Source organism: Arachis hypogaea, chromosome 2 (assembly GCF_003086295.3).
Source record: "Arachis hypogaea cultivar Tifrunner chromosome 2, arahy.Tifrunner.gnm2.J5K5, whole genome shotgun sequence".
NCBI lineage: Eukaryota > Viridiplantae > Streptophyta > Magnoliopsida > Fabales > Fabaceae > Arachis > Arachis hypogaea.
In genome coordinates, this window is record NC_092037.1 from 3,978,349 (window position 1) to 4,050,437 (window position 72,089).

At 32.3% G+C, this 72,089-nt stretch overlaps 7 protein-coding genes across 8 annotated transcripts in view; 4 read left to right on the forward strand and 3 right to left on the reverse strand.

The window, feature by feature from the left end:
* The first annotated feature begins 5,962 nt into the window (after positions 1-5,962).
* Positions 5,963-11,682, forward strand: LOC112733726 (jasmonoyl--L-amino acid synthetase JAR6). Its single transcript, XM_025782774.2, has 6 exons — positions 5,963-6,136; positions 7,579-7,897; positions 8,133-8,234; positions 8,509-8,964; positions 9,535-9,875; positions 11,109-11,682. Exons 2-6 carry the CDS (start codon positions 7,605-7,607, stop codon positions 11,651-11,653), a joined length of 1,737 nt encoding a protein of 578 aa, XP_025638559.1. The 5' UTR covers positions 5,963-6,136; positions 7,579-7,604; the 3' UTR covers positions 11,654-11,682.
* Positions 11,683-24,704: 13,022 nt separating this feature from the next.
* On the reverse strand, positions 24,705-31,180 carry LOC112733734 (putative pentatricopeptide repeat-containing protein At5g37570). Its single transcript, XM_072213481.1, has 6 exons — positions 30,868-31,180; positions 27,177-28,985; positions 26,673-26,775; positions 26,074-26,288; positions 25,760-25,822; positions 24,705-25,655 (listed from the first exon to the last, which is right to left on the reverse strand). The coding sequence occupies exon 2, from the start codon at positions 28,911-28,913 to the stop codon at positions 27,228-27,230; it is 1,686 nt and encodes a 561-aa protein (XP_072069582.1). The 5' UTR covers positions 28,914-28,985; positions 30,868-31,180; the 3' UTR covers positions 24,705-25,655; positions 25,760-25,822; positions 26,074-26,288; positions 26,673-26,775; positions 27,177-27,227.
* Positions 31,181-40,933: 9,753 nt separating this feature from the next.
* On the reverse strand, positions 40,934-41,824 carry LOC112720680 (uncharacterized). Its single transcript, XM_025771716.1, has one exon. The coding sequence runs from the start codon at positions 41,822-41,824 to the stop codon at positions 40,934-40,936; it is 891 nt and encodes a 296-aa protein (XP_025627501.1).
* A 3,297-nt stretch (positions 41,825-45,121) lies between these two features.
* Positions 45,122-50,318, forward strand: LOC112733755 (uncharacterized). Its single transcript, XM_025782836.3, has 5 exons — positions 45,122-46,306; positions 46,626-48,852; positions 49,071-49,131; positions 49,219-49,442; positions 49,863-50,318. Exons 1-5 carry the CDS (start codon positions 46,192-46,194, stop codon positions 49,915-49,917), a joined length of 2,682 nt encoding a protein of 893 aa, XP_025638621.1. The 5' UTR covers positions 45,122-46,191; the 3' UTR covers positions 49,918-50,318.
* Positions 50,319-51,591: 1,273 nt separating this feature from the next.
* LOC112733762 (protein trichome birefringence-like 25) lies at positions 51,592-56,953 on the forward strand. Of its 2 annotated transcripts, none has more exons than XM_025782847.3 (3): positions 51,592-52,614; positions 53,855-54,138; positions 56,013-56,953. In XM_025782847.3, the coding sequence occupies exons 1-3, from the start codon at positions 52,302-52,304 to the stop codon at positions 56,784-56,786; spliced, it is 1,371 nt and encodes a 456-aa protein (XP_025638632.1). In that variant the 5' UTR covers positions 51,592-52,301; the 3' UTR covers positions 56,787-56,953. The 2 variants fall into 2 exon arrangements, with proteins under 2 accessions (XP_025638632.1, XP_072069583.1); XM_072213482.1 differs by having other exon boundaries at positions 52,101-52,614; positions 53,861-54,138.
* Positions 56,954-63,008: 6,055 nt separating this feature from the next.
* Positions 63,009-64,935, forward strand: LOC112733770 (hydroquinone glucosyltransferase). The gene has a single exon (XM_025782857.3). The coding sequence runs from the start codon at positions 63,272-63,274 to the stop codon at positions 64,712-64,714; it is 1,443 nt and encodes a 480-aa protein (XP_025638642.1). The 5' UTR covers positions 63,009-63,271; the 3' UTR covers positions 64,715-64,935.
* A 4,079-nt stretch (positions 64,936-69,014) lies between these two features.
* LOC140176458 (uncharacterized) overlaps positions 69,015-72,089 on the reverse strand; it is a 4,209-nt gene continuing 1,134 nt past the window's right edge. The window contains exons 1-2 of the mRNA XM_072207890.1: positions 70,603-72,089; positions 69,015-70,437 (exon numbers count right to left, since the gene is read on the reverse strand). The exon at positions 70,603-72,089 is cut by the window's right edge and continues 1,134 nt beyond it. Coding sequence (XP_072063991.1) covers positions 69,015-70,437; positions 70,603-72,089 — 2,910 coding nt within the window. The remainder of the gene's footprint in view (positions 70,438-70,602) is intronic.

The window sequence follows — 72,089 nt, forward strand, 5'->3', positions numbered from 1 at the left end:
ATTCTTTTGGTAAATTAGGATTGGGATGGATAATTTTTTGAAATAACTATTTGGGTTTTTTTTATATTAGGCCAAATTCAAAATTCATTGTACACATTATCAAGATTCCTCATTATTTTCCTAGCGGAGTTCTTTTTTTGGTTCTTACATTATTTTTTAGTCTAACAAATAAAAAATTATTTGATTCACCACGAATTAGAGAATTAGAGTTTAAGTTAATATTCAATTTCACTCTTAAAATTTAAAGTCGAATTCAATTTGAACTTAAATTTTTAATAGACTTAAATTAGACCCCAAAATTTACAATCGTAACTCACATTAATCTTTGAACTAGTCTTCGTTAATAACATGTTGATTTGATACATTAACCTGTTGCGATTTAGATTCCTTAACTAACTTCCGTGTGATTAAGATTGATCAGAACTCCAAAAACTTAATTGTGCTCTCAAAGTCGTAAAATTTTCAAACTGAACTTATTATTGTCATCTTTGTGAGGATGTTGGGGAGTCAATCAAGTTTTTAGGAGGTTTAGTAAGTCTTAGTCATATGGAATCTAAACGAGAAATCCAAAACTTAATAAGTTAACGTACAAAATCAACACACCATTTACGGAAATCAGTTTAGGGACTAACATGAGTTATTATTATAAATTTTGGGAGCTGAATTGAGTCAATTATAATTTTAGAGATCAATTTGAGTTCGACTTTAAATTTCAGGGATCAAATTGAATATTAACTCTAGAGTTTCATTTAAAAATTTGTCATTGACAAATAAATTATTACATGCACAATATAAAACTCTAATCCCAATACTTATTTAGACAGATTAGAGAACTAATCAATATACTTTTAACCCAACTTGATTATAGTACATAAATATGCCCATAAATAAAAACCAAGACTTAATTGTAATTAATATATGTTGCTGTAGTACTATAGTCAAATTAATTCATTTAACCCTTTGATATATTTTTTCTATTTCTTTCAAACTTAAATTCAAGATTTTTGTCTGGTAAACAGTTCTTTTTAAATTGACCTAACCAAATTATTGATTGCAACCAACTATATATTAATTAACATTCACAAGCAACTATAGGAATTTATTCCACTTGATTATTTCTTAAGATATATATATATATATATATATATATATATATATATATATATAATTAATTAATTAAACATATACAACTAAGTTGATCCTTCACCAAATGTGCTTATGTTTGTTGGTGCATTAATTATTAATATAATGTATAAGATTATTAATGTATTAATGTAGGGATAGGATTAGACAAACCTCTCAACAAAGGTTTGTAGGCATGTGTGCAACTGTAACTGCAATTCTGTTATTCCTTCTTTATATAACGTTATTTAATTCTTCTAAATAATTTATAACGAACAAAACTTGACATGATTACCGTGTAATTGATTAATGCAATAATAATTGTTTTAGAAGAAAAATACTCTTTATATATTAAAATTCAGTCACAAAATTAGTTAATATATTTGTATATATTTATAAATATTAAATTATATATTTTTAAATTAAATAATAAATTATTAGAATAATTAAATTTATGATTGAAAAATAAGCAAATTATTTAAAAAAGTATAACAATTTTTTTATGAAATATTAAATATATACGTATTTGTGTACATTTATAAATTAGTCAAGTTTTGATAACAAAAGTTGTAATTTCATGAAGAAAAAGCTTCACATAAAATTGATTCTCAATTGAAAAACAATGCTACTATTAAATATTTGACTAATTTGATTAAAATCGAATAAAATTTTTTAATTGAATATAACTTTTTGTTAGTAATTCTTTTCTATTAATTTACAAAAGTTTAAACGTGAGCTTCTAATATTTGGATATATAACGATAACTCTTCTAATCAGTGTCAATTTTTTAGACAAATAGTTTCAAAAGATAATATCGTTGTTATAAAAAAATTTAAAATTTGATTTTCATTATTTAAAAAAAAAATTAATATACACAAAGACATTTCAAGTTTAAAAAAGACACTTATGAAGTCAAATTCTTTAGATAAATAATGCTAATTAAAAAAATAAAAATATTATTCGTATACTAAATTAATTACTAATATATTTATATGTAAATAAATATATAATTTAATTTATTTTAAATATATTTATATTTTAATATTTATTTTATATTAATAATTAATTTTAATACACATAACATCCTGGTTAAAAAATTTATAATCTATCTAGACTCTTGTAGGTCACACAAACTTGATTCTGGTTATATAATAATTAATAAACTTAGTCATTGTTATTTTATTCTTCAACTTGTCTATTATATATGTATCGTAATGTTCAAAAAGGGTCGCCATTCTAGGCACCTGCTTCCCTGTTTATCATCCTATACTAAACCTAGCTACACCCTTCAAACCATGAACCATGGATTTAATTGCATTTTTCAATATTTATTTATTGTGAAGTCCTTAGCAAGTTGTGCTTAAATTTAATTGTGAAAGCTAAGCATGCCACCCCCTTCCTTTAGTTTATACTTTATCCACATAAAGTAATATAACATGTCACTTTCATGAGATGGAAAAAATTATTAGTTTAATATATTATATATTGTGTGTATATATATATTATTCTTCAAATAATAAAAAAATCAGTTTAAATAGTTTAAAGTTAATATTTATTATTAATTATTATTAAAATAATTATTTAATTTTAAATATAATAAATATATAATAATGAATGTTATATACATAAATTTATGAATATTATATCAAATAAAATAATTTTATGTATTATCTTTTTAGTAATACTGTATAATTATCAATGGAAATTATATTATACATATTTAAATTTTCATAAACTCGTTGATGTGGTCCAGTGATAACTTTTGTTTCTTTTTCGTATATAATTGAAATCCAGCTTCCTATTAAAATATCTATATTTGTTATTCTATATGATGATCATATATGAAGATAAGAGAATTAAATAATTAAATGCAGTTGGGAATAATTATCTAAACAGAACAAAAAGTGAGTTTATAATTCTTATTTTATCTTGTGGTCTAATATCTTGACATGAACACTGATTTTTCTTATTATTTTTTAATAGATGATACATTAATTGATTTATTTAATAAGTCTTATTCCTCTTTGTTTTTTCTTTTTTTTTTCCGATAATCTTATTTAATTTGTGCATAAACTATTGTTCTCTCTCTCTCTCTCCTTCCTTTTTTCTTAGCTTGTTTGTATTGCAAAAATGTAAATATGATTATTAATTATTCATACACACACCATTTTTAGCTAAACACAATTATCTTCATCTTGTTTGAACGTCAATTAATATTGCATAGAACAAAAATGTCCATTTGATATTGCTTAGTGGAAAAATGTGCATTTATTTTGTACGCACTATTTTTCCTTAAACACATTCAAGGTTTCATATATGTGTGTCTAAATTCTAATGATATCTTTTAATATCGCTCTAAATGTAAAGATATAACTATTTATATCTATCTATTTATTTATCAATTTAATTTTTTTTAGACAATTCATATCATAATATAACATCAGGATTTTAATAACTAAAAAAAAATTATAATCCCAAAAAGAAAATTTCTAACATAAGACATAACTTTTTTATATGTAACTTTTTTTTTATCAATTTAACCTTTTGTAATAAATAGTATCATTAATTCATTATATGAATCATCAAGTTGATAAGTGTTTTAAGAAATACGATTAAAAATTTAGATGGAGATAATAATTTAAATATTCAAGGATTTAGATATTAGCTAGAAAAAAAAAAAGATAAAATAAATAAGTCCTTGACCGAGTTAAAATAAGTTGCAAAACATAATATTCTCAAAAGTTAAAGGGGTTAATTTTAAAATTTCAAAAATTAAAATCATACTTTACTAGTCCAACTTTTCTCCACCTCTTAAGAACACATTCACAATTCATGTATGTGTCTAACCGTCCTAAATGACGCCTTTAATTAATAACCATATTTCAATATTAAAAATATAATTATTTATATATTTTTATTTATTATTTTAAATTTGTAGAATAAATAATTTTATAATATAATATTATTAAAATTTTCGTAACCAGAAGATTTAAAATTGATCTTTATTAATCCAAAAATAAAATAAAAGCCTGCAAAATTTACGTAAATGCAAAGATAAACAAAACAAATAACCAATTGGGGGAGTATAAATTAAATAGGTGAAGTGATTAAGAAGTTTAGCCATGTTAAATTTCTCAATCCCAAATGAAAATCTAAATCCTTGACAAAATGTTTAATTGAAAATTATATATGAATTATTTTTTGCTATGTTATTATATGACCATGTTTTTTATATGAGGATATTGGTTATCTTTATTTTAAAATTTTAATTAAGACAGTGATATTGATATCTTTGAATACCTTTAAATATTTAGTGGTTATTTAATTTTTGCCACACATAATGATCCGATCATATTTTTTGGAAAGATATATTTTTAGTTTCATTAGATAACATATATATTGGACTCAGAGGCATCTAGAAATTAGTGGCATAAAAAAATAAAATGAAATTGGTATTATTGATAATTTAGCAAATATATTAGAATAAATTTTTTGGCCATTAAATATTTCGGTACACTATATTGGCCATTTGAACATCGTCCAGTTGTGATTTGGGCCAAAAAAGAAAATCAATAAATTTGTATTAAATCAAAGTTTAGGATTTTTAATTAAATATTTAAATAATATTAATACCTTTATTTTGTTTTTTGGGTAAAGCCATACGTATTTTTTACTAGAAATAATCTTATTTGAGAAATTATAATTACACATAGGAATTAACGTCTTTTGGAAACTATATCCGCCCAAAATATCCTTTTCCAAACTTGGTCCAAAAAACAAAAGAAGAAAGAAATTATTTCTTATAACTTTTTTTTTTGTTAAATATCATATTTTAAGATTTTCTTTCTAAAAATTAAAAAACATACTATTAAATCTTATTAAGTTTTTAAAATATTTATTTTATATTTATTAAAAAATATATTAATTTAATCTTCCACAATAATAAATGGTGAACACTACATTATGTTGTTATATCAATTTATCACGTAAAACTTAACTATAATATTGATATGTATTGTTAACTATTGTGACATGTCTATTTATAAAAGATTGTTATGTAAATAACAACTTTTGCACTTCATATATTTTAATAGAATTCATGATAAATAAAAAACAATTGATAAATACTATATAAAAAATTAAAAAATAATAAATATTTTATCGTCCAAAATTATATCATTTTCATGTTTATTTGACAGCAATGAGACAGACCACGTATATATATACGGATAATTCTATTTGATTTTGTACTGTTTATTTACTATTGTATAGGATTTAATTGATACTTTTTTTCTTCTTCAAGAACTAATTAGTTATAGATCAAAATCTTTGAAGATCTAATTGTTACTTTACTCAACTCTTTATTATACTATTTTTAAAAATTATTAATCAAAATATATAAAAAAAATTAATATAAATTAAAAAATTTATTTATTCCAATCAAATTAAATAATTAATATAATTAATTAGTTATAATTAATTTAGTCAAATAAAATATTAAATGATTTGATCTTTATCTTAATTAGATTAAATAATTAATTAATTAATTAATATATATAAATAAATTAAATAAAATAAATTAACAAATACTTTCAAAAATATACCAAGTCAACTATGCTTGAAAAAAATTGAATTTTAATAATTAATAATATATATATATAAATAGATAATATATGTATTTTTTATTTTTTATTAAAAATATTATTCATACACTAAAATTAGTCACTAAAATTAATTATTAATGTATAAATATATATTTGGTTTAATTTATTTTTAATATATATTTATATTCTAATTTCAATATATGTTTTATATTGGTGGCTAATTTTAGTGTACTCGTAACATTGTATAGTATATTATATATTATATATATATAGGCATACCCACTATGAGAATCTTGAGCTAATCACACACTATAACTGCCTCTCTGCCAAGTAACAGAATACACCATTTCTATCTTCAGATTCACTTTCCCTCTCTCTCCTTCTTCAGATCCATCCTTCACTCTCTTTAGGTATGTTAACTAACTTTGTGTGTTTCATCATCTTCTTCTTCTCTCTCATAAAGTTCCTGACACAAACACACACTTACCACACTCTTCCTCAATTTGAGGAAGATTATCTCATCACATATTCATTCTATGTATATATGTTCTGTTTTTTCACAAAAAAACATAAAAAAAAAACAATTTTTTCATCTGGGTTTTGCTCATGGAGTCATGGGTATTCATTAGATGAAATTCTAGTATTAGTAGTAGTACCACATCATAAATTTTTTTCTTCCCCTAATTTTTCCACTCTTTAGTACTATTATTTATGGCTACTTTTCCAGAACCAAACAAGACATGCTTTCGTTGACTTTTTGTTGTTTTAATCTTTTTCATTAAAATCTTTCAAAAAAATAAAAAATTTACTTAAAATTTATTGTAATTTTTCTTGTTTCTGAAACAAGTAAACAACCCTTTGAGTTTAAGACACTGAAACAGAGTTCTGAATTTTCCAGCTGTCTATGATTCTCTCTCTCTCTCTTCTCACTAAAGTCTAAATCAGTTTCTGTTAGTTTTCAAATATCTTATCTTTATGGATTATGGAACACTACTTTTTAGTCTTTTCCTTTCTACCTTGGATTTTCCTTTGACTTTATCTTGTTACAGTTGATCTGTCACTCAAAATTACAGTTCTAATAATTAATATTTTATTTAGGTAAATACTTTTATGATGACATCTTCTTATACGAAAATGATATTATAAATCGTTAAATAATATGATATATTTGACTAAATTATTTAACGATTCAGTCATCATGACAGTATTTCTTTTTATTTGTTGGTATTGATATAATGAATTTTCTTTTCTCAATACCTGAAATGATGAACTTGATTTGATCTTTGAAAGAATTTTAAGTGTTAGTGCTTGACAGAACTTTTATTTATTTATTCATTTATTTTTTTTGTTGTGTGACTTCATCACTAGACAACTTGGTTGTTTCCTTTCATTTTCTTATATTCATTTTCTACTATTATTCCAAATTTCTGAATCTATTTTTGTTCTTTCCTAAATGGTTCAAATTACCATAGTGTTTATTTTGTCATGATTATGAAAAAAGAAAAAGAGAATATGCAACATTAAATAACGACCATAAAATTTTAAAGAATTAAAAAAAAAATCTAATTAAGAAAAAAGATATAATATGAAATTGGTGCAATTTGGCCCTATCTAAATGTTTTTCCCATAATAACATATATTCACAAAATGTATGTTTTTTTTGTTTTTTTGGTTTTGTTGTCTATTCACAAAATGTATGACTCATAATTTGGCTTTTTCTATGTTATCTATTTGCCCACTTCTCTTTAAATATTTATAACTAAATAATTTAAAAAAATTAATAAAATTTTATATATTATTTGTCTTTTTCACATAATTGAGTGCTCCTCTCTCTTTCTCTCTCTTTATTCAGGGACTATACAATACTAATAGTAGAAAATGTTAGAGAAAGTTGAAGGTTTCAACATGGAGAAAGTAATAGAGGAATTTGAGGAAGTTACTAAGGATGCTGGTAGAGTTCAAATTGAAACTCTTAGGAAGATTCTTGAAGATAATTCAGAAGCTGAATACCTTCAGAATTTAGGACTTAATGGAAGAACTGATCCTCAGAGTTTCAAGAACTGTGTCCCACTTGTTACGCATAAAGAGCTTGAACCTTACATCAATAGAATGATTGATGGTGATCTTTCTTCAATCCTCACTTCAAAACCAATCACAACTATGTCTCTAAGGTATATATCTTGATTCTTGATTCATTCATTCTCCCTCTCTCTTTTAGTTTTCTTTTGCTATTCGTGTTCCAGAAATATTTACAATCGCCCATTTTAGCCTTTAGAAGCGGTTGTAGATATTTTTGGAGCACGAATACGACTCGTACTAGTATTTAATTTATTCTTGAAAAGGCTGAATTTTTTGGTGTTAAATTCTGAGTTTTTGAAAGGGGTTATTATGATGATGATCTTGCAGCTCTGGAACTACTCAGGGGAAGCCAAAGTTTGTGCCATGGAATGATGAGCTTTTTGAGACCACAGTTCAGATATATAAAACCTCTTTTGCCTTTAGAAACAAGTAATCAATACTTTCATTCCTCTTTAATTTAAAGCCCTAAACTCAATGAAATATTAAATGTCCCGCGCATACAAAAAATCAGCTACTAAATCAGTTAGGTATATATACATGTCATTTTTTACACATTTTCGTTATATATTTTTATTCCAACCTATATTTTATACAGAGAGCATAAAAAAAATAGCCTTTTAGTTGATAAAATTTATTATGATCATATTATTAATTATTGTCTCTATTTGGTATTGGAATTTGGAAATGACTATGATTTATGAAGAGAATTTCCAATCACAAGTGGAAAGGCCTTAAGCTTCATATACAGCAGCAAGCAATTCAAGACCAAAGGAGGGTTAGCAGCAGGAACAGCAACAACAAATGTTTTCAGAAATTCAAGATACACTGTTGCAATGCAAGCACTAAAATCACAATGTTGCAGCCCTGAAGAAGTGATATTTGGTCCTGATTTTCACCAATCACTCTATTGCCACCTACTTTGTGGCCTAATCTTCTGTGATGAGGTTCAATTTGTGTCCTCAACTTTTGCACACAGCATTGTCCATTCTTTTAGGACATTTGAGCAAGTTTGGGAGGATCTTGTTGCTGATATAAGGGATGGTGTCCTTTCTGAAAGGGTCACTGTCCCTTCCTTGAGGAATGCTATGTCCAAAATTCTCAAGTCTGATCCCAATTTGGCTAACATCATCCAAACAAAAATCATGGGGTTAAGCAATTGGTACGAATTTTATTCGCAAATTTTTTTTCGTAAAATTTAGGTTTAATTATTCTGTCGATCCTTATAGTTTCACTAAATTTTTAATTAAGTCCTTATACTTTTTTTTTCAGTTAGTTCTCTATACCATATCAAATTTTGTAATTAAATCCCTGTATTGACAACAACGCGAAAACTAATAGAATATTCCGTTAAACAAAACGAATATGTCTAACCTTTGACGGAATATTCTGTATAATTTAACAGAATATTATATTAATTTCAATATTTTTGTCATAGTAGGGACTTATTTACAAAATTTAATATAATATAAGGACCTAATTAAAAATATGATAAAACTATAGAGATTTACAGAGTAATTAAACATAAAATTTATGTATTTGATATAAAACTTACATTACTATTTTTTTTTGTGATTTTTAACTTATTTAAAAAAATCTCATATTTAATATTTTTAGTGATATTTGTGCAACATAGTTGACTAAATTTTTTTTTAATAAATTTATGTATTTGTGTATATTTATACAGTATTATACCGTATTAAAGACGCGTATTGGTATTTGTGCAACACAGGTATGGATTAATTCAAGAGCTATTTCCAAATGCAAAGTATGTGTATGGAATAATGACAGGGTCAATGGAGCCATATTTAAAGAAGTTAAGGCACTATGCTGGTGACCTACCACTGTTGACTTCTGATTATGGATCTTCAGAAGGTTGGATTGCTACAAATGTGAATCCAACATTGCCTCCTGAGTCTGCCTTGTACACTGTTCTTCCTCAAATTGGATACTTTGAATTTATACCTCAAAATAAGGGAGACTCTGATTTCATTGATGTGGAACCTGAGCCTGTTGGACTCACTCAAGTTAAGGTTGGTCAAGAATATGAAATTGTTATCACCACTCCAGCAGGTACTTAATTAATTCTTCTCTACCTTACATTTATTATTATTATTATTATTATTATTATTATTATTATTATTATTATTATTATTGTGCTTAATTTTAATTTATTATTTAACATTTAAAACGTCTTATTTTTATTCTAAATATTTTATTTTGTGATATTTTTGTCTGTTGACAAAAATTAAAACATTTTTTTAAATATTTTTTTATTTTTTTATTTTTTTTATCAATTTTCTTCTTAAATCACTACGACTGCCATTATAACTATTATAATTATAATTGTTATAGTTATGTAAAAGACGAAGAAAAGAAACACTTCTCGGAGAAAAAAAAAGGATTTTGACAAAAAAAAATTTAAATAAGACATATTAGATAAACATATAATGCTTTTAAACAACATCTTATCCTATTATTATTATTATTATTATTATTATTATTATTATTATTATTATTATTATTATTATTATTATTATTATTGAATTTTTGGGTTTCTAAGTTCTAATTATTGACTTTTGACTTTCTGACAATGCTTTTTATCTAAGATGCTTTGGTGGTTTTTGTTTTTTAACTGTTCTTGTGATTTGCTTTAATACTTGATTCTAATTTCTAAATATGGATGTGACCAACAGAATATGAAATCATGTCCTTCTGATATTGTAAGAAACAATCAACATAAGAGTACATACCTAAAACCTAACCACATTAATGTAACCTAGGTAGCATAGCTTTTAGCTTTGGTTGTTGGCAACTAACTAATTTTGAATTTTATTGTCCTTTGTTTTTCATAAATCATGCGTACTAATTTCTCCAATTTTTTTTAGCATTATCTTGGATTTAAAGCAATAAATTGTTTTGCCATTTTAAGTAAATTTATAAATCAATATACTTAAATAAAAATTGAATTCGGACAATTTACCAAACAGAGTCAAAACAACAATAGTTATTGTGAACCAAACAAAAATTAACTAATTAATCTAAAAAAAATTTCACATAGCATTCATATGGTTTATGCCTAATAATGCTTATTACTAATGTTTTGGAAAAAAAATTGAAAATTTTTACCTTAATCTAATATCTTAACCTAGAATTATGCATAATTTTAAAGAAATACACAAAATTTGTGCAACTTAACATAAAATAAATTAGTCTTTACTCTATCGACTTAAAAAATACTATAGAAAAAAAAAAGATTTCAATTTTAATAAATTGTTAATCTTAAATCTTTGCTCGATTTTTCAGGCCTATACAGGTATCGACTCGGCGATGTTGTCAAGGTTATGGGGTTCTACAACTCGTCGCCGCAACTGAAATTCGTCCGGCGGAGCAGCCTTCTACTTACAATCAACATAGACAAGAACACAGAGAAGGATCTTCAATTAGCTGTGGAAGAAGCATCAAAGTTTCTAGCTGAAGAAAAATTAGAAGTTGTTGATTACACAAGTTATGTTGATGTGTCCAAAGATCCAGGGCACTATGTTATAGTTTGGGAAATTAGTGGCGAAGCAAGTGAAGAAGTTCTTAGTGAATGTTGCAATTGCTTGGACAAATCCTTTGTTGATGCAGGGTATACTAGCTCTAGGAAGGTCAATTGCATCGGCGCCCTCGAACTCCGTGTCGTCCGGCATGGAACATTCCAGAAGATTCTAGAACATTATATAGGGTTAGGATCTGCTGTTAGTCAGTTCAAGACACCAAGGTGTGTAGGGTCTAACAATGCCAAAGTGTTGCAAATATTGAATGAGAATGTTGTGAACAAGTACATTAGTTCTGCTTTCAATAATTGAAATCAATGAATGAAATATATTTGGGAAAATATCAATAGCAATATCAATCAAAATTATGAAATAATAATAATATTGAAAAAATATTATTCTTATAGTTTTCTTATATTCTTTTTGTCACGTTTTTTATTTTTAAAAAATTTATTTGTCGTTCGTATTTTTGAAGTTTTTTTGTTAGTAATATAAATGTCTGAATACTATTTTAGTAATTTATTTTTGGTTTAATTACTCTGTTGGTCCCTATAGTTTCACCAAATTTTTAATTAGGTCTCTATAATTTTTTTTCTTTTCAATTGGGTCCCTACACACTGTTTTAATTTTGTAATTAAGTCCTTCTTAGTGTAAAAAATATTAGAGTTAACTGAATATTTTTTCACAAATTAAAAGTATTTATAATTAAAAACTTTATTAAATATTTGACCGCATGTATTTTGGTAAAAATATTATATTAATTTTAACATTTTTAACATGAAAAGAACATAATTACAAAATTAAAAGTAGTGTAGGGACCAATTGAAAGAAAAAAAAATATAGAGACTTAATTAAAAATTTGGTAAAACTATAGAGACTAACAGAGTAATTAAGCTTTTATTTTTTTATTATTTTTTAAACTTTGCTCCAATTAACAAACCAAACAATTTACAATAACTGATACAATATTTTCTGCCACATTAATTTATCAACTTTGTTATGGTCTCTATAATACAAGCAATGGTTGACAATTTGACATAATGGATAGAAATACACATGTAAGGTTGGCATGATTAAATCAGAAATCTTTAATAATATTAGACCAAAGTCATATTGTTGGGAACAAGGGTGAATGATCATATGAATATGGACCCTATATGCTAGCTAGACTTCCAAACCAACAAAAAAAATAAAATAAAAATAGCAATAGAAATGATTTAACAAGATCAATATGATAATAGATAAAAGATAAAATATATTTTTTATCTTTAAAATTTGTTAAAAATTTTAAAAATATTTTTAAGTTTTATTTTATTTTAATTTTGTCTTATAAGTTTTCAATTTACATCAAATATATTTTCGATGGTTAATTTTTTAAAAAATTTAAGATTAATTCAACAACAATCTCACAAGAACAACTTTCAATACAAATAAATCAAATATAGTTATCATACATTATTGTTGAATTAATCCTAAATTTTTTAAAAATTAATTATCAGAAATATATTTAATACAAATCGAAAATTTTAGACACAAAATAAAAATAAAATAAAATTTAGAGATATTTTTAACAAACTTTTGGAATAAAAGATATACTTTAATTCATAGATAAACTTTGGTCATATGAGACACCAAAAAAACCTTGATCATATGAGCTAAATGATCTGTTTTCCCTCCTTAGATTAGACTATTAACATTCAGATCTTATTATTAATATTTTGATGAATATAATTGGCTTAATTGAAGTCTCATAAAAAAATAAAAAATTCTCTTCATAATATATTTTTTATTTTCAATTATCTATGTTTTATTTTTTATTTTTTGATCAATCTCATATTGGTTCATTTGAACTATATGACTCTAGGACAATATATTTTATCATCACCGACCGATTTAGAAAAAATAAATAAATAAATAAATAAAGGTACTACATACTAGAATCTTCATATTCATTACATAGGATGACTTTTTTTTTTTTTTTTCAAAATGAATACTCTTTTTTGCATTATAATTAGTAGTGGTCTTTCCAAGTAACATCTGATTTTGATGTGTGGATATGTCACTCTCCACTAAAGAATAATGCATTTGGTATTTGCCCTCAAAAATTGGGTAAGTCCAAAAGAAAATTGGATAAATTAAGGAAGATATTTTTTTTTAAAATGTCCAAATGCTTCATTGTTCGCTTGTTCCTCTCATCAACCAAAGCAAATATTGGAGGATGAAAAAGTGGAAAGAGGAGACAAACAAGCTTGCTTAGACAAAGTTTATTATTATAATATTAATTAAAAGAATTTTCAAATTTGTTTCTCCTTTAATTATTGTGGATTAAACACTTGAACTAGACTTGTGAATTGTGATTAACCAATAAGGTCCACCCCACAATTACACGTGTCACTTGATCCCAACAAAGTACAAATAAATTTTGTATTATATTATTATTATATTCTCAATGTACCTTTCATTGATTGAGACATTTTTTACTTTGATTAGAAGGTGGAAAGTGTTGAGAACCTTAGTGATGAAAAGCATTCAAGTGGATCTTATAACAAAGAAGATAAAATGGTGGAACTGTGAAGTAGGCAACAATAGTGGCGCTTATTATTTTTTCTATATTGTAGGGGTGTGTGTGTCACAAAATTATGTGAGGAGAGATGCGATTTACTGTTGTGGATGTAATAAATCGGTACCTCTTTTTTTTAATATTGTTTAACTTTTTTTAATAAATCGGTACCTCTGTATTTTTAATATTAAAAAAATTTTAATATTAAAATCAAACCGTTTAATTTATGTTTATTAAAATTGGATTTAATTTTCAAAAATAAAAAAATTTAAAGTTATAAATTGAATCTTCTAATTTATAATTTGTTTTAATGATTATGAATTCATGATGAAATATAAATATATCATTATATAAATATAATTTCGATATATTTTTTTATAAATTTTATAATTAAAATTAATATATATATATATATATATATATATATATATATATATATATATATATATTGTATGAGTTGTTGGAGAGATACTATTTTATTAATTGAGCCACAGGTATCTAACATATTGATATCTAATCAATTTCTGTAAAGTGGTGATGAAGGATATAACTTGTACAAATCTTTTTATTTTTTAATTCAATTTATTTGATCCATTTATTCATAGAGCTGTTTACTCCATTGCAGACATTCGGAAACACCTCTAATCAGAGGAACAAAAATACTTGTACAAATAATTAAAATAATTTCATCCCCAACAGTTTATTAAAAGATTCTTTCCATTAGCTAGAATTCGTTACTTGAATGAAATTAGATCTTTATTTAGATCCTTCTTTTCTTCGAACGGAACGAACAGAGATAGAATTGGAGCAATTCCCTAAATACCTCTTTGAATATTCTTCAATATACCGACTATTCATGAAACGTGAAATGCAGATGAGTCGGACTGTCCGATTTGATTAAAATCAATTTAAAAAAAATATCATATAAAAAAAATACCCAAACTTTTAATAACATCGTATTATACACATATTTAATCAATATAAAAAAAAATAGCCACAATAGTATTGTTTTAAAGTGTATTGTGTGTTGTCCTTATCATAAGGATATTTATTTATTTTTTCTAAAAAGGAAAAATGTTTGGGATATTGGCCAAGGCAAAAAGTTTGTTGCAATAACCTTTGAAATTAGCTTTTTAGTCATGTAAAAGATTATTTGGATGATGAACAATTTAGGGTTCTCTAGATATATATCATGTAGTTTCTAGCAATTTTAGAATTCCTTCTCCTTTTTTCCTAGGAGATAGGATTGTATGTGCTGCTACATGATTATGTTTGAAATAAAGCAACTTTTTGAGGATATTCTTTCCAATCACATTTTATATGACCACCAATATTAATGTAACATCAGGTGGAAATTAAAAAGAAAAAAGAAAAAGATAAAAATTATATGAATATGAAAAAGAAAGATATATTTTATACATGGAATATTTTCCATTATAAAAATAATAATTAGAGATTGTGATTATGAATAATCATACTTCACTACATTATATTATGTTGCATTGGTTGATATATGATTAGTGTAAATATGAGTCCTTATATATTTAATAAAAACAAAATATATATAGCCGTTTATTATTTAATTTTTACATGATTTTTGTATATCCCAATATTCAAATAAGTGGATTTGTCATTTTTTGGGACAAACTTGAGCAATTATTTGCATTTGTATAGTATATATATAATACTAGACCCCCTTTTAGATGTAGATGATACCTCTATAATAATAATAATAACAATAATAATAATAAATGTAGATAAATGATGCCTCTATGATTATGATCTTAATCATGCACATGCTATAAGAATCTAAAAGTGGTTATATATATAAATTAAAATTTTCCCAAACTAAACCATATGGTATGATGTATTTTACTATTTTATTTTGTTTGTCCCGTGACACCCATTATATATATAAAACAAAAGTGTTAAACTTTGGTGTTGATTGGAGGAATCAATCTCCAATTATTAAGATGAGCAAAGCATTGAAGAATTCTGAAGAAGAGAAAGAAGAAGAAGAAGAAGTTGTTATTGGAGGAGTAGTAGCTTCTCCATTATGGGATTGTGGAAGCCCTTTATATGATTCATTTGAATTGGCAACACTTTCTCATATTATTGATAGGCATACGGTTGTTTTGCCACATCTTAGTGGATCAAAGAAGGCAATTAGCCACGGTTTTGATGAAAGTCATCATCATCACCATCACCATCACCATGATGAAGTGAAGAAGATTTCAATTGAAGATTCCAAAGGTTCTTCTTCTCTCAAGTCAACAAGCTTTAGTGAAATTTTGGACAAGATCATGGGGAAGAGAAAAGTGATTAGAGGAGGGAAGAAGAAGGGAAATAATAATAATAATAATTATAATAATAGTAAGCACAAGAAAACCAAAAATGGGTTTTTTGGCTTATACAATAGATTTGTTTCTAAGTAGAATAAATATGAGAATATTTGTTGTTAATCTTCATTCTTAATGTTCTTTATCTTTGAATTTGTACTATATAAATCATATAAGTAATACATATATATAATAGGGTTTCTTTTAAGTCTAATTTTGTTCTTAGAGGCCTTTGTATGATGATATATTCACCATTCTTATTATTAAGAAGTTCAAGTATATGTGTCATTTTTTGCAATAAAAAATCTATTATTATTATTATTATTATTATTATTATTATTATTATTATTATTATTATTATTATTATTATTATTATTATTATTAAATTGTTTTTTACGTTTGGGTATAATTTTATTTTGGTCCTTAAAGTTTAAAGTGTCATATTTCAATTAAAAAAAGTTTCATTTAGTTTCAATATAGTCCCATCGTGGGGTCAAAATTAAATAATTAACAGAATGTCCTACATAACAGAAGTACAAGAACCAGGTCGATAGTCTAAAAAATAAGTACAAGTTCTATCTAGAAGTACAAAAATAACCGTAGATGCATCAATACATTTATTTATCATTCTCTTTAGTTCTATAAAAAAATTTCATTTAAATTGTAAGAAGAATGATACATAAATATATTGATGCATCTATGGTTGATTTTGTGCCTCTAGAGCTTGTACTTATTCTCCAGATTATCGATTTTGTTCTTGTACTACTGTCATGTAGGACATTCCATTAATTATTTAACTTTGATCTCACAGTGGAACTACATTGAAACTAAATGAAACTTTTTTGAATTCAAATAAAATATTTTAAATCTTAAGGACCAAAACAGGATTACGTCCAAACATAGAGGACCAATTTAGTACTTTATCAATATTATTATTATTATTGTCAAGATTCTACTAATAAATTTAGATACTACCAAAATAACTAATAAAGAAAAAGAAAAAAGAAAATGCACTCTCCCTTATCTTCTTCCTCTTCTTTTATCTAGAACTATCCAATGGGTATGAGCATGCTTATTCTATCAATATATACATGATGATGATGAGTGTCTCTTTCCCACAACATTGTGGGATGCACATTTTGTTCATCACCTTGGTTATATCTATCATCCCTGGCCGGTATATGTATATAGAATAATTCAGATTTCAGAGTGTATGTGAAAAGTCAAATCAAATTTTAAAAGTGGTATTGTTATTATTTTGTGATACGCATCTATTTGGATATACATGTGAGAAATTTGGTCACCAAAAAAATGTGAGAAATTTAGATACTTTATTAGTACAATAGTTCGAATTTTGAGTTAACTTATAAAAAAAACTTTTATATTATGATAATTTTAAATAATTTAACAAAATTCAAACTTTTTTATTAAAATAAATAATTTTATGATTTAAATCTTATTACGATTTTATGTTTTATGTATTTAATCAATTTTTTAATTTACATAATATCTCAATTTTCACTACTATTATTAAAAAAAATGTTGTAGGTGGGAAATAATAATTTAGGATAATTATTCAAAAATTTCCCATTTATTTATTTAAAATAATGTATTTAAGACAAAAATGAGTGTCTAAAGAACATTTTTCAGAATTAATTAGAAAAATATTTCTATAATTATTGAACCAAGTTGATTTTATTTGTTTCATGCTTAATTTGTGTTTTTTGCTATATAGAAAAAGTGATCACTATTTAGGAGCAGTGGGTGGAAGTCACTATTTAAATGGTGGGCGACAATGGACTCATCATCATATGTCCCATAATTATAATGCCAGAAGCAGAAAAAAACATACCCAAATTACATTTATATTCCTGTCACATTCCTAGTACATGTTTTCATTTTCAGTTGTAGATATTTTTAGAAAATGTATAAATAAAGAATTAATTTTTATATTAATTAGCTAATAATATTAGTTAATTTTTTTAGTTTAAATGACTTTTAAGTTTTTTTTTTTAAATAAAAAGTTCAACACAGTAAGATGGAGCATTTAGAGAGTTCAAAGTTACAATACAAACACTAAACAAAAAATGGTAATTATCTCCGACATTGTCATCAACAACTAGACGGAACAAAGCAAATCCACTCTTTATAACTCTTAATCGACTTTTAAGTTTTAACCTCTCAGTTTTTGGAGGGTTAAGATTTAAGATATATGGTTGATACCGAAAAAATGAAGTTGTGATAATGGTATTTAAAGTGATGTTAAAAGGAAGGAAAAAGAAAATAAAAATAGATATTGTAATTTAAAGATATTTAAAAAAAACTTGGTTAAAGCTGATTTTCAATAATTATTTTCTAATTGAACTCTAAACAATTCAATGTTTTTAATCAAAGAAAGAAAAATTAATATCATTTTCCAAAATTAAAAATCTCCTTTTTCTCAATAAATTATTATTATTATTATTATTATTATTATTATTATTATTATTATTATTATTATTATTATTATTATTATTATTATTATTATTTTAATAACACAAAGGTGATAGAATTTTTTTCTTTTTTTATTTAGAAACTTTTTATAAATCATCATCACCCTAATTAATTTACAATCAATCCTCTTCCCATAAAACTAGACAACCTCAAATTAAAAACAAAAGAAGGAAAAAGAAAGCATTGGGGTTGCATGCTTTGTTTTTTCCACCCTCAAAGACAGTAAAAAAACTATTAAAGGGACTATATAAAACACTGAAAATAAAATAAACAGCATAGAAATACATACACCTTTGGCATGAAAGTTGAAACCTATGGCTAACAAACAAAACATGGAACATGATGAAGCCTAACTCATAACCTATCATGTGTATCTTCTATTATTGGACCACACAACACGATTTTTTACCCCAACCTTTATACTTAAGATTTTAATGCTCACTCACCACAACTTATGTTTTGGCATATATGGAAATTACAATTCTTCTTTAAACACTCCTTATAAGTATGAAATGTTTTAAAGTCTTTACTTTTTTAATTAAATAAATTTTAATTTTTTGTTTATTATATTTTTATATCAATAATTTAGATTAAAAATTTATAATTTAAAATTTGAGATATTTTATTTTCAATTTTTTTTACTTTTAATAACAATTGCAAGTTAATTTAAAAAAGCATTGTGTCTGTTACTTTTTTCCAAATTACATTAATATTCGCTGAAATTGTATTATATTTAATTTTTTTGAGTAAAGTGACAACTTTATCTTTGAGTAATTTCATGTTAGATAAATTTGTTTTTGAATAATAAAAAAAGAATACTAAATAGATTCTTGATATTTGTTTCCGTTAGACACGTCAATTAACTGTTAGAATTTGGTTGAATTAGTCTCACATTGCTTAGGATGGCAAATGAAGTGGGTGGCCTAGACTATAAATATGAGGCTAAGTTCTTCATTTGTTTTTGCACCAGTCAGAAACACTTTAAGTTTGTATCTGATTTTTTTTCCTCTATACTCTTTGATTAGAGAGTATTGTGAGGTGTAATTAGATATTTGCTTTGAGAGAGTGTGGGTGTACTGGGGTGCCGGTATTAGAGAGAAAGAAGTCTATGTGTTGTAACAATTTTCACATAGTGATATTCTTTGGTTGTCATTTGACAACGGCCGTGATTTTTTCTCCGGTAATTGGAGTTTCCACATTAAATTCTTGTATTGTGATTGTGTCTATTTTATTTTTCTCTATCAAAGATGTTTTCTCAAGGGGGAATGGTGTCTTATTCCTAACAGTAACTACTCTTTTATCAAAAAAACACTTGACATTGTTAGTGAACATAGATTAATTTGTTTAAGTTCAATTATTTGAAAGACTAATATGTCTAATTTTAAAATTTAAAAGAATTAACATAGACATTAATCAAATTGCCTGACATTTAAAACTACAAAATAATAATTCAGCTACTAATTTCAATGTATTCGACGATAGTCCTTGAGCTACGCATAAGGAAGATGGATTTGGATCTAGAGTTGATAACTTGATATTGTGAATTCCACTCAATGTACTTTTATTCCACAAATTGTCTCCTATCCGATAACGGCATCAAATATTTTTTAACAAAATAATTTAACGTGTCCAACAGAAATAAATATTAAGAATTTATTTTTGAAAGACGGATTTATATCTGATATAAAATTTTTCAGGAGCTAAATTATCGCTTTATTTTTTTTAATTTAACCTCTATATTTGAAGAATTTTTATAATAAAATCCTTTAAGTAACTTGATGTAACAAAACTCTTTTATATATACTTTAATAAATTTAGATCCTCTAAAATAAAAAATTGGTAAAATAATAATATAAAAGATTAATTATTATTGATTTTGTAATTTTCATAAAATATATATCTCACTATCTTAATTTAGTTTAGATAGGTCCATAAATAATTTTTTTTAACGTTTAACTTATAAAAAATTATAGCATTAATGTTGGTATAATTTTCAAAATCAAATGGTAACTTTTTAAAAAGTTATTTAAGTGTTTATGAAAAATTAAAAATAAAAAATTTCACATTTTTTTAAATAAGTATTTTTAGGACTAAAAAATCAAATATAAAATAATTTATTTATAAACTAATTTTAATATAAATATTTATTTTTTAAACTTTTTTTTCAAAAAAAAACTTAAATCAAAATAAATAATTTTTCACTTTATCAATTTACCAACTTTACCATTTTAGAGAATCTATTTTAATCCTATTTTAATAGATCCTCACTTAATTTAATTATATGTAAGTTCAAGGTAAAACTCTATTCAATAATCTAATAATAAAAACAACTCATCAAATACTTGATCATCACAACCTATTATTTAACACGTATATAAGGCGACAATAATAGAGATTTAATTTTTTAAAAAAATCAGATTATTAGGAAAACCTATAATAAATTAATTTAACCACAGATAAATAATAAATAAGAAGTTAAAGATCAAGTCCTTAGTCCACATGCAATGTTTGATTATTTCTAGTTTATAATTATTTAATTTCTGTATGTATAGCATCCTAAGAACTTAAGTTACAAATATAGAGAACAGCATGCTGCATGCATATATGGATTGACACACATGAAACTCATTTACTTACCCTACTTGTAGTTGTATGATGTCACCTTTTCTTCTAAAACTTTTTGTATCTCACTTTTTAATTTACTATAATGATAAATAGTTTTTGAACATTTTCCTCAGCCATTTGCATTATTTTATTTTAGATAAAAACTATTAAAATTTTGAGTTAACCATGTCACAGTTAATTAAATATTACTTAAACCTGCTTAAAATTTATTCTAACTTAAACATCGAAGACTTCACACGACTTTGCCTCATTAAAAAGACATCGAAACCCTTATTAAAAAGAGTTCGAACCTTACTTTTAGGCTCAAATTATATTAGTCTTTAGTAACCCTCAAAACACATTTTAATTAAGATTTTCGGTTCAAATTTTAGAATTAACAGATAAAAAATATATATCTCGTTTTTATAATTATATATAATAAAACATATTTTAGAAAAGAAAATAAAGTTATGCATAATCATCAATATTCCCATTATATATTGCTATTATATAGATACTATATGATGATTATGGATGGCTATAACTTGATGAGTGATAAATTAACAAAAGGCATAGAATTTTGTGGCTTATAGGAATCTCCACCAAGAAGAAATTAAAATCAAAGGATTTAGAAGAAGTAGAGATAAGAGAGAAGATGAACACATCAAACATGATGATGAGAAAAGAAAATGAGAAAGAAGAAAAACAAGAAGAAGCATTGAAGAAAAATGAAGAAAAAGCATTTGAAATAAAATGATCACAAAGAAGAAATTTTGTCTACTACTATGTGGGATTGTGGAAGCCCATTATATGATTCATATGAATTGGAATCATTGATAGGAACCTTATGAAATTATCATCATCATCATCATCATCAGATCATGATGGATCATCAAACTCCAATATCAAAATATTCACCAACATGGTCTATGGTGTCGAACATGATGTTAATATTGTGTCCCAAGAGAATTATTCCAAAGGATCTTTCAACGTCACAAGATTTGGAAAATTCTTTATGAAGATGATGAAGAAGAAAAATAAGAACAAGAAGAACAAAAAATTAAGAGGGCTAGTTGAAATTGTGGCAAATTTTCTTTGCGGAGGAAAAAGAATTTTAATTTGATTGTTTAAAGGTGTGATTAACACTTGAAATTAATGAATTGAATTAGCAATAATGCAATAGTTTTTAAGCTATAGTAATATTTTATTAGATTTTGCATACACTGTTTATATAAAAAATAAGAAATAAGATATTTAAATCTTATGAATTTAATTTTAACTGTAATATTGCATTCTGAAAATATATCAAATCTTAACCAACACATGACTTTCAGCATGAAAATAAGTGAATATACGAATTTTAAAGGATATTTAATAATTCTAGAATTGAATAATTAACTTTTAAGATATGTGTTACAAATTAAGAAAAAATCATCTTAACTTTAATAGAAAAAAAATCTGAAATTTATTTTTAAAACCATAAAATTCTAGTTCTAGAAATCTAGTAAGGTTTTGGGTACATAAAATTTGGGAATCTCTTTGCCAAAACATATGAAACACTCATACACCTCATTTTAGTTGTCACTTATAATGAAAAATGCATCTGAGGAATATATTAGAATTCAATCTGAACCTTGACTTAAAGAAATAAAATAAAAATTATATGAGGTAGGTGTGATAACTCATAAATAACCTTTGAAAAGTGATAGTTAGTTGCGCTGGATTAGGATATATTTTATGAGTTTAATTTTTATGCACTGATAGTGTAATATATTTTATATAGTCGTGCAATCATAACCATTTTTTTGGATGGTCATTTATGTGATTAATAAAAAAAATAATTATTTTCGCTAATGTGATTTTATGTGATTAAATATACATATAAAACGGTTTTAACAATGCATCAAAATTTAGATTCATATTTTATAAGATGAGCATTATTTAATTTCTTCATTGAAGGGACTTAGATAACATACACAGAAATATACAGCCTTGCATATATATTATTTTTATAAATCTTTCATAGAAAAACTAAGGGAAAAAAAAGATATCATAAAACAAAGCTAATACAATTGGAAGAATTTTAAATATACTAGATATATCGATATTCTAATAATGTTAACTATTAATTTTAATTATAAAAAATATATATAATATATATTAATAAAATCAACGGTTAAAATTACTAAAACGCTAGTATTCTGGATATATTTGAAGGAAAATTTTTATACCGCACAAAAGTAAGGAAATTTTGTTTTCTTTCAAATGAATTAGATAATACTCAATTTTAAATATTATATCACAATCTCACACACTCACCTCCTCATAAATACACACACAATTATAAAATTTTTATAAAAAAAACAATCATTTATACCCATAAGCTTTATAAATATTGACAAAAGTAACTATTAAATAAAAAATTGTTATATCTATTAAAGATGAATTTCATATAACAACAGTATGGCTTTATCCGGATCCCAAGAGAGAAAAACCTCCTGGCTCATTCAGTCGCAAAGCTTAAAGCAGAGGAGTCTATTCCAGTTAATTGGTGCTTAAGACCAAGTAAACAGCTTATTGCCATTATCAATGTAGAAAGCACCCGGATTGGAGGTCTCAAGAAATCTCCTCCTTTTTTGCACCAAAGAAATAATAGAGATATATAGGTGAATTTTGCACCAAATCAACCCACTAAGAATGCAATTGGATTTGTTTACTGTATAAATATTTGTCATTATAAACTAATTTGCTTCCTAAAAGTGTCACATAGGTTTGAATCTCTCTCAATGAAAAAGAGAATATCTAATGGATGTGTGAGTAGAGTGGGTGTGTGTAGTATTGGTCCCCCAAAAAAAAAAACTAATTTTACTTTTATTTTTTAATGGACATAAACAACAACCAAATACATTATGGAAGAGTACTTGCAAGGTGTCTACCAAACTAATTCTCATAAGAAAATTTCAAACCTTGTAATTTAGAAGTCAAGAGAACTAGATAAGTTTATTGTTTCTAATTTATATTAGCATAACACTGGATTAGCTAATTGCTTTTTCAAGTGATGATAATGCTTATACAACAATTTTTAATCAAACGGTATCAACAAGTGATTTTATTCTCTAGTGGCGAAGGAGAGTGCGAGAAAAAAGAGTGAAAATGATCCAAACTCTCTTGGCTTAAAAGTTTCATGTTAATAATAAGAAAATGACGAAGAAAATTAAGAACAATGCATAATCCTTTCTTTTCCTTCAAAACTAAGCTAAGACTATAAGTAGCATATACATTGGATAGTTCATGATCATGTCAAAAAATCATGGAATCAAAACCAACATATTCAAGTAAAATAAATTTAAGAAGCTTCAACAACATATTTTCCATCCAAAAAAAAAATCGTATTTTTATATATATCTATTTCATTCGTGACCAGATACATAGAAAAATAACAGTTATTTTTGGACGAAATTAACTGTCTATGTTATTATTAAACCATGATATGGCAATATCTTATTCTCTAGGTTTTTGTGTAAAACCAATAAGAACTGTTACAATCCAATCACAATGAGTTAAACATCTTCACCAGTTTTTGCTGTCATTGGCGAAGTCTTCAAACCCCACAACGCTCGCAGAGTGCAAACAAATTCATGCAAAGCTTTTAGTCACCCAATGCATCTCGCAGACGCACTTGGCAAATAACCTTTTGAGCCTTTATTCAAAATGTGGCCAATTCAGCTATACCCACCACTTGTTCGACCAAATGCCCCACAAGAACGTTATCACTTGGACAACCTTAATTTCTGCAAATCTTAGAAATGGGTATCTCCCAAAAGCCTTTGACATGTTCAATCACATGCGTGAGGTTGGTGAGAGTCCCAATGAGTACACGTTATCTGCACTGCCCCGTGCTTGTGCTGATCCTGGTTTGAGGGATGTTGGTTTGCAGCTTCATGGTGTTGGTTCGGTGTGGCCTTGAGAGGGACAAGTTTGCTGGGAGCTCTCTTAATATGTATATGTGTTGCTTGTTGTGTCTTTCATGAATTGTTGGAGAGGGACCTTATTGCTTGGAATGTAATGGTTTCTGGATTTGCTCAAGTTGGTAAATTTGGTGTGGTGAAGAGGTTGTTTAGTGAAATGAGGAGGTTCATTTCTTAAGACCTGATCACAGTACTTTTATTGGCTTGTTCAAGTGTTATTCGTTGTTGGACTAGGTTAGGGGAGTTCATGGGCTGGTGTTTAAGTTTGGTGCCGACGTTGATATGGTGGTTGGCAGAACTCTGGTTGACTTGTATGCTGAATTTAGGGACATAGATTCTTGCAGGAAAATCTTTGACCACATGGAGGAAAAGGATAGTTTATTAGTGAAAACATACCTAATATACAACACATTTAAGATTCGTAATATGAAATCAAAGTTTCAAATTGTTGCACCTCTTGAAGCTCCCTTTTAACATTCTCCAGACCTCCAATATCATCATAGGAAACATTTGGAACCTCCATCATGGTTCATGTAAACAATTGCCACATTAAAGGTCAACATAATAATAACAGAACATTTTCATTCAATTTTGTAACTGAAATAATAACAGAACTTAATAAATACAAGGAAATACAAAGGATAAGACATTAATATGCATTGTATATATTTGCAAGAGTAGTGTCTTTCTTTTCCAAAGTTTATGCAATCAAAAAAGATTAATCATGCTTAGAATCATTCAGGTTGAGAATTCAGCAAGGGAACTCACTTTTGCACACAACACAGATGGGTTTGAAGAAGTCAAAGCAGTTTGGAAGTGCTCATTGGTGACGACCATAGAATTCAAAATCTCAATATCACTCGATTCATCCTCCAAGTCAATCACATCCATCTTCTCTCTTATACACTGCAGAATAAAATCTCTTATTCAATGTCTGCTCCTATATAACCATGAGTGTCCCTTACAACTCTTTCAAGATCAACCTGAAAAAACACAGAAAAACAATTTAGAATTGTTAAGCATAACATTTACAATTTAGATTTAAAGTGAGGAACTTAAACTTTTAATCTTCCTTTTCACTTTTCTTGAACCAATCAACTACATATCAAAACAATAGATTACAAGTTCAAGTTCCTCACTTCAAATCACAACTGTAACATATATTATGCATGTCAATTTTCCTCTTTATTATCTTGATTTCTAGATACCTATTATAAACACAACATGTCACAGCTAGATCAAAGAATTATTGCCATCAGAAGTCCATTTCCTATTTTATGAATAAAGCTAGCACTAGAAACACATAACTAGACTTTCTTATCACATTGAATTAATAATAACAGTAGTATTGAGAGAGATAAACTCACTGATCAGAAGATGAGGATTGACCCTTTTGAGGAGCAGGTGAGGTTGGATCAGCCATGACCTTTATCAGAACTTATTCTTGGTCTACGATGTTTAGCAGCTTAGCTATATATGCAAAAGTTTGTGCTTTGTGTTAATTCATAATACACATTAACTATCACACGAAAGTGTGTGAAAAAAAAGTAAAAAATAATTAAATAAATTAATATATTTGACTAAATTATTTAAAGTAATACATGTTGAGATCTTAATGATCATTTTACATGAATAATCATCTCTTTTTATTAAATATTTTAATAAATAATTATTCATGTAAATCAATCCTGTCAATGCTATTTCAATTTAACAACAATGGAGCAACCACTAAGCTCCCATATCAACTGCGAAAAATTGCACCACCTCTTATGCAACAAAAATTTTCTCATTGACAGCCTCATACATGCAATTTTGGAAGCTTAAAAGGCCAAAGAGCCCAAGTCTGGATTAAACTGACTGCAACCAGGTACCTTCGGCACAGAATTTTCTCATTGACAGCTTCATATATGCAATTCAGAAGCTTAAAAGGCCAAAGAGCCCAAGTCTGGATTAAACTGACTGCAACCAGGTACCTTTCGCACCCTACTGTTCCTCATCTTCGTTCTTACAAGGGAAACATCTATCCATCGATCCGCTGCTGCATAGATGTTAGACAACAGCACATAGTTAGCAGCATTTTGAGGTTCAATCTCAAAAAGTTGATTAGCAGCAATCTCTCCTAACTCTGAATCACCGTATGCTTTACATGCCCCAAGAAGTGCACCCCAGGCAGCAGCATGAGATTCCACCGGCATTATTTTTATAAGCTCATAAGCATCCCGTAAATGCCCTGATCGACTTAGAAGGTCAACCATACATGCATAGTGATCAGGTGAAGGACTAACGCAGTACTTTTCCTTCATAGAACGAAAGTAGTTCCAGCCCTCATCAACAAGTCCAGCATGACTACAAGCTGTTAGAATGATTTTGAAGGCCACCTCATCCGGAGTTAGCCCATCCTTCACCATCCTGTTAAAGAACTTCAGTGCATCTTCCTCGAATCCATGAATTGACAACCCTTGTATCATCGAACAATATGAGACTAGATCACGGTTAGGCATTTCTTCAAATAATTTTAATGCCCTTTCCATGTTTCCACATTTAGCATTCATATCCAGAAGCGCTGCAATCACGTGGTCCTGTTTCATATCAATAGAGCTCTTGTTTACATAAGAATCAACCCATCGAGCCAGTTCTAAATTACCCAACTGAGAAGAAGCCGACATCAAGCTAACCAATATGAATTCATCAGGTTTCACATTCATTGACTCCATCTCAAGAAATACTCTCAAGGCCCTGTTAGGTTGACCATTCTGTACATACCCTGATATCAAAGTAGACCATGCAACAATATCCTTTTCCGGAGCTTGGTCGAACAAGAACCTTGAGGTAGCCATGTCACCAGCCTTTGCATAGCCATCAATCATGATCGTGAAAGAAACAACACTCTTTTTCGGCATAGCATCAAACACTACCCTAGCATTGCCCAAATCCCCCACCTTCACAAAACCCCATATCATCACATTCCATGATGTCACATTCCTCTGAGGCATTTCATCAAACAGCCTCTTTGCCTCCACCATATCCCCATCCTTCACATAGCCAACCACTATAGCCGTCCATGAAACTACATTCTTCTCACACATTCCATCAAACACCTTGCGAGCGTCACCAATCTTTCCACATTTCCCATACATATCGACCAAACAGGTTCCAACAAACATATTACCTTCAACCCCACACCTCAATGCCGAGCCATGGAGCAATTTTCCTTCCCAGGACCTAGACATGCTTGAACAGGCCTTAATCACAGAAGAGTAAGTGTACCTATCGGGAAGAGACCCATGTGCCTTCATGCGAATAAAAGTAGAGAAGGTGTCAAAAAAATAACTTCCTTTGGTGTGGGCTCCGATGAGGGAGTTCCAGAGGAAAGGGGAAGGGCTAAGGACGCAGTCAAAGACGGCGGTGTAATATGAAGCAGTGGCGGCAAAGGAGGCGGAAATGAAAATGAAGCGGGAGATGATAAGGTGATCTTGCTCTAGGCCTCGTTGGATGATGGAGGCGTGGACTTGGTAGAGGTGATGAATGGTCTTGCAGGCCTTGAGAAGGGTGGTAATGGTGGCAGTTGAACGTGGCGGAGAAGAAGAGTGTTGAAATATTGAATTCATTGGAAAGAGCTGCTTTTTGCTCTCCGTGATTTCTCTGCTTAAGTCATTCACTTTGATACATTCTTGATAAATCTACACACCAAAAAAGATTGAAATGACGATAAGAAAGTGGCAATATGGCGCTTCAATACATAGTTATCAAAACCGATAATTGACTGGGTCATACGACTGGATCACCGGTTCAACCGATGAGTCACTGATTCACTCGATTGACCCGGTTATAATTAAATAAAGTATAAAATTATAAAAATAAAATTAACATCAAAAGCAAGGTTCTAAAAACGGGACCAGTTATCAAACCGTTTTAGTCACTAGTTCACTGGTTTATTGGTCTTACCGAAAAAACCATTTTATAATAAAATAATAAATAAATTATGAATAAATACTCTGAAACATAATTAATAGCTTTCTTTATGCGCGCTCCGAACTGAACGAGCTTCGCCGCGAAGTGAGATCTTAGAGCAAGGGTGGTGGGTCAGATACGGAGGGACAGAGAGAATGCTTCCCGAGCCTTCGATTCTAAGACTTTAGGCATCTGAATAGACTCCATCAAGATTCTCCGATCTCTCTCTTAACCCCCGCACATGACTGACTGCAGGCTATAACAGACTATTAAATTTTAAAATGTCTTCCAAAATAATCCAAATATAAAGTAATACATCAACCAAAATCTAATATAACCTTTGATTTCATAATTATTAATAATTTATCATTTATTAGTCATTACATCACTATTGAACTCATTAAGATGGTCACAAAAAAAAAATCATTGAATTAACCAAACTAATAACAAATATTCAATTATCTAGAACTTTTTGAATCAAACTCTTTGACCTTGATGTATTTTCAGAAGGTGGATCAACAATTGACTGTCTCGCTTGATCAAAAATATCATCCACATTGGTACCTTTGGTAGGATCTTGGACAAGCATGCTACTATAAACATGAAAACAATATGTCACTCACTTTCAGCTCCACATACACGATTGTTTTTTAAATTCTTTTTAGTGATACGGGTGCCAAAAACAACAATCTCCTCTTAAATAATACCAAATACCATTAGCTGTGCATGCAATTGGTCAAGGCCAAAAAGAATTGGTAATAAGTAATATCAGAGAAAGTTCACATAATGAAAGCAAAGGAGATAATCATGCAACCAGAAAAGAGGCATTCAACATCATATTAAACACAACGGAATTAGAAGACAAGCAAAAAGAACTAAGTCAAAAAGAGAAGCCAAAACAGCAAAAGTAGTTCAAACTCTGTCAAATATATGTCGAATTGATCAAATAACAATAAACAGTTAAACACATACAATACAATTAATATTTTGAGAAAACCAGCATTTTTGCTACCAAAAGTTTTGGTTTCCAACAAAATTATCCCCCAAAAGAAAAAAATAACATCATGCCCCCCCCCCCCCAAAAAAAGAATAGCACTCTCCAACAAAATGCACCAACAGTTGCTAATCTTTGACCGTGCCACAAAGGCAAAATGGTGCATCAATGGAGGTTGCAAATTTCAGCGACATATGCACAATGACAGAGAACCCGACTAATACAACAGCATATCGTAACTCAAGTTGCACAAAGTAACCAAAGGTGCCTGAAGTCAGATATGCACACAGAGCAAAATTCTTGGCAGTGTGTGCTAACTAACTAAGCCAACTATAGCAGATGCAACCAAAGCCAATTCTTGATTGAATCCTAAATCCTTAATAAAAAATAATATGGCGGATTCCCAATACTTGGCACCGTTTCTGGAGGTAATCTAACTGCCATGGTGTTTAATCACATCAGTAAAGAACCTGAGCTAATCACAAAACATTCATTAATCAATAAAATCGCAACAATAAAATCAGAGCTAATCACAAAAACAGAGCATTAAAAAGTAGGAAAAAAAAACGAAGAACAACTGAACAACTGAAGAACAAGCGAGCAAGACATTCACTGACCTTCGAAGACGGCGCTGACAGACCTTGATTGATGGACGACGCCGACCAGACGACGGCAAGAAGATGAAGCCGATGGCGAGAAGATGCAAAGAGTAGGGGATGGGGCGAGCTCGCGGAAGAAGAGAGCAGGGGGGTTGGAAATTTGGGGGCAGTGGCTACACGGACGGACAGCAGCTGAGCTCGACGGACGGACGCGGCAGTGGCCCAACGGAAAGGCGGCAGTGGGTCGAAAAGAGTAGCTAGGGTTGGATAAGGGAGAGTGAATGATTCGGGCAAGCAGAACAAAGGCCGAGAGGAGGGAGAAGTGAAGTGGTTCAGTTCAGCAATCAGTAGGCCAAAGTTGCAAACGACGCCATTTCCTTCGAACCGGCCAGTTCCCGGTCCGACCAACCAGCTGGTTCAGCAATTTTTACCGATTTTAGTTCAGCAGTTTTTCATACTTGACCGGACTATCAATGCCTCCAGTTCGTGGTTGGACTGGTTCGATTAGTCGGTCCGGTCTTATTTTCAGAGATCAAAAGTTAAAATTTAAAATAATATTTTCACAAAGATATTAATAACAATCAAATATCAATTCTTAGACATAATTAATGATGCAAAAAAAGATAATAAACTAATTACTAATACAAAATACTTTCTAAATTTAAATCAACAAGAGAAGGCAAAAGACAATGCAATCAGTCAATCAAATCCAAGAAATAATCTGAAAATTGACATCTATATCTTTCTAGGACAAATTTAAAATTTGACCAACATTTCCTTTATTTTAATTTGCATCTATATTTATATTTGTGTATTTTTTACAAATCAATATCAAAAATAATTCATAATAATACAAAAAGAAAACATGAAAACAACAATTTAACTGAATAATTTTATTCTGAGTTGCAAAGAACATGAAAATCAGCAACAAAAAATTTAGTTCAAAAGATAATTTACAGACATCAACATAAAATTTAGCTAAATGATTATTTCACCAAGACAATAATAACTTCAATCGTGATAATAAATTGAAACAAATTTAAGTGAGTGATTATTACTGCAACAAACTTAACGTTCAATCAAAAACAAATTCATTTAGCAATGAATAAATTGAAGTTAAGTGATTATTTCAATAAGACAACAAATTATTCAATAATAATTAAAAACAAATTGTAACAACACATTCAACTTTCAGTAACAAAATCAATCAGGGATGAATTACAGCAACAAATATAATTTACATTATGTGCTTTGGCTGCCTTTGAATAAATATATAGGTCCCCAATCATAAGGCAATGAATGTTATTAGACGCCTTATATAGTTTTCGTTCTATGATTGCAATAGAATTCTTCATGTGATTTATTTGAGTCAAACTCTCAGGTGAAGAATTTGATGGGGAAGCTTAAGGAGAGCACGAATTTAATTATAGGTGAGGCTCCATTGATCAAATTGGAAGAATTAGATAATACGCAATCCTAAATATTACATCACAAACTCACACACTCACCTTCCCACACATACAATTATATGGATTCCTATATTCCACTCCATGAATTAAACCGATATTTCGAACCGGGTGTAACTTGATGGAGGCCAACAAATTTACCATTTGTGTCAAGCCTTAATTGCGAAAAATTCTATAAAAAGGGGGGGGGGGTTCTTTTTTTTGTTAAATATTAAAGAAATATAAGTAAATTTTGTACAAAATCAACCCACTAAGAATGCAACTAGGTTTGTTTACTGTATAAATATTTGTCAATATAAACCTATTTTACTTTTATCTCCTAATGGACATGAACAATAACCAAATACAACATTATGGAAGAGCACTTGCAAGGTGTCTATCAAACTAATTCTCATAAGAAAAATTCAAACCTTGTAATTTAGAAGTCAAGAAAACTAGATAAGTTTATTATTTTTGAACAACTTTATAAAATATTACTTCTGAGAGTGGATACATAAAAATCACATTGTGAATATAAATTGACAAGTTTTATTAAATATATTTGACTGAAATATCTAATAATTTATAATATAATTTTTATACGAAGATATTATCATTTAAAGTATCTATCACTTCTAATTTATATTAGCATAACATTGGATTAGCTAATTGCTTATTCAAGTGATCATACATTGCTTATCCAACAATTTCTAATCAAAAGTAATGGTATCAACAAGTGAAAAAGAATGAAAAATGATCCAAACTCTCTTAGCTTAAAAGTTTCATGTTAATAATAAGAAAGTGATGAAGATAATTAAGAACAATGCATAACCCTTTATTTTCCTTTAAAACTAAGTTAAAACTATAAGTAGCATAATTACATTGGATAGTTTATGATCATGTCAAAAACCATGCAATCAAAACCATCATATTCAAGTAAAACAAATTTAAGAAGCTTCAACAGCATATTTTTCGTCCGAAAAAAACTATCGTATTTTTAAACCATAAAAACCCGACAGTTATTTTCGGACCAAATTAACTATGTTTATGTTATTATTAAACCATGATATGGTAATATCTTGTTGTCTAGGTTTTTGTGTAAAACCAATAAAAAATTCATTTGTTACAATCCAATCACAATGAGTTGAACATCTTCTATAATCCCTATTGTATCTATAAAGATCATAGACTATTGATCCATTGTTCCATGTTATCCCACAAAAGAACAATGTTGTCCCAAGATAGTTGCTATGGAATTTCCAATGGTATTGGCCATTGCTTTCAACTACATGAACACCAAGATCATCATCTCTTGATTTACAATGAATTGTGAAGCTCAATCCATTTTGCAAAAGATTTGTTACTTCAACGGTTGTTATGGGAATTGGAATTGGAAATTTGAATTTCTCTCCATGATGATGATCATGATGATGACCCTCTTGAAATGAAAATGCTTCTTCCTTAATTGAAATAAAAAATAATTGTAGCAAAAAGAAAATGTGCTTCATTCCAAGTATCATTTTGTAGGGAAAATGTTGGAATGGATTAGTGAACTTGCAAATGAAAAGGTTCATGTATATGGATTTATTTATATACATGTATGATTAATTAATAATTAATTAATCCGTTTTGAGGAATGTAAAATTTGTCATGAATAATAATGTAATATGTAAATTAAAGGCTTTGAACCATGAAACGGTTTTAGGGTTTTATGGTGAATAATAATAAAAAAAAAAACGTTTGTATTCTTGCATAAACGTTTTTGGAAGGATTTATTACAATAAACCCTCAATATTTAGTTTATGGGAAAGTATGAGGAGCCAATAGAATATTTGTACAATGCGTATAATGGAGGTTTAGAGAGTATTACCTTTTCTCATCAGTTAAAGTTATTTGGATGAGTGGTATCATGACATGGTATTAAAACTCTAGATTTATTATCCCTAGTATTCGGATGATTATTCTAGATAGTACGAGGGATGTTCATTTTGTAACTCATATAGCTCATTGTACACATTGTATAAATAAGCCATTGTCTCCCTAACCGGACTCTTAGTTTATTGAAGCCACAATTATAAAAATAATATTGATAAGATTTTATTTCCAATTTTGACTTATTATTTAAATAGTGTATACTTTAGTTATTATTATTATTTGTTATCTACAATATTCTTCAACCTCATAAGTTAAAGATTAATTCGTCGCGGATTTGAGTTCTATCTAAAAGTTTGTCGCTGACCAATAGATTGCTGCATACAGTAAGGCCATATAAAAGAAAAGTTCTATTGATAATTAAAATAAGGTTTAATTACTTTATTAGTTTTTATAGTTTTACCAAATTTTCAATTAAGTTTTTATATATTTTTTTTCTTTTTGATTAGGTCTATACATTACTTTTAATTTTGTAATTAAGTCTTTTCTAATGTAAAAAATATTAGAATTAACTGAATATTTTTTTGCAAAATAAAAATGTTCACAATTAAGAATCTAATAACTAGATTTTTAACCACATATTTTTTTGAGAAAAATATTTTGTTAATTTTAACATTTTTGATATAAAAATGATTTACTTACAAAATTAAAAATAATATAAAAATTCAATTAAAAAAATATAAATATCTAACTAAAAATTTGATAAAATTATAAAAATTACTAGAATAATTAAACTTTAAAATAAGTTAACTAACAAAGATATCCAACTATATCCAGAATAATAATATAATATAATACTGTATAAAACTAAATAAATTAATCATGCTTATTAATATCAAATCATTTTAAATAATTGATGGTTCAAACATTATTAGTACAGCTACTGAAATCTTTTAATTAATTGAAGAAGTAACGTATGCAACCTTTTGTTGATACTCCATTGACATATATATATGATAAAGTATTAAAGTAGAAGCAATCTACCAAACTTTAAAACTTCCATTCAAAAATTATTAAATGTAGCCACCATTGATGAGTGTTCATGGTGGAATACATAATTAATGGGTTGATTGTTCTTATCTCTATCTAGTATCTATGCGTTACAATTAAACACTTAGATCGATACATTTAAAATTACTAATTTGTAATAATCACTTATACACGACCCTACGTATGTAGAATGTAGATTAGTGAAAATTTCTTAAATTTAACATGGTGAATAGAAAAGTAATCATGTACTAAATGCTAGAATATGGTTAGTTAAAATAGTAAATATATATTTTTAATTTAACGATTTCTGTTAGGAATCATGTTTATTATAAAGTCTTTAATATAATTTAATAAAATTATCTATCGCTAATAAGATAATATCTTTCATCCTTTTAAAAAAATATAATCGAATAATAATTATAGGATAAACTTTGGTATCATATGTTATAATAAATATAATTAACTCAGCTATGAAAATTAACTTATTAAAAACTGAAAAATGTTATGAATTTTTATATAATAAAAAACTAAAAAAAAATATGAATACTTATATCATGTCTCTAACATATTTTCTCATACAATAATTTTTTTTGGATTCATGAATCTTATTTGTTTTGCTTTATATATATTGTTTTTGTTTTGTATAATATAAATCTAAATTATTTTTGGATAAAAACCACTCTGATACTATATCTTAAAATTAGGTATAATAAAACTTAAATTGATAAAAATTAAATTATAAATAATTATATTTCTAATAAATTCTTCCATACATAAAGCTCTAATTAATCAGAAAATTTAAAAAACTTTAGATACAAGCAAATTAATCTAATAAGTTATATCTTGGTCAACATAATATAAGGCCGTTTGCATGATTAGATCTTACATACAATTAGTGGCGTTTTTTTTAATAAACGCAAAAATAGTAATATATTTTAATATTATAATTTTTTTATGTTTTTAAAAAATGTGAAAAGTATATAAATTAGAGAATTCGTTTTTTTTTATCTCAAATTTTTTAATTTTTTTTTTAACAGAAATCGAATTGTGCATCTCATAAATTGGACGATTTAATTTTTATACCTGTCACAAATTGAAAATCTAATTTCTCTACTTCTCATGAATTGAACGGTTTAATTTCTACTTCTCTAATTAAACAGTTTTATATTTAAAAATAATATTCTGTCAATTCATATTTCGAAAAAATACCATTACTATTCCAATATTTAAAACAAAAAGTGACATTTAGTTTTAAGTTTTACCTCAAAAAGTAGTATAATTAATTAAAAACATTTGCCCAACTAAGCTAGAAATCCCAGCACATGAAATAGTCCCAAAAGTCAAAGACAATAAGACATGTCGGTAACACTGTGATATGGAAAACGAAATCTTCATTTGGGTTAGTTTCTCTCCCTCTCCCTCTTATATTTTTGGCCATTTGGGTGGGTATAAAAAATACGACAAACAAAAATTAAATAAGTATACAGGATAGTTGGGACCATGTACAGTATCCAGTATTGTGGGGACCTGTATAGGGCCCACCTAATACATATCTATATATAGATACAGATTTATGAATATTATTTATCTTATAAAAAAGAAAAAAAAGAAAAGAAGCAAGAATATAATTGTCTTTCTATTTTATCATCTAAAATATTTTTTAATTACTATTTTTTATCTTAAATAAATATTTTTATATATCTAATTAAGGATAAAATAAATTAAACTAATTGTTCAAAACTATATCACTTATTAACTATTCATTATATATATATTTCAACTATCTTTTTTAATAATTTATTATTATTTTTTAAATATTATTATTTTCAATCAAAATAATTTTCCTATTATAAATACTTAAATAGTACATTCTCTCTTTTATGTATATTTTTAGTTGTTTTTTAACTAGGACTGACAATATATATTTTACAGGTAGATATTCTATCCAGATCAATTTGTTCGGATAGAGTTGTCTACCCAATTCGTTGCGGGTGGAGTAGGATAGGGTGTAAATTTGTCTGTGGGTAGGATAAAGTACGGATTCAGTGTATACACTATCCTATCCTACCCTACCTGCATTTCTAATATATTATATAATATATATGTAAAAAAATTATGTATGTAGTGAAGAAAATCAATGTTGAACTCACAATCTTTTTCTTATAAAACTTGAAATAACCACTAAACTATTTGATGATCATATTATTTGTAATTTTATGTTGAATTTTTTAAAAATTTATTGTTTTTAATTTTAATTTAAACTTAGTTTTTTATTTTCAATTTTATTAATACATATAAAATTTGAAATGGTTGGATTTTATATTTATTTAAAAAAATTTTATTTTTTTGCAGGTAAGATCAAGTAGGATAAGATTTAAAATTATAAGGTGCAAATAGGATAAGATCAAGTAGGATAAGATTTAAAATTATAAGGTGCAAATAGGATTAAGATTGAGAGATTCTCAACGAACGGGTAGGATAGAGTAGATTTTTAAGAAAATTTTCAACCCGCAAATAAAATTAGGGTAATATTTAAACCTTATTTTACCATACTCATTACAAGTCCTATTTCTAACTTTTTTTAACTATCTGACCGTGATTATTTAAATAATTTATAAGTGTTAGAAATTTGAATTTATTTTTTACATGCTACGATTTATTTATTAACAAATTAATTCTAGGGTAAAAAAACCCAAATAAGCCTAGGAAAGCTCCAAATTACCCAAATCAGCCAAATCAAAAATCCATACCTGAATCCACCAGGACGAATTATTATATAATTTGAATCAATAAGATTCGAATTATACTCTCAAGTAATTCGAATTGATATAATTCGAATTATATGCATGCAACAAATTAAAGTAATTCGAATTGATATGATTCGAATTATACACATGCAACAAGATGAAGTAATTCGAAACAACTCGTTTTGAATTATACTTACGTAATTCGAATTTAGTTAATTCGAATTACTAGGAGAAGTGCACTTTAGAGTGGTTCGAATCTAGTTGATTCGAATTAGGTGAAAATTGATTCGCATAGTAATTCGAATCAAGTTGATTCGAATTACAAGGGTTTCGGCTATAAAAGGAGTTCGAACCAAGTTCATTCGAATCACTTTCTCATTCTCCAACCCCACCAAATTCCAAAGAAAAAGACCAACGTCCGGTACGAGTAAGACGAGAGCGGCTTTTTTTGTCGATGGGGGACGATCCGGGAAGGCTTTATCGTTTGGATGGAGTTGCTCATATCGCCGGTGTGATCAACGACGAGGTTAGTGGCTTATGAAAGCGGTTTATGATAACAGTATTTGTTAATGGTTTTTGATAATGGTTTATGTTACTGTGAGTGGTTTAGGATAGTGGTTTAGGATAGTGGTGTAGGCTAGTGGTTTTTGTTAATGGTTTTTTATAACGATTTATTTTAGTGTTAGCGGTTTAAGCAAGCGGTTTAGGCCAGTGGTTTTTGTTAGTGGTATTTGAAATTGTTTTTTGTAAGCGGTTTGTGTTAATGGTTTTGGATAGTGGTTTTAGTGATGGTTAGTGGTTTAGGGGCGTGGTTTGAGTTAGTGGTGTATGGTAGTGGGTTTTGTTAATGGTTTTTTATAGCGGTTTATTTTAGTGTTAGCGGTTTAAGCAAGCGGTTTAGGCCAGTGGTTTTTGTTAGTGATTTTTGTACTCGGTTTTTGTTAACGGTTTTGGATAGTGGTTTCAGTGATGGTTAGCGGTTAACGGTAGTGGTTTATGATAAATGTGAAAATGCATATGTTTTTGTTAATGTTATTTGCACGTGGTGCATCTGTTTTTGTTAATGGTATTTGCACGTGGTTTGAGTGAGCGGTTTGTGTATAAAATGTTGGTCGTTTGTTTCATATATCTTTTACCCATCACGATTTATTTTCTGGTTCCTTATGAAATATATTGTATATGTTAGTGGTTTGTGCATCTGTTCTAATTATGCGGTTTATGTACTGGCCAGCCTCGTCGTTGCATATCCAGCGTTAGGCGGCAGCAGGGGATGCGTCTTGATGAGAGGTACGTTCCGTACTTGCAGATGGCCGGATTGTACCATCTTGCGAGACTGAACGATAGATGGTTCCGACTAGACGAGCCCCTAGTCAGCGCATTCGTCGAGAGGTGGCGGCCTGAGACGCACACCTTCCACATGCCGTTTGGAGAGTGCACCATCACGCTTCAGGACGTCGCATACCATCTGGGGTTGCCAGTCGACGGAGATTACGTTAGTGGTTGCCTGACATACTTCCACCTTTACATTGAGGGTGGGAGACCTGCTTGGCAGTGGTTCCATGAGTTGCTCGGTGTTTTACCTCCCGAGAACCATGTGCAGAAATTCGCAGTCAACTGCACCTGATTTCAGGAGACATTTGCAGAGTGTCCAGACAGGACTGATGAGGAGACAATTAGGCGCTTTGCCCGGGCCTATATCATGATGTTATTGGGCACGCAGCTGTTTGCCGACAAGTCCGGCAATCGTATACACATCAGATGGCTACCTTATGTTGCTCGGCTTGAGGAGATGGGTCGCTACAGTTGGGGGTCGGCGGCACTAGCATGGTTGTACAGGTGCATGTGCCGAGTCGCCAACAGACATGTGGTGAAGTTAGCTGGCCCTTTACAGTTACTACAGTCTTGGATCTTCTGGAGGTTTCCCACTCTTAGACCATCTGGGTATGATGAGATTAGCTGGCCCCTTGCCTCGAGGTACTGTTATTGTTTTGTACTATATATTCTTCTTGTATTTATTTTCGATTATGCAACCAATTTTTATGTTTCTCGTACGCAGATGGTCTGGTTACAATCTTGGGATTAACAACAAGGGACCTCGGGTACAGATGGCTCGCATGAAGATCGACTTGTTACAGCCTCGGCAGGTAAGTACGCAGAACATATGTGTATCTGAAGTCATTGTTTCAGTTTATATTGTCTAACATAAGTGTACAAACGTTTTTATGTTGATTTTTTCAGTTCATATGGATGCCCTATAGCGCACTCGACGTCATCCAGGTTGTCCATCCGGAGGTCTTGGAGCCTCGGCATACGATGCTATGGCGGTGCAGGACGTCCCTGATTTATTTTGCGGTTGTCGAGTGGCATCAGGTTGACAGAGTTTTACCTCAGTTTGGTGGCGTTCAGCCCAGACCGTCTCCCGCCCTGAACATCGACTTCTTGATGTCGAAGGACGGGAGAGGAGGTGACCGTTGGTTCCCGACACAATACGCTGAGTGGCATCTTCACTGGCAGGAGCGTGCGGAGCACATTCTACAGTTTGACATCGTGCCCGACCCCGGTCCGTCACATGATTTCTTGACATGGTGGTATCAGCACGGAAAGAGGTTTCTGTCGCCGGAGATGTTATTGGGGGATCCGAGAGGTATTCCTATTCCAGATGAGGCGACGCAGAGGGGTGCAGGCCGACTTCCAGATATGGACCGGGTCGAGGATGTTCCTGACAGACGTCGTATTGAGCGGAGAGCACGAGTTGGGACACGTCGTAGCCAGCGTGAGTGGAACTGGGTGGATCGGGCTATGGATGACGTCGACGACCCAGTTAGGGGTGGGGGGAGAGTTCGTGGTCGTGGAGGCAGGAGGAGGGTGGGTGCTGCTAGAGAGGGTGCCCAGATGCCTGGGGGAGGTATCCACAATCACAAGTCTTAGACCCTAATGAGACCCTGTACGTACCAAGAGAGAATGAACCTGTCAGAGTCGTCTCAGCAACGGTGTACTCCGAGTTATGTAAACAGTCACCGTGAAGCACCTGGCTGTCTTCAGGTTGGCCTCGATACACTTTACTAGGTATTGACTGAATTGTTGTCCAGTACCCATCTGAGCCTCGGCCTCCCTACCCTTACGAACAAATAGCTCAGCTAGCCTTCCGTATGTGGCCTTCACCAGCGAGCAAACAGGGAGGTTTCTTACCCCCTTCAGGATTGAGTTGACACATTCCGAAATATTGGTCGTCATGTGCCCGAATCTCCGACCCTCATCACAGTACTGTGTCCACAACGAATACTCGATTCGGTTCGCCCAGTCACACATTGCCGGATTCTCAGAGTGCAGAATGTCAAACCAGTAGTCGAACTCCACTTCGGTCTTGGCATATGCGGCGTTAACAAGAAGCCTCCGGGCATCTTTTCCCTTGAACGTCAAGGCAAAATTCGCTGCAACGTGTCGAATGCAGAACGCCCGGTACGCAGCGGGGGGTAGCCATCCCCCATCCGGAGCCTCGAGGGCTGCCTTGATGCCGTTATGCCTATCTGAAATAACTAACAGACCCGGCTGAGGTGTCACGTGCTCACGGAGGTGGGAAAGAAAGAAAGACCATGACTCAGCATTCTCACCCTCAACTAGTGCAAATGCCACGGGGAGGATGTTCGAGTTTCCGTCCTGTGCAATGGCGACTAGCAATGTTCCCCCATACTTACCATATAGATGGGTGCCATCAATACTAACCAAAGGCTTGCAATGACGGAATGCCTGGATACAAGGGGGGAAAGTCCAGAACAGCCTATGAAAATAAACCTGAGACTCGTCAACCTGTCCCCCAACTCGAACAGGGCAAGTCCTGAGGACGGCTACAGTGCCAGGCATCGTCAGCTGAACTCCTAAAACTCACCTAGGGAGCTCATTGTACGACTCGTCCCAGTCCCCATATATGACGGCAACGGCCTTCTGCTTCGCCATCCATACCCTCCTGTACGTTGGCCTGAACCCAAAGTGTGCGGCCGTGGCATTTTGAAGCACCTTGATGTTCACAGCTACATCAGCCCTAACCATCGGCATAATGAAGGTGGATATCACATGGTAGTCCAGACTCCTATGGTCGCTGGAGATGGAGCTGGCGAGACATGTATGCGGTCCGTTGTATCGCTTCACTTCCCAGATACCCTTCCGCTGTCGGAGACTCAACCGAATCAGCCATGTGCACCCATTCCCAAACTCAGAACACTTTCCCACATACCTGCGGTAGTCAAACTCAACGACCTTGTACTGGACCCCTCGGCGGATACTGTACGTTTTCACACTCAACAGCGCCTCATCTTTATCCTGAAATTGTTGGCCAACCTGGAACTCGTTCATACCGGCAGTCCCCTCGGTATCTCTAGCGCCAAATCCTGAGGACTGCAGAGCATTTTCGCCCTGCCGCATGGCATCCAGGTCCAACGAGAAAAAATGGGGTGGATACTGCTGTGTGCCGGAACTAGATCCACCTGTAGCCCTTCTCGGAACAGTAGTTCCAACATCATCGCCGCTTTCATCAGCGATCATATCCGACTCCACGTCATCGTCATCTGGATCATCAAACAAACCATCACCAAAGCCAGCCGGTGTGGGACAATGTACCTCGGTGGGAATATGTTCCCCATACCGAACCTCGTCTCCAACATTGTCGCTCAGATCAACGGCAAACGAAGGGGACGCAACAGGCTGCATCGGTGGCTCATACACAGGAGCAGAGGATGAAGCAACAGCAGGTCTCGAGCTCGAGCCGGCAACCGCGGCTATAGTATTGGCATTCCGGTTCGAACCACCCGAGCTAGATACCACATCAACCAACTTTGCCAACAACTCTGGTGTCCTTACCTCGGGAAACTGCATACGACAAAGAAACATAACCTGCAAGTCCTCGTCACTACCGATTGTGGAACAATCAAACTTCACGGTGTCATAGAGCACCACTGTTGGAATGCGGTAGAAAAACTTATTGACCCTTGTAACTCCTTCGAGACCAAGCTTCTCCAGCACAGAGCTAACAAGAGCATCGTAGGTGGTTGTTGGCGTCACGATAATACATAGGGGATCCTTATCAGTGAACTTCACGCCGGACCGAGTTTTTCTCTTAATCGACCCTCTGTAATGTACCAGCACTAGGAAACTCTCCGCACTAGCCATCTTCCCTCTTTGTTGAGAGCATCATGAGTTCACAACATATATATACATCTCTGGTTCGCACTATATATATATAATTCGAAACAATTTGTTTCGAATTATGTTGTATCACACGCTAACATACTAATTCGAATTAACTAAATTCGAATTAGTTAAGTGTAATTCGAAACAACTTGTTTCGAATTACTTTATCTTGTTTCCTTCCTAGTAATTCGAATTAACTCACTTCGAATTACTTTAATTCGTTGCATGCACATAATTCGAATTATATCAATTCGAATTACTTGATAGTATAATTGATTCGAATTATATAGTAATTCGTCCTGGTGGATTCAGGTGTGGATTTTTGATTTGACTGATTTGAGTAATTTAGAACTCTTCTTAGCTTATTTGGATTTTTTACCCTTAATTCTAAATATGTGGAATTATAATATATCATATGCAACCAAAATAATACATTAATTATATAAATTATTTTTTAATTACTTTGTTACTTTTGAGATATATCATGTTTCATAGTCATAGACTGAGTGATCTCTTTCACATTAGAGATTGAGAAAGATAGAAGAGCCAAGTGATAATAAGACCTGTCAGAAGAAATTGACTTGTCAGTATTCACTCCTTTAACGTAACTTCTAACTACGCCTCCTCTCTCTTCCTCATTCATTCATTCATTCATTCATTTATTTCTCTCCCAAACCAAAACTCATTCTTACTAATTATTATGAGTTTATGACCAAATCTAAAATCAAATCTATATCTATATTTTTATTATTTTAATGTATAATCTATATATAATACAATGAATATTTTAATGTTTTTATATACTTAGTTATGTTTTATAATATTCTTGGAACCACTTAAATTGTTTTTCTTCATCAAATCCCTTGAATTTTATAAAAACATGTGGTTCAAGGGCACGTTGACTTTTCTTTTTTTTTTTTACTTGTTAGTATGAGAATTTTGTTTTTCTTTTTCCTTAAAGAGGTGTGTTTTTTTCATATTTAATATTCTATTTTCAAGGGCAAGACGTGTGGTTAGTGACTCAGTATTTGTTGTTAGAAACAGGAATGCAAGCTGGATATTTATTTTATTTTATTTTATTTTCTTGTAAGAATAAGGTTATGCTTCTAGTCTTGGTTTGACATCAACATAAAAAGCAGATTGACCATGATTAAATATTTTGTACAATTGTTTCATTTAATTGATTATATTTATATTAAACTATGTCTGGAAATTATAATAATTATATTTTAAAATATAAGAAATCTATATAATAAATTATTGAAATAAAATACTATTTTGGTCTTTAATATTTAAATAAAAATTTAATTTAATTCTTAGCATTTTAAATATTTTATTTCCAATAATTTTTAAACGAATTTAATATTATTCTACTGTTAAATTTATAAAAGTAATTAAGAGAGTGAGTAAAATAGACGTTAATAATTTTATTATTAACTTATATATTTTTTTGTATTAGAGAAACATAATAAAATCTTTTTCTAATATTTTTTATTTTCAATTTTTTTTTTAGAAAAAAAAACTTAAAATCCTATCAATCAATGTGAAGACGTCAATGCTCTAGAATAAAAAAAAAGTTTTAAGTTGACAATCATTAAATTCTAAACATTATTAATTTTTAAATATGCTAATTTTTTGAATCAAAATTGACATTAAAATAAGATTAAATTCATTTATTTTTTTTAAATTTAAATAGAATATTTAAACTTTTTTAAAACTAAAATAAGATATTTAAAATTATAAATCGAATTAGGACTTACCTTAGAAAGTAAAATAATACTTCAATGGAAATTATTGAGACTAAGTAAAACTCTAATTAAATTGCCGCTAAAAACAACTATAATTAAATGATATCCGTTGAATTGTTGTTAGTCTAACAAACCGAGTAATATTGGAGCTCTTCTAAACTCAATTTGAAAGACCATTTCTAACTGAATTCATCAAATAGACCTAATCCCAAACATTAATACAAACAGTGTTAATTAGAACCTTCTCTTTCCCAATTGCATGTGAAATCAATTGATATGGATTCCTTCAAAAATCTTTGATTCACTCCTTTGACATATAGAATGATTTTGTCACCCTTTGGCCTTCATTTTATACTATATTTCTTTAGAACTTTGTTTTAATAAATCTATTCATTTATAAATTATTTTATACTATTAATACAGTAAAATTAATAGTTTTTTTATGTATATAAATTATTTAATGATAGATATAAAACTATTTTACTGAAGATAAACAAAATGAATTTGTGAATTTATAAATCCTTTTTTATTTGTCTTATTTAAAAAATATAATCACCAATAAATAATTTCCAAATAGTATCTCAATTATCCAAATCCTAGACTTAAACACAATAATATATATATTAATAATATGAATATAAAAGTACTCTTTGTCTTTGGTTTTGGATCTTTCTCTTGTTTTTGCCAACAAACACTGCCATTGATCCGTACAACCATGAACAAAACCATTCCAACATGACTATTTTACTCTCTCTCTCTCTCTCTCTCCCCCCAAAACCCAACACAGCACACATAAAGTTGCCATTTTTAACTAATTATGTGGAATGGAATTGGAATTGAACGAAATGAACCAATGAATTTTATTTTATTTTAATTAAAAAAGAGTTCAATTTTGCATAGTTCTAAGATTCCCATAGGAAATTTTGTCCCCACTTTTGTGCTTCTCAAATTACCCCCTTTTCCTCCTTAGTTTTGCTCTTTTTGCTGTTTAAATTCTAAGAGGAAAGAAAACAAGACAAAACATTATAAAAGAGCAATCTTTGTTTCTCTCTCTCTTTCTCGGTGTGAAAAATTCCACCTTTCTATTTTTATTTTATTTTATTGTAATTTTGGTGCCACCCCACAAGTTTGGTCACTTCACTTTCAAACATTTTTGTTGTTTTTGAGAGCCAAGTTTTCACTTTTTGCTGAAATGGTGAAGCTTCTACCATAAAGTCTTGCTTTTTTTAGTTTGTTTGGTTATGGTGGTGGTGTTTGGTTAGAGAGCTTAGAACCCTCCTTTGTTGGTCTCTGACAATGGAGGATTCTTCAAAAATGCGGTTGGTGAGGTGCCCCAAGTGCCAGAATCTGCTTCCTGAGCTTGCTGATTACTCGGTTTATCAATGTGGTGGTTGTGGTGCTGTTCTTAGAGGTAAACCCTTTTTCTTTGATTCCTCTTTCTTATGCTTTGTTTAATTCTTGGATTGTTTTGGTGTTCTAGTTCATGTAGGTTATGATTATGATTTATAGGTCATTTTGGTAAGACATGTTTATGAGGCAAAATTTTGGATCAAAATTTGGTTATGTTTTTGAGCAATTCAACTAAATTAAAGGGTTTTTAAGTTACTGCAAAATATAGCAATCATGCATGTGAATTAATGGAGTTATGATCTTTTGAACTTGAAGAACATTACAAAAGCATGGAAAAGGGGTTAGATGTTTTGATTTCTTATTATGGATTTTGTTTGCAGCAAAGCATAATAAGGGTTATGGAAGTGGTGCCTTATCGGAGATATCAGACGAGGAAATAGTCGGAAGAGATGGAGCTAAATTGGGAAATTCAAGGGGGAAAGGTGTGGTTGACTTGAGTAATAATTCGGATATTGATGTTAAGTCGAATGGTGGCTCCTCGAGGTATGGCCAAATAGATTTGGAGAAGGTGAAAAATGGATATGAGAATGGGATTTCGAAGAATGGTTTTGATTCGAATGTAAACAAGGATGAAGGGGATAGTAAATCAATAAGAAGAGGGCAGCCGGAACAAAATTCGCATGAAAAAGGATCCGAATTATTCGAGAGCATGTCTAATTGGCGAAATGGGGAAAGAAATGAGATGGAAGGATTTTGGAGAAAGCCACCTGTTGATATAGAAGGTGTGAGGTTTTCCACTTTGAACTATCCTGATGAGGGAACTTCAAGCAGCTATTCTAGTTTCCCTTACAATTATGGGAAGCAATGGAGGAGTGAGAAAGACATGGATGGTGCAAGCAGGGTTCAGCACCTCGAGCAAGATCGCGCCGAGCTTCTAAGGAAGCTGGACGAGTTAACAAATCAGTTGAACCGGTCTCCTGAAGTGGGTAATAGTTCTAAAGAGCAGTTTCGCCCCGAAGGAAGGACAGTTTCGCCGGATCCTTATGGCAGCCGGGACACTTGGTCTTCGGACAGGTCGAACAGGACTATTTCAAGGCAGTTATTTGGCCCTAACAAACATGCACCTGGGCCACCTTATTTCGATTATCATCGTGATCCGTATGGTTATACAAGTAGTCATGAAATGGCTATGTCAAACTTCCATCCTTCAATGCATAATCCAAATTACATTCCTCGATTCGGGGATCCTTTTGCTGCCCAAATGAGGAGAGGTCCAAATCAGCTTTACCATCAGTTCCCACAACAACCAATGCATCCTTACTTTCCCGGCCGGTATTTTGATACTAGTTCAAATTCATATGAACTCTATGCACATAATGCAATGCTTCATCCACCTTCCTGCGCTTGCTTTCTTTGCTATGACAACAAACGCAGAGGTTCATTGCCAACACAACCAAATCCTGCATTTGTTAATAGTAGATTCCTTGATACCCCGAATGATCCCATGTTGTACCATCATGAGGTTCCGGGGACATTTGATCCTCATGTTCATGGTTCAAGAACTGCCATTCCTCCTGTTCATGAAACTCAATTACATGCTAGACGGCCTACTGGTGACTATAACTCTAACATGGCTAAGTCTGTCCGAACCCTTCCTCGAAAAGTAATGCCGGGAAGTGGTGCTCGGTATATCCACCCTATAGCTGGTGGTTCTCCGTTCATCACATGTTATAATTGCTTTGAGTTGCTACAACTTCCTATCAAAGCATTGGTTGTGGTGAAAAAACGGCGGCAAAAAGTGAGGTGTGGGGCTTGTTCTTCAGAAATAAGCTTTGCTATCAGCAACAAGAAGCTAATTATCTCTCCTAATTCGGAAGTGAAGGAAACTACTACAGCGATCAAAGATACTGCCAATGAGGTTGTGAACACAAGTGGTGTTAACTTCTCTTCAGATGATTATGCTGGCTATGATTTTCACTCGGTGGATAGAGAGTCTCCTGTGCCAGTTGTGGAGTCAAGAATGAACTCTAGAAAGCCCCAAGAGACACAAAGTTTCCCCTCTTCGTCTCTAGGTACCTCGGAGGATGAAAACAGTCCAGAAATTATGATTGCCGAAGGTGAAGCCGAAAAGTCCATTGCTCCCCTGAATAAAGCAGTGATATCTCCTCCACCTGCTGGATTTCCTCTTCAAGAGCATTTTGATTTCAGTGATAATAACCGTGTGATTAACCGGTTCGGTAAAGGCAACCTAAGTAGTCGGTCGGAACAAGAAAAAGGCAAAATAGTAGACAAGGTTCCATCATCAAGGCAAACTTCTTTGAAAGAGGTGGTGCTTGCAACCGAAATGGATGTCCATGACTATTCAAACTCCGGGGCCTCCCAGGATACCGGCTATGCAAGCCAAGAACATGATCATCTTAGATCTAACAAGGGTGGTGAATCATTTTTCGCAAGCTTTATCAAGAAAGGTTTCAGGGATTCTTCTCAAACTAATGGAACCGATGATCATGGCAAATGCAAAGTTTCCATAAATGGACAGCCCTTGTCGGATCGTGCAATCAAGAAGGCGGAAAAGCTAGCTGGATCCATTCGTCCCGGAAATTACTGGTTCGTATGCTTTAGATTCCACCTATTCGTTCATTTGCAACTTTGATGTTAGATTGATATGTATCAAAGGACTCAAATGAAAAACAAATGCTACAAGTATCAAAATGAGTTAAGCTTTGAAATTTAAACTAACAATTTTGCTGGTAAATGATGATTTTTCTACTGAATACTGATTGCTTATGAATTGTAGTGACTGATTTGTTTTATTGCTTCATTAGGTATGATTCTCGGGCCGGATTCTGGGGCGTCATGGGTGGACCTTGTCTTGGAATAATTCCAGTAAGTTGTAATATTCTGTCACACTTTCATTTATGATATTGCTGATCTTGTGGTCAATATAAGTGAATAAATTGGAATCTCTTGCAGCCATTTATAGAAGAGTTCAATTATCCTATGTCGGAAAAATGTGCTGGTGGAAATACCGGCATTTTCGTGAATGGTAGGGAGCTTCACCAAAGAGATTTGGATTTGCTTTCTGGAAGAGGACTTCCCCGTGACAGCGACAGATCTTATATAGTCGAAATCTCCGGGAGAATCCTAGATGAAGACACCGGAGAAGAGCTAGAGTGCCTTGGCAGACTTGCGCCGACGTAAGTCCTTTGTTTATGATGATTCTGCTCCATTGATTTTATAATAATAGTAATAATTATTGATATGCTGAAACCATGGTTTTTCAATCATTTGTTTGTTCTTGTCACTATTCTTTAAGATGTTACTTAAAGCTTTACACAATTCTGATGTTAGTACCATATTTCTCTAGTGCTTGAATATGATAATTTGATGAGAAATGTTTGTTGTATGTTTTACATGGGACATTGCGCCGACTCATCCATAATCGACACCATTGAAATCCAATCCAATGGTGGATCAAGGATGAGTCAATACGGTGTCCAATGTAAAACGAGTACACGAATTTGGTGCATGATTTTTCCTTCACATAAACTTTTAAATATATATAACAAACATCAGTTAGTGTTAGTTGCTAACTCTCTTGTCTTTGACCATTTCAGAGTGGAGAAAGCAAAACATGGATTTGGCATGAAAGTACCAAGAACAGATGCATAAAAAAATATAAAAAAAAAGAAATGAAGGTTTTCATAAGGCTTCTTGTTCCATCTTCATGCAGATTTGTAAACATTATTGGAATCACATCATGGAAATTTTATTTGAAATGGTAACAATTAGCAAAGTTACTTGCATTTATTTTATTCTATATATATTTCCTGCATATAGATTATACAATACTACATGTAAAATTTTCATTCTTCTATAGTTGAAGAAAAAATTTTGAGCTTGATTTAATCAAGTAGATTTAGCAAAGTTAAAAATTGAGGATTGAGTGTTCCATTTATTCTAGATTTCATGTAGCATACTATATGTAACTATATTCCTTGATCTGTTTACAAGGCATATAGTTTTGCATTTATAATGAATAATGAAAGATATATTATATGGGATTCTTTGAAGATAGGTGATATTAAATTACTTAAATAAACCACATATTAGGAAGATTATCAAAATTTTTAAAGTTTTGTTGTTATTGGTGAATTTGTTCTTCAAATTCAAAAGATCATTCAACTTGTTCACAAGAAACTGGAAAGAGTTCATACATCAATGAATATACAAGCAATAGATTTGTGAGCTTAGATGTTTGTATATTTAGACTCACACTTCTTGCTTTATGCCATTATTATATATTCAATCGGTAAGACATCATATAATAATTATATTGGCACTATAATTTCTAATTGTAGAAATCTTTTGTCAAAATTCAGAACATGTCAAGTATTTCATATTAAAAGAAAGGGAAAATTTAGTAGCACATTCTTTAATAAAATTGGCTTTTACTATACTCAATATTATGTGAGTGAAAGAGATTCCATCAGAAATATGTAATTTAGTCCATTTAGATATCTTGGATCTTTTGATTAATTAAAACTACCCTTTCCTTTAAAAAAAAATTGGCTAATAAATACCCTTTTTGTTACTTACATTGGCACATTGCACATAAAAAAGAGTTTTTGTATATTTTCTTGTCATTTCCATTTTCCACATTTTATTTGTTTAGTTTTAGAGGGGAAAAATTCCTATATTTTGTTACCCAAAGTTTGATAAGATATCAATTGAGTTTGTAATTAAAAATATAGAATTAAGTTTTTCTAAAGTGAAAATATTGGCAAAATGAAAAATTAATAGCTTAAATCATTCTTGAATTAAGATGGTAGAATTTACACATGATAAAAATTACAAATTCAAGTGATTATATCACTTTAGAATATCTTTTGTCTTGTGATTGAGTGCTTTGTGTCCTCAAACTAAAACCCTCTAATACCAAGAGATGCTTTATTTCTTCACAGAAAGTAAGAGTTTGTGAGTATTATAATAAGGAACACACTAAATCTAATGGACCTAAAAGAAAATTAAAAAATGTCACAAAAAGAATACTTATCCATATAATAAATGAAATGGAACTAAAAAAGGTGAGGGTTCATTTCTTTGAATGAAGTTGGTGAAACAATTAATAAGATGCACAATCAACAAATGCCTTTGATGTTACTCAACTACTCAAAGAGATTCACCATTCTTCACCCAAACACAAAAAGGCAAAATTGGTGTCCAACACCTTCAAGGTACTTCTATCTTTGTCCATGTGAAATAGAGTGAGTGAGAGTGTGTTATTAATTATTATTATAGTTGCAAAAACTTGTATTGTTCAAGTGATTCCAATTTTCAAACCTTTTTTTTCCTTTGTTTTTTACTTTATGATTTTAGATTCTATCTTTATTCATTGACAAAAAATTGATAGTAAATCAACTTATTTTAACAAAAATAGTTTATAGTCATTTAGGTGAAAATAAGACAAATAGGATCTAATAGTTTACTTGATTTATAGATCTATGAACGTTACACTAGCTTTTTCAAAAAAAAAAAAAATTACACAAGCACATGCTGAGAACAAAAGGAATAAAAAAGAAAAGAAAAGAAAAAAAGAACAATGTTGGAGGACCAAAATCAAATGACACACACATTCTTCCCTGCCAAGGAAGGTTCACTGCTAGGGACATTACCCACAATTCCACAAAATTATTCTCTTTTTTTAATAATTAATTTTTAATTTTCATAAAAAAATATTTCTGTTTTTCTTTAGCCCCATTTATAGCACTCACATGGTACATGTCACCATATATAATTATATGCTATTTTTTTTTATTTTTATATTTTGCACTACCAACAAACAGAACCTAAATCAAATACAAACGTTACTATCACAACAACAAGAATTATGCTGAAAACAAGTTCCTTTTTTTATTGCAAACAATGACACCCATTTCCCTCTTATATAACAATAAGTGCTTAATTTCACCGTTTTGTTTGTTACATTAAAGCAACTAAGCTTCCTTTTAATTTTTCTCTTTACTTCCTCTGTTTTTAAGCTCCTCTGTTTTTTCATGGTGAAGAAGATTATGAGGTCTGATCCAAAGCAATTTTCAACAATGCAAAATCAGAACAATTTTTGTGTTAAGATTGCAGTGTCATTCCTCTGTTTAGGCCTTGCTTTTCGGCTTCTATTGTCGGATTCATTCAGCTTTTCTTCATCATCATCATCATCAATGGTGATGGAAGAAACTCCTCCTCCAATGGCAGAGGAAAAAACAGAGAAGAAAACAGAGTCCCCTGTTTTTCATCTTCCTCTTGAAGCATCATCTGATTCTGTTGATTTTTCATCAAACAACAACAACAAAAGCCAAAGCTCTCAAAATGGTAAGAGTTTTTGTTTTTTTGTTTATTTTTTGTGATCTTCTTGTTCATTAGTTGGAAACATGCATGAATTTCCAAAGCTTTCTAAACCATCTTTAAGGTTTGTTTTGGAAGAGGATCTTCTAGTGTTTGATGATCCGTTCTCACATAAAAACTTCAGATAAAAAAAAAACATATGAATAATTTTAGATGTAGAAATAGAATATAATTTAGTTATGTTTAAATTTTCTTAAAAAAGTGAGCTAAATCTTAAGTTATTTACTTGATCTAGTGATTATAAGCACACTAGAGGATTTGTTCAAACTTCTAAGTTCTTTAATTAATTAATTATTACTTGTTTCCACTTTTCTTTTTTTGGGTCTTTGTAGTATGACATCAAAAACAACTTGCTAGTGTGAGCTAAAGTGGGGGTTTTAAGAAGCCAAATAAAGTAAAATAAACCAACTAGTTTATGGAAAGTTCAAATGTTTATATCTCTAAATTACTATTAGTTTATGATTATAGGTTTTTTTTGGGGTGAAGTTTTCAAGCATTGAAATATTGAACAAAATGAAGGAAAGAACTACTTAAAAGCTTTTGTCGTTTTTGCATTATGTGCATTGTCACCTTCCACTTTTAGCTCTATTTCCTCTATCATGTTCTTTTGCAACAAAACATGTTTCCTCCTCAACACTACTGTTTTTTCATGTGTTCTTTTCATTCTTTTTTAACCAGTAACCTAGTAAGTACAATAATAATAAATATGAGATAATTTATAAGTGATTGTGTTCTTGTTGAAATGAAATGTGACCTTATGCAAATGTTAATTTTGATGTTAGAACTTCAAACCTTGGTCTAAAATAGTATAAACACTTAGATTAAACCATCAATTTAGCCTCTAAAAAATTCCTAAAAAGTAAGAAATGTTTTAGAATCTTAAAAAAAATCAATTTTTTTAATAATCAAGAGAAAATCTAAAATGGGATAATTTATTCATTACCGTCTACATAAAACATTTTACGTATTAATTTGTTATCAATTTGTTCTTTTAGTAGAATTTAATTTTGGTGTATAGTAGAAAACAGTTTTATACGTGCATCTAATTATGTAATACCACAAATAGTTATTCAAAAAAATAGATGTGATTGAACAACCGTATAAAATATTTTATTCTGTTAGTACATGTGGTTCTAACTTGTTATGTATTAATGGTTCTAGACAAGTGCTTGTTTTAACTAACTAGTTATGCAAAAATCTGATTTAGGAGCAGAAAAATGTGATCTATTTGTGGGAGAATGGGTGGCAGATAAATCTGGTCCAATGTACACAAATGAGAGTTGCAATTTGATTGAGCATCATCAAAATTGCATGAAAAATGGAAGGCCAGATTCAGGGTACCTTTATTGGAGGTGGAGTCCAAGAGGGTGTGAACTACCAAAGTTTAATCCAAGAAAGTTTCTTGATTTCATGAGAAATAAATCATTTTCTTTCATTGGTGATTCCATCTCACGCAACCATGTGCAATCCCTACTTTGCATTCTATCTCAGGTACTTTCACTTCCTTTAGTTATCTTAACTCATTTTGTAATTATTAGGTTAAAAAATTATGTGATTTTTAAATTAGTTCTTGAAAGATCGATACAACAGTAAATCAAGTTAGTCCTTATGTTAATTAGATAATAATGTGTTACAAAATTATTTACGTCAAGTGTCATTATTTATCTCACGAAATTGAAATCTAATTCACGATAGTATTTTTAGACGCTTAATTTTTTGAAAATCTAATTAACACATACGCGATTTTTTAGCAAATATTTTGACTATTAATTCTATTTTAAGACATAAAAGATATAGATCTCAAGAAAAATGTGGTCCATATTTTATCCTTAATTAAATTTATGTGAGTTAATATTTTTGTTAATCCTATATCAACTCCCAAATACAACTTTAGTTCTCTCATTTAACTTTGCATCCTCTAATATATTTCTTATTGTGTATAATGTGTACCAAATTTTCTAGAAAAAAAAATTGTTATACATAAAATTTTATATTTAGATAAATTCACAATAAAAAAGGTAAATTCTAAGTCAGTTGACCAAAGATAATAAGGTCTTAATTTATTATAAGTATACTTTAGCATGGAGTATTAAGTTAGTCTCAATGCAACAAACTCAGTTTTATTTATGATTAGTAGTTCCTAATGAGAATATTATTCATTTGGAGACACACAATCAATTTTGAAAAAATCAGTATAGGAATATATTCCTTGATTTCTCTCTATCTTTAAACAGATAGAAACTCAGGTGCAATCAACTTCACGTAAAGTTGATAACTGAGAGCCGCTAGATGAAAATTTAGTCTAATAATTCAAATTATTTAACGACTCTCACTTATCAATTTCATGTAAAATTGACTGCACCCGAGTTTTTACCATTTAAACATAAAGAATAATATAAACTAAAGCCATGTGAATTTGTCTCAAATAATGTTTATATTAGTCACACATAAAATTAGTTGAACATATAGTTTAGTAGTTAGATCAAGATCTGGAAGATTGGTTCAAATCAATGATATAATAGTGGTTTTTAATAATGTGAATTATGAGCACTATGGTGTAACAGCTTGCACTATGTGACAGTTTATGATAATCCTTGTCAATTTGTTAATGAAGCTGTTTTTGGATCACATGTTGTGGGAGACAGCTGGTGCTTATATTAAATGGTTGGTCCATGCTGCCTTCTAAAAAGTTCAAATAGATGTGTCTTTTATTAAGTAGGTTCATCCATTAGAAATTTTTTTAAATATTTTTGGAATTCTGGTATTTCAGTCATTTTAATCAATGATTTTAGTTAACTATTAATCACCCTTTAAGATTAGTCTTGTGATAGTTTGTACTTTGTAATATGAAAATAATGAAATTTAAGGGTGAATTTGATTTACGATTTTATTTTCTGTTTTTATTTATTTTTTATATCAACTTACTTTTCATGAAATTCTGGTATCTTCCTTGATGTCACAATGAATCATACCATGTTAATGATTATTAATACTTTTTAGTTATTGTGGTTAATCTTAGCTTCAATCACAAGTTTTACCAATACAAATGATCAATTTTTAAGAATTATTTTAAATAATATAGGTCTTGTAATTGCATCATGATACTCATATCCTTGTAAAACCAAAAATACTAAAAATAAGCCCCTTATTTTATACACATAATTCAAAAATTATAACAGAATTAAAATCTCAGTTTAAACTATGTAGCAGACTCCATTACAATAAAAAGAAAAGAGAAAGAAGAGATTAATAGTTAGTAGTTGTAAGATTACATCATTTCTTTTATGAATTGTCATGAATTGCCTTGTCCCTACAAATTATGTACCTACCAAGATCAAAACTCCAATGGTCTTATTCTTTTGTAGGTAGAATCAGCTGTTGAGATCTACCATGACAAAGAATACAGATCAAAGATATGGAAATTCCCATCTCACAACTTCACACTCTCAGTAATATGGACTCCTTTTCTCATCAAAGCAACAATTTTTGAGGACATGGATGGAGTTTCCTCTTCAGAGACACAGCTTCATCTTGACACTCTTGACACCCTTTGGACTAAACAATATGAAACCTTTGATTTTGTTTTGATTGGTGGCGGGAAATGGTTCCTCAAGACCGCGATTTACCACGAAAACAATACAATTGTTGGATGTCATTACTGCCCTGGAAAGAACCTAACCGATTTCGGATTTGACTATGCATACAGAAAGGCAATCGGGCTAGTTTTAGACTTCTTTGTGAAATCGAGTCACAAGGCAACCATTTTCTTCAGAACGACAACACCTGATCACTTTGAGAATGGCGAGTGGTTCAGTGGAGGGTATTGTAATAGAACAGTTCCTTTCAAGGAGGGTCAAATAGAAATGATTGATGTAGATTCCACCATGAGAGGTATTGAACTTGAGGAATTCGCGAAAGCAACATCGTTAGGATCGGATAGAGCTGCAAAATTGAAACTTCTGGACACAACTTTTCTATCATTGTTGAGACCAGATGGTCATCCAGGACCATACAGACAGTACCAACCCTTTGCCAAAGATAAGAATGCAAATGTTCAAAATGATTGCTTACATTGGTGTTTGCCAGGACCAATTGATTCTTGGAATGACATAATAATGGAAATGTTAGTGAATCCTTAATCTATGATAAGGTACATTTACAAATTCTTTTCATACATGGGAGTTTTATCTCAAAAGTTCTTATAGTTTAAACCATATACAATTAGGAAGAGCTTCATATATTGTACATTGAACTGTAAAGTGAAATCAAAGTTTGCAATGCACAAATGAGGTTTGGACTTGATTTATTTTGTATGGAACCTTGGTTTAAACATTCACACTTAGTATCATTGTCAAATTTTCATCAATAAACAATGTTTATGTAATTAATTTTGATGTGGCAAGATTCCTCCTTAATAAGAAGAGACATTTTTAGAATAAAAAAGTTCGGTTAAGACATTATTATACATTTCAAACATATTGTTCTTGAATCTAATTCATAGCAAGTGCTAAACACATTTTAATCCGAATGAAAAAATTTTGACTGACTATATATCATAAATAGACTCACATTCTGACCAAATGGGAAAATTGTGCATTACCTTGGTGTCTGATGCAAAATGAATACACATATTGTCACCCAAGATAAGAAAAATTGGCGTAGTAATTAAAAAGGGAAAAATATCTAAAACGAAACACTAATCATTGTTGAATTTGTAAATTCTGTTATGTGTGAACCCCTACTACCTTGATTCAAAGGTGATTAAACTCTCACTTTTTCGCTTTATCAACTTCTTTACTTTATAAGAGCTTGATCCAATCTAATTGGTAAGCATTTCACAGTAAATTGATAAGAATGAATAAAAAGAGCACGGTTGATTAGTGATTAGCAACCACAATGCAGAATGACACTTGACAATATACAGGGGTTAAACAGAAAAATCTTTGAAATATGAATCAATTTTCTAGAACATGTGATTTTGATCTAGATATGGTCAACACTTCACTCAAAATCTCAGTATTTATTAACTAAAGAGAGCACCATAATGTTTTGAAACAGCATACAAAGCTCAAGAAACAAACTTCAGTTCACATCCATTAATGAAAACTTCTGTGACATCTTTTTCTCCTACTTGGATGCAGATTGGTTTTCATACTTCTTCTGATCTGGTTTGATGAATGGATCCTGAAAGGTTACAATACACAAAGTCAATAACAGTCACCCTATTAACAGTTAAATGTTTTAAAACAAAAGAAGTGGGCATGGGAGACATAACTAAAAACTAAAACACTAGGAATTTAGAATAACCAATAAAAAATTAGATATTCATAAATGTTTTATACATAAAATTTCACAAACTTGGTAGGTTGATCCATGCAAGTTACCTCACCTATTAGGACATGACTTGACCGTCGACTCAACTGTTGTTACAACCGTGAATGGAATAGCCAGCCAATTGCACGGCAAAACATAAATATGTTTGAGTGAAATTGATTCTACCCAAGTAACAATGTAACATTATGTTTGAATCTTACAAGTTCAAAATTGATTCTACCTTCTCAAATTGATTATGATAGAAGTAAATTCCTTTTACTTTCCATCAAAAATCACTTTCAGAGGAACTACAAAAACTTACATCACTTGCCACAAAATCAATCCGAGTAGAACTAATACTACTTAGAATCAATTCTACAAAAGTAGAACCAAACATTTGGGTAGCTTAATTTAACACTTGTTTTTGCTCGAAAAAACCAGCAGATTTGAAGTTTTATCCTTGTAGTGAGCTAACCCAACTTGTCCATGTTAGGTATGTGACCCTTTTTGCTATGTCAGACTAGAATAGATTCCGGATATTGGTGGTTAAGAGTTAAAAAAAAGAGGCTCATGTTATAAATGCTATGTTTGAACAAAGTTTTTATTGTATTCTTAAAATCCCAATATGTTTTTCATTTTTGTGAAGCAACTTATCTGAATTAACTGATAATACAACTAATGCATGAATTATAAATGATCTTCCTATAAATTCTTAACCAAACAATATGAAACAGATTCTCTATCTCAGATATGATAATCATTATCAACATATATTCCTTAATTTTCACTATAGGAATCCCTAATCTTCAGGTAAAAAAATGATTACTTCCCAAAATCCACAAGACAAACGTGAACAACACAAAATCAAATCGTAAGAACCAAAAAATTCATCACAATTAACATTGATCATAGTTAACAGTAGATTGCACAATAGAAGCTAGCCCTAATTACACAAAAAAATCTCAGAAACTGCCACGAACGAAACCAAAAAATGAAAAAATTTCTATGAACCGAAATCATGATTCAGCTTCGGATTCCATAGAAACGAATCAAAATCGATACTTTCGAATAAGGAAAATCTAAAACGACCGAAAATCACTAAATGAAAAAAAAGAGGGAATTAATAAAAAGGAGAGGAATTTACATTTTTGACAAGGATGAAGTTGGCGACGGCGACGGTGGCGACTATACCGCCGAAGAGGGTGGCAGGACCGGTAAGGAGACTCCATGTTCGGTGAATCATTTTTTTTTCTTCTTCTTTGTTTAGCTCTGTTTCTAGCAGTGTCAAGTTCCTTCTTTTACATGGTGAAAGGTGAAATTACCAAAATAATCCCTACCTCAAATTGGAAGCGTTTTTTTAGGCCCAACAATACTATTGTTTTTTGCTTTTATGTATAGCCCATTTCAACATCTTTTAAAGGTCCAAAAACGTTTGAGAGATTTAGTTTAGAGGAAGATTAGCAATGGGTTCAACAAACAAAGAAAATGGTTTCTCGTTTGATTTTTGTCCATCTTATTTTTTTAATATAGATAATGTTGATTAGTCACCAAAAAAAAAAAGATAATGTTGATCAAATAGGTTGATCAAATGGAGTGATATCCTCTTTGGTCCCTTTAAACAAGTGTCTAAAAATCAAATTTCACTTTATGTCAGCAAATTATTGACCAGCGGCAGACTTTTAAATAAAATCTAGATTTACGATGAGTTAATCTTTATTCTGTTAGGTTGGAGGATATTGTGATTTATTTTTTGAACAAGAAAGCTCTTAATAAGTAGCTTTTATTGTTTTAGGTGTATTAGAATTTAATTTATATGCATAAAACTATTTAGACTATAAATACATCAAAATTAAACTATTTATTTAAGAGTTAAAATTTTAAAATAAAAAAATATACAAGAGGGTGTCTTGTGCAAAATTTTACATTATAATTTTTTCCCTTTTTATAATTCTGATTTGCAAATAAATATTTACTAAAAGTACAAACGTTTTTTTAATAAAATTACAAACTTCAACCAAGAAGAAAAAAGGTGCCATTCCAAAATTCATCCACAAAAAAAAAATGATAGTAGAAAATAGAAAGGAATTCATTGGGAGGAATCAACCCTCGAAAAAGTTTAAATGCTAATTTAAAATAAATTCATTCGTAGCTCAATGTTCAAGAGACTTAATACATTTCTAGTAGCTACCTCTACATATTAAATCCGAATTAGTTGAATTTTTAGTAATAGGAGAGATAAATAAATGGATTTCACAAAACAATAAAATTAAGGTAAAACTCAAATGCAAAACGAACAAAGTATTGGATGTGTTTGACAAAAAAAGAAAAGATTTGGTGAACTCAACTTCATGAATTGAAAAGCTGCCTTTAGCGTCTAGCCATCTAAGAGGAATTAAGAAAGACAAAAGAAAATAAATTTGAGTTGGTTGAGTTAAATTAGTGTTGGAGATTTGAATCGTGTTTGAGCATGTAGCAATTTATTAGTTAACAGATAGCGACAAACTCTTAAATGAAATTTGGATTTACGATAAATTAATCTTTAATCTGTTGAATTGAGAATTACTGTGTGCAATATAAAAAAAAAAAAGCACACGCCGTGCACGTGCAAAATAATTGTTGCAATAAGTAAGAGAATGGAAAATGATATCAAATCTGAGAAAAAAAAACAATATTGACTTCTCATGGAATACTATGTAAACTAAATTAACTATAATCACATGTAATTATTAGGATGTATATATAATATAGAGATATTGAGTATATATTTTTGTCTATTCTCTTATAAAAGTTTTGTATGTTTAACATATTTGCAATGAGAAAAATGAAGATAATAATTAAGGACAAATCTTTTCAACGTGTAACTTTATTTTTTTTAATCTTTGTTTTCTACTTTTAAAATGTTGTTAACTTTGTTTTAATCTTTGTTTTCTCTTAGAGTTATATTTTAATGGATTAAATTCCATAATGATCTTTTAATTTATATTTATGGCTTTTATTAATTTGATTTTTTAAATTTTAATTAATTATTATGGGCATCTACAATGAAAATAAAAATGTCATTTCAGTTTTTATTGGGTGCTAAACGAAAATATTATCGTTTCACACTAATCCAACTTAATAAGAGAGTATCACATCATCACTATATTTATTAATTTAAAGTCCAAAAGAGTCTAAAGATTATTATGATACCTGAGTTCAATTTAGAAGACTACTATAATATAATTTAAATATAAACTGTAATGCACGGACTATATATTTTATTGTCATCTCTAATTAAATATTTTAGGATATATACTTGTTAAGGAATGTTAGGGGTGCCAATGAGTAATAGTTCAAATAGTATAGTCTTCTCATACTTAATTAAGAGGTTATAAGTTCGAGTCTTCTATCTTTAGTAAAAAAAAAGAGTGTTAGAAGGTCAGTAATTTTTGTAATTTGTAATCATTAAATAATCATCAATTATAATTTTAATGATGTAAGATTGATAAATGACTCACTTTTTTTTCTGATTACATGCTGGCTAAAATTTAATAAAATTGTTGGTACTCTAGATTTTTTCATACCTGTTTTTAAATTCATTTTTATTATTTCTATTTTTTAATCAATAATCTACTCTATTATTTTAATTATTAGCGACTCAGAGTCTTAACCGTGATTATTAAAATAATTAATATGTGAAGGCTTTTGTAATCTACAATATGATTACAAATTAGGTGAGAATGATGATTTCATCATTTCAAGGTCACTTCAATTTCAGCAGGACGTAGAAATTTCCACCACCAATTATTGAAATCCAAGACAACAAAGTTTGAATGTAAGACTTTTCCACCGCAAAGAATTTTGAGATTGGGAAAAACCAGAAATTAATATTATCCAACTTAATTTTATATAAGTTTATCACATGTGGCTTACGTTTGGATTGACATCACCCTTTCCTTCGTGTAGAGAATAGTGGGGACAAAATAGGAAAAGTCACTCCCAAATAATGCACCATGTATAAAACCTTATCAATTATTATAAGAATCCATATTAAGTATTATTATAACATAGTAGTCACCAAGTGTGTGTGTTAATTTACTCTTTTATTTTTAAAAATATTTCATAATTAATAAATTTGTAATTAATCATCAAAATAACAAACGATTTACATTAAGTAACAAGAACTATTGATTTCAATTCTAACTATTTTTAATAGTAAAAGTAATAAAATTAATGAATGATATTTTTACTTGTTTTAAAATATAACAATTATTTATTAATAATAATATATAATTTGTGATTAAATTTAAAATATTTACATTAGTAATAAATTAAGAAATATTATCAACAAATTATAGTTTAAATGACATAGTCTTTACATCTTTATTTAAAAGCCTCAGATTTGAGTCTCACTCCCTATTAAGTAGGACACTTCGCTGAGTTGTCGTGTCCGCGTGTCAGACACATTTCGGACACGACACTCACCGACACTCGTCGGACACGCGTGTTTGCTATATCCAGCCGTATCTTAATAAAAAGCAAAAAAATGTTTGAACACACCTAAATACCATCACGTGTCAGCGTGTACAGTCTTATTTTTAACAAATATTCTTGAAATAAATTTAGATATAGTATATATTATTATTTATTAAAATAAAAAATATTTTAAATACTTGATATAATTAAAATAAGACATTAAAAATAATTAAAAAAATTAATTTATAATTTAATATCAATAAAATATCATTATGATTTATCTAAAAAATACTTTATATTTTATATATATGCTTGACATATGTTCATGTATCTTATAAGATTTTAAAATTTACGTGTCCTGTGTCCATGTTAGTGTGTTCGTGCATCATAGCTCACTCCTAATTTAAAAAAATAAAAAATATTTTTAAAATATACTATGTTAATTATGCTATTAATTGAAAAAACCGATTTTGTTATTATCTTTCTCACGTTCATTATTGCATAATATTGTCCATATATCTTACGTAATTAAGGTCAACAACCACTTCCTGTAGTTTAACCAAGAACAAAACTGCCAATTTTCTATGTATATGTGGACAAAAAGCAGCAGACACATGCATTTATAATATTATGATGATGGCTAATTAAATTCATGCACATGTATAGTACGCATGTGACTAATAAAATAATGTAAGCACTACGACGTAGTTTCATATGTCACAACATCAATCATTGAACCCCACACAAAACTCTATAAAATCCCCTTCTATCTCTTTTTCACCCTCATTCAAACCCAAATCACATACACAATAATTCACAATCACCATTGCCAATTGTATTCAACACACACAACATCATGGAAAACCAACAACAACAACAATCTACAACAACAACCTTAGTTACTATGATGCCAAGTCCTGGCATGGGACACCTTATTCCAATGATTGAGTTTGCCAAAAGGCTTACCCGCAATGACAATACTATTAATGTTCATTTCATCATCCCTTGTGACGGCCCTCCTTCCGCCGCGCAAACCACCGTCCTCCGCTCCCTCCCGGCTACCATCTCCCACACTTTCCTCCCTCCAATTTCCCTCTCTGACCTCCCTTCAGACACCAAGATTGAGCCTCTTATCTCTCTCACCGTGGTTCGCTCCCTTCCTTCCTTACGTCGTACCCTCGCCTCCCTCGCCTCCTCCGGCCACCGTGTATCTGCCCTCGTCGTGGACCTCTTCGGCACCGACGCCTTCGACGTTGCCGATGACCTTAACATTCCCTCTTATGTGTACTACCCTTCAACTTCCATGCTCTTGTCCTTCTCCTTCTATTTACCACAATTAGACCAAATGGTTCAAGGTGAATATAGAGACCTAATTGAACCGGTTCAAATTCCGGGATGTGTTCCGGTTCATGGAAAGGACTTGACAGACCCGGTTCAAGACCGGAATGATGAGGCCTACAAGTGGTTACTCCACCATGTAAACCGGTTTAGAAGGGCAGCCGGATTTATAGAGAATAGTTTCCTTGAACTTGAACCGGGTGCTATTAATGAGCTACAAAAGGCGGAATCAGGTAAACCTCCGGTTTATCCGGTTGGACCATTGGTAAATGTAGAAAATGGTCGAACCGGTGATAAAGATCATGAGTGTTTGAGGTGGTTGGATGACCAGCCACCTGGCAGTGTTTTATTCGTTTGTTTCGGAAGTGGTGGGACCTTGTCTAGTGCCCAAATTGATGAGCTGGCACTAGGTTTGGAGAAAAGTGGACAAAGATTCTTGTGGGTTGTGAGAAGTCCAAATGACAAGGTTGCAAACGCATCTTATTTCAATGCTCAAAGCCAAGCTGACCCTTTTGACTTCTTGCCCAAAGGATTTGTTGAAAGAACTAAAGGTATGGGCCTAGTAGTATCATCTTGGGCCCCACAGGCCCAAGTATTGGCCCATGAGTCCATTGGTGGGTTTATAACCCATTGTGGTTGGAACTCTATTTTAGAAAGTGTGGTCAATGGAGTACCCTTGATTGCATGGCCTCTTTATGCTGAACAAAAAATGAATGCGGTTTTGGTCACCGAAGATACCAAGGTGGCATTGAGACCAAAAATTGGGGAAAATGGGTTGGTGGAAAAAGAAGAAATTGCAAGTGTTGTGAAGAGTTTAATGGAGGGTGAAAAAGGAAAGAAACTTCGTCATGGAATGAAGGATCTTAAAGAGGCAGCTACTAAAACTCTTGGAGAAAATGGAGCTTCAACAAAGCAAATTGTGGAGTTGGCTAACAAGTGGAAGGGTCAAACAAGTGTATAGGTCAAAATTATTGAAATTGATCGACGGTGGCTTATTAGCTTCTTATTAATTATTTAATTTCTTTTTGTCTTATTTGGTCTTTTTTGCTTTTCTTTTGTAAAATGAATTCACTAATGGTGTGTATTATTAGGTTAGAGGTGAAAGATTTGAAAAATGATGTGAGCAAGTCTAGTGTGTATTGTATTGATAACTTCAATGACGCATCTTTTTTTGGATCACAATTTCACATAACATAACAATCACTTTTATAATTAAAATTTGTTATTATAAACCATAATTAATCTTAGTCCTAACACCGCGGTCTCGCTCGCCTACCCAATCCTCCGACAAACAGATCTGGTTCATCTTCATCATCACCTTCCGATGAACAAATTTGGTTCGTCTTCCATCTATTTTAAAAAAATATTTATATTATTTTTATTTTTTTAGATTAATTATTTTGATATTATTAAATTAGATCTGAATTTGACGTTATTGAATTTTTTCTAATTTAAATTTTTGTCGTATATACATGTTCGGTAGTCGGTTTCCGGACAGGTCGGGTGAGTAGGTGAGGGAGTGGGAACGCCTCTACTTCGGTCGTGCTGGAATTGGGTTTGCCGAGTAGCCGAGTACTCGTTGCAGAAGGAGAATGAGGGGGGTGCTACCTGCAAAGACACTCCGACGCTCTAGTCAGCAATGTGCAGGCGGGAAAATGGTTAGATGAAAGGGTATGACGTACCTCGAGGGAAGGGTAGGTCCTTCCCTATTTATACCGTGTCAGAGGTGGGCCCTGGGGGGACAGGCCCATTTTCCCCGAAGCTTCCTCAACCATATTGAAGGGGTGACGAGGACGCGTGTCCTGGCACCGTGGCGAGCGCTAAGAACTCGGTCGCTCGGATCGGGTTCTCGATGGGTCGGGCCGACCCGCTCGTGGTTTGGACCGGACCGTAACAGTGCCCCCACGCGCCGATAATCAGCCGCATAGGCTATTGGCGGCGAGTTTTCTATCATTGTCGTCGCTTGGTCGGTCGTCCGTGTGGGAGACGCGTTGCCCGCATGCGTGCCCGTTCGCGGTTCGGGGCGTTCCTTTGTCGCCTCGTTTCTCGCGCGGGGCATTAAATGCCCATAAAGGATTGAAAAACCCCGTGTGTGCAAAGACGATTCTGCCCCCAGGTCTTTCGCGCTTCCACTAGAGCGGTTTTGAACAGTTTTATCTTTCTGTTCTTCTTCCATTTACTTTGCTTTTCTGATCATACTGCCCATTCGTCCTTCCTGCGCTCTCATCACACAAAGGTTGTTTCCATTGCTCTAGTGTGCTTCGTCCTTATTTGAATTTTCTCAATTCATCCAGGTAACTACTTCTTTTCCTTTTACTTCAATGATTGTTTGCATGTCTGCCATGATCATTTTTCCTATGCTTGCTCTTTTTTCGTTGTTTATGGGCGCATTTTTGTGGATGCACTTTCTTTTTCTTTTGTTGATTGTGGTGTGTCATGGGGGGTTTATGTTTTTGTTTTGGTCTTGGTTTGTTTGGTCCCCCTTGTGGTCACGGCACGAGGGGTTTCTTTGGGTTTTTCCCGGATTCCGGCCTCACGGACTAACCGCGCGGTGCCCCCACTGTAGGTATGCCTCGTGTCGTTAGCCGAGCTTCAAGCTCCGCCGCGGGTTATGACCCATATGCGTGGGTGGTTTCCGACCTCAGGAACTCTCCCAATCAGATGGGTGAGGAGGAGCTAACGGAATTTCGCCAGGCCGAATATCTCTGTGGGGGTACCGACGAGGAGGCGAACTATGATGTTTATGTCCCCGCCCCTCACGAGCGGCTTTATGAAATTAATTTCAATGCCCCCCGGGTTGCCGATTGGATCTGGTTTTACAAGGCCATGTTCACTCAGGTCGGGGTCCGCATCCCCTTTTCCCCCTTTCAAATGAGCCTCCTAAACCGGATTTTCGTGGCATCGTCTCAATTGCACTCGAACAGCTGGGCATCCATTCGCTGCTTTGAGATGGTGTGCGAGTACTTAGAGCTACCGATCTCTGTTGACGTCTTCCTATTTTTCTTTAATCTAACTAACCCTTCAAAGGAGGGGAAACACAAGAAAGGGTTCATGTCCTTCCGGTCTGCCCAGGGCCGGAGAATCTTTGGCTTGTTCGAGGACTCCTACCATGGGTTCAAGGACAAGTACTTTAAGGTCCGCCCGGTTAAGGGTCGTCACCCTTTTTGGTTATCTTTGGAAAAGGAGCGCCTCATCCCGACGTATTGGAGTTTCGGGGCGGGGTCTAATCCTTTTATCAAAGTTACTTATAAAGGGATGTCGACCGTGGATCGGCGGATAGCCGACATTTTGTGGGCGGTTCTTGGGAGGAATAATGTGAACCCTCATCTCCTCATGGGTAACCGGGAGGCCGCCCGAGATTATATCCGTGAGTTCTCTTGTCGTGTAGTCGCTTGTTTGAATTTTCCTTTGCTGCTTCCATTAACTTGTTCATTTTTCAATTTGTTCTGTAGTGGGGCTTTCTGCCGAAGTGACCGGCATGGATAACTTGTATCAAACCTTTCTTCAGGATGATGAGGGTGAGGAGACCGGAGGACAGCAGGTGACGGTTCCTCCGGAAGTGCCTCCTCCTGAAGTCGACACGTCTGCTAAAGTTGCTACTCCTACTTCCGCAACCCCAATTCCTCCCGAGGTTCCCATTCCCGGGCACTCGTCCTCTTCTCGCCGGGAGGAGGAGGAAGAATTGTCCGTCATCCCCACCCCCAAGAGACAGAGGTCGCAGTCTAGTCCCGAGGGGGTTTTGACTGTCATGGAAAGGAATTTTGATGCCGGGACCTTCATAGATGCCCAGCTGCTTCCGGGCACGGAGGATCATTTCCATGGCACCGACATCTCGGGGCAGGCTCGGTGGATGTACCGTACCCTTCTTCGTGGCGCGGCCATAGCCCGAAAGGCTGAGTTTGAGCTTTCCGGTATGGCCTCGCTTCGTCGGAAGCTTGAGTCTGCGGTTGATGCCAATAACAAGTACAAAACTCAGGTAAAAATACTTCAGGATCAGTTGGTTGAAGCGGGGAACAAGCTTGACGCCGCTCAGAAAAAGACTGCTTTAGCCGAGGAGAAATTGAAAACTGCCGACGCATCCGTGTCCCGTTTGACGGAGCAAGAGCTGACCTTGAAGAGCCAGCTGAGCGCTGCGCAAGGTCGGGTGTCCGCTCTGGAGAAAGAGCGGGACGAAGCGGAGGCGGCTACCAAGGCTGCCCGGGAGGAGGCCGAGCTGTTCAAACGAAAGCACAAGGAAGTCAAGGAGCAGGGCAAGAATGCGATTTTCATGACTGAAGAGGCCCTCAAAGCTCAGGTGAAGATCGTTTCTCCGGACTTCGATGTGTCGGCGATCGGAGTTTTCAAGACCATTAAGGATGGCAAAGTTGTTGATATGCCGAAAAAGTGATGTTTGCACTATTTGAACTTCTTTTTGTTGAATCTTTGTATTGCGATTTTGGTGCCCGTTAATGGGTTTGTGGGCTCGTTTGCCCGTAAGTTTAACTTCTTGTTTTATTCGTTGTCGATTTACTTCGCGTTTCTGTTTACTCGCGTTGGCCGTTTATGGCGTGCGTTCTTGTTGTGGTCGTTCACCGTATTTTTTGAACTGAGGGGCTCCCGGGGTGATCAGTCCCGAGGCCGCGTATCATCGTTCTCATAGTAGTCGCTCAAAAGTTAGAAATTAGAAAATAACATAGGCAAATATAGCATGTAGAAATTGGGCAGGTTCAATCATTGTAACAAAGACACTGAAGTGCTATTACAAAATAGATGGCTTATGAATAGAACCTCCTTAAGTTATCCGCATTCCATGTCCTCGGGACCTCCTTGCCATTGAGCCTTTCTAGTTTGTATGCTCCTCTTCCGATTACCTCCTTGACTCGATATGGTCCTTCCCAGTTCGCCGCTAGTTTACCTTCTCCCGGGGTAGACGGGCCGATGTCGTTACGCCTCAGGACGAGGTCGTTTTCTTCGAACTTTCTTTTGAGTGCTTTGGCATTGTAGCGTAAGGCCATTCTTTGTTTTAGCGCTACTTCTGCCAGATGGGCCATTTCCCTGGTTTCTTCTATCAGGTCTTTCTCGACGGCTTCCTCTACTCCCTCCAGGAGTAATCGTGGACTCGGCTCTCCGATCTCTACAGGTATCACTGCGTCTGACCCATAGGTTAGTCAGAAAGGTGTCTCTTTAGTGGAGGATTGCTCGGTTGTTCGGTAGGACCAAAGGACCGAGGCTAGTTCATCGGACCAAGCGCCTTTCTTGCCATCCAGCCTCTTCTTGAGCCATTACAGGATGATCTTATTTGCGGACTCAACCTGCCCGTTTGTCTGTGGGTGCTCTACCGAGGAGAATCTCTGCTTTATGCCCAGGCCGGTGAGGAATTCTGTGAACTTTTTCGAGAGGTGTAATGTGACTGCCGGCTCCTTCAACTTTCCTTGGATTAGAGATCGGTTACCCTCTCCCGGTTTGGTGCTAGCCAACTTTGACAAGAGATCTGCCCGCGTGTTCCTCTCTCTCGGGACGTGCTGGATCGTGACTTCTTCAAACTTTCGGCTCAAGTCCTTGACTTTTTCCAAGTATTTCTGTAGCAGTGAGTCCCTAGCTTGATAACTTCCGTTTACTTGGGAGGTGACGATTTGCGAATCGCTGCATATCTCCAACCTTGTTGCCCCGACCTCCGCTGCTATGGTTAAGCCTCCTATAAGGGCTTCGTACTCTGCTTGGTTGTTTGAAACGGGAAAATCGAACTTGATTGACTGTTCGTATACGACTCCAGCCGGGCTTTCCAGGATAATCCCGGCACCCCCGAACGTCTGGTTGGAGGCTCCGTCTACATGGAGCTTCCACCGTGTGTTCGTGTCTTCGACCAGATCCCTCGCTACTTCCACTAGAAAATCCGCCATCGCCTGCGCTTTGATGGCTTGCCGGGGTTCGTATCGTATGTCGTATTGAGAGAGTTCAATCGACCAGGTCATCATTCTCCCCGCCAAGTCGGGTTTTTGGAGCACTTGCCGGATCCCCTGATCCGTTCTTACGACGATCTGGTGACTTTGGAAGTATTGCTTCAATCTCCTCGAAGAGGTCAGGAGTGCCAGAGCTAACTTTTCCAATTTGTTATATCTTAGCTCTGCCCCTTGTAAGGCCCTGCTGACAAAATAGACTGGTTGTTGTGTCCGTCCTTCTTCTCGTACCAAAACTGAGGCCAAGGCTTCTCCTGTTATGGCGATGTACAGGTATAACGGCTCCCCTTCTTTTGGCTTCCCGAGGACAGGTGGTGCCGCCAGGATCTCTTTAAAATGCCGGACAGCTTCCTCGCATGCGGGTGTCCATTCGAACGCCATTCCTTTCTTCATGAGATTGAAGAAAGGTAGGGCCTTTGTTGCTGACGCTCCGAGAAAACGTGATAATGAGGCCAGCTGACCTGCCAACCTTTGGACGTCCTTGATACTACCTGGGCTCTTCATTTGGAGTATCGCCTGGCACTTCTCCGGGTTGGCTTCTACCCCTCTTTGGGTTATCATGAATCCGAGGAACTTTCCAGCTTCCACAGCGAAAGCACACTTGAGGGGATTCAGCCTCATACCGTGTTGCCTGAGGGACGCGAATACACTCGCCAGGTCGTTCAAAAGGTCGTCAGGTCCTGTTGTTTTTGCGAGGATGTCATCCACGTAGACTTCAACTGTCTTCCCTATGAGGTCGTGGAATATCCTATTCATCAGTCTCTGGTATGTTGCTCCCGCATTTTTTAGGCCGAATGGCATCACCTTATAGCAAAAAGTTCCTCCTGGCGTTATGAACGCCGTCTTGTCTTCGTCTGGACGGTGCATCGGTATCTGGTTGTAGCCGGAGTAGGCGTCCATGAAACTTAAATACCGGTATCCCGCCGCAGCGTCAACGAGTGCATCTATGTTAGGGAGGGGGAAGCAATCCTTGGGACATGCTTTGTTAAGGTCAGAATAGTCTACGCACATTCTCCACTTGCCGTTGTGCTTTTTCACCAACACTACATTCGAGAGCCATGTAGAGTAGTCTACTTCCCGTATGAAGCCTGCTTCTAGGAGGCTGGCCGTCTTCCTGGCCACCTCCTCTGCTCTTTCCGCCGACATCTTTCTCCTCCGTTGGGCCACTGGGCATGCTTCCGCCTTGACGGCTAGATGATGCGAGATGATTTTTGGGTCTATGCCCGGCATGTCGGCCGGAGTCCAGGCAAACAAGTCCTTGTTGGCTCTTATCATTTCGACCAAAGGCTCCTTCAACTCGTGTGGGAGGTTCTTGTTAACGAACGTGAATCTTTCCTCTTCGTCACCGATTCTGAACTTCTCCAGATCCCCTTCTGGTTCCGGTCTAGGCTTGTCGTCTACTCTGGCATCTAGGTCGGCTAGGAACACACCGGACGCCTCCTTGGATTTCTTTCTAAGGGAGAGGCTGGCATTGTCACAAGCGACCGCCGTCTTAAGGTCTCCTCTTATGGACCCTATGGATCCGTCGTCGGTAACGAATTTCATGATTAGCAATTTTGTGTTGATTATGGCCTCGAAATCATTGATCGTTTTTCTTCCCAGAATGATATTATAGGCGGTGGAGTCTCGGAGGATCACGAACTCGGCCATCGCCGATCTCCTGTCCTGGGATTGTCCTACTGAGATTGGCAGGGATATTATTCCGTCTGGTTTGATGAAGTGGTCGCCCAATCCAATGACCCCGTGTTGGTGAGTCGTTAGATCGGCATCCTTTAATCCCAGCGCATCGAACACGTTCCGGAACATGATGTTCGAGTCCGCTCCCGTGTCGACAAGGATGCGCTTGACGAGACCGGTCCCCACTCGGGCCGTTATGACCATGGGTGGGTTTTCCGGGACGTCGTCGAACCATTGGTCTTCTGGGCCGAAAGAAATGAATGGAGGCTTCTTAGAGTTTCGCGTCGACGAGGAGGAGATCGACAATATCTTTGTGTCCTTCTTGTGTGCGGATCTGGATCTTGGTGCGGCGTTTTTGGCCGTTACTACGTTTATCACAGTGAGGCCGTGCTCTCCGCCTTCTGGCTCTTGTCGCCGCTTTGCCGAACGGGTTTTGCCTTCTTCGTCTTGGTCGCGGTAGCGCCTCCTTGGCTCCCTGATTAGGTGGGAGAAGGCCGCTAGTTTTCCTTCCCTTATCGCTTGTTCCAGTGCATCTTTCAGGTCAAAACAATCCTGCGTTAGGTGGCCATAACCCTTGTGGTAGTCACAATAAAGGTTTTTGTTCCCTCCAGTGCGGTCCTTGAGTGGTCGGGGCTTCGGCAGGATTCCTTTCTCGGCTATTTGTTGGTAAACTTCCGCGACGGGGAGAGCGAGCGGAGTGTAGTTGGTGAATTTCCCGATTCG

Excerpts from the sequence above, each read along its gene's own strand:
- LOC112733726 (XM_025782774.2), top strand. The coding sequence starts at position 7,605 with ATGTTAGAGAAAGTTGAAGGTTTCAACATGGAGAAAGTAATAGAGGAA. Across the intron at positions 7,898-8,132 it reads ATCACAACTATGTCTCTAAG|CTCTGGAACTACTCAGGGGA; the intron begins GTATATATCTTG and ends ATGATCTTGCAG. Across the intron at positions 9,876-11,108 it reads TGTTATCACCACTCCAGCAG|GCCTATACAGGTATCGACTC; the intron begins GTACTTAATTAA and ends TCGATTTTTCAG.
- LOC112733734 (XM_072213481.1), bottom strand. The coding sequence starts at position 28,913 with ATGAATTCAATATTTCAACACTCTTCTTCTCCGCCACGTTCAACTGCC.
- LOC112720680 (XM_025771716.1), bottom strand. The coding sequence starts at position 41,824 with ATGCCTGGCACTGTAGCCGTCCTCAGGACTTGCCCTGTTCGAGTTGGG.
- LOC112733755 (XM_025782836.3), top strand. The coding sequence starts at position 46,192 with ATGGAGGATTCTTCAAAAATGCGGTTGGTGAGGTGCCCCAAGTGCCAG. Across the intron at positions 46,307-46,625 it reads TTGTGGTGCTGTTCTTAGAG|CAAAGCATAATAAGGGTTAT; the intron begins GTAAACCCTTTT and ends TTTTGTTTGCAG. Across the intron at positions 49,443-49,862 it reads CTTGGCAGACTTGCGCCGAC|AGTGGAGAAAGCAAAACATG; the intron begins GTAAGTCCTTTG and ends TGACCATTTCAG.
- LOC112733762 (XM_025782847.3), top strand. The coding sequence starts at position 52,302 with ATGGTGAAGAAGATTATGAGGTCTGATCCAAAGCAATTTTCAACAATG. Across the intron at positions 52,615-53,854 it reads AAGCCAAAGCTCTCAAAATG|GAGCAGAAAAATGTGATCTA; the intron begins GTAAGAGTTTTT and ends AATCTGATTTAG. Across the intron at positions 54,139-56,012 it reads TACTTTGCATTCTATCTCAG|GTAGAATCAGCTGTTGAGAT; the intron begins GTACTTTCACTT and ends ATTCTTTTGTAG.
- LOC112733770 (XM_025782857.3), top strand. The coding sequence starts at position 63,272 with ATGGAAAACCAACAACAACAACAATCTACAACAACAACCTTAGTTACT.